This window comes from Macaca thibetana, chromosome X (assembly GCF_024542745.1).
Source record: "Macaca thibetana thibetana isolate TM-01 chromosome X, ASM2454274v1, whole genome shotgun sequence".
Classification (NCBI taxonomy): domain Eukaryota; kingdom Metazoa; phylum Chordata; class Mammalia; order Primates; family Cercopithecidae; genus Macaca; species Macaca thibetana.
The window spans coordinates 55,853,437-55,925,525 of record NC_065598.1 but is presented as its reverse complement, the minus strand read 5'-3'; the positions used below and the strand labels follow the sequence as shown (position 1 = coordinate 55,925,525).

Below are 72,089 nucleotides of genomic sequence, written 5' to 3'. Positions count from 1 at the left end.
AATACGAGCTTAAAATATCTGTAATGAACAGTACACTATAAAGAATGATCCCACAAATTTATACAATAACCAAATAGAATTTCTAGAAATTAAAAAAAAATGAAACCATAGAACTAAGATTAAAACTCAATACACATTTAGCATTTCACTAAAATATAGTACTCTTGGGCATTAATCTCAGAGAAATTGATGGAGAACAGAATATCATCCCATTAATTTCTTACAAATTACATAGGAAAATGTACTTTCACAATGAAGAAATCTGGAAAGTCAGTTAATGCAGTGATCAAATGTGGCATTTCAAATACTGAGATAAATTTACATTATGTACCTCATAAGATGAAACGTGAATTACATAGTATAACTTATGTAGTATTTTAACAAAAATTATTTTATCTGAATGTCATAAGGAAACAATCATAATAATCCAGAATGAGAAACATTCTATAAGACCTGGCTTAGACTCTTAAAAAATATTCAATGTCATTAATAAGTAAACAAAATTCCAAGATACTTCATTTTCATTAAAACACACCAAAGAGATATAACCAAATGTAATGTGTAAAACTTCACCGAATCCTAGGCTGGAAAAAAAAAAAAAAAAAAAGATCGAAGGCATTTTAGGGGCAATTAGATAGATTTCAATACAACTTTATAGTAGGTAAAAAATTATGGAATTATTTTTATTCTCTCAATTATGCATTATGGTTATGTAGGAGAATATATTTGTTCTTAAGCGATGCATACAAAAGTATTTATTGGTCGATTGTCATGACCTCTATTCCACTGACTTTCAAATCGTTCAACTAAAAGTTTTGTGTGTGTGTGTGTGTGTGTGTGTGCGCGCGTGTGCGCATGTGGATAGATAAACAGGTAAGAGTCATGCGGCAAAATGATGAGCATTGGTACATTTGGATGAAGGGCATGTGGGTGTTCATTGCAATATTCTTTCAACTTTTCTATAGGTTGGAAAAATTTCAAAAGAAATTGTAGAATAAATGAAGCAATTATTAACAGCTTTATGCTAGTAAATTTTAAATTGTAGTGAAACCAGCAAATCCCCAGGAGAAATATAACATCAGAATTAACTCAAGAAAGAATAAAATATCCAAAACGTTGAGCTAATAGCCTGAATTATTCCCACAAAAAAAAAAACTCTGAGATATTCAAGGAATAAATAATTCCAGTCTTAAACAAACTTATCCAAAAAGTATAGAAAACTCTGGAACTGTCTCATATTCATTTTATGAGACCAATAAAACTTTGATCCTCAAACCTGGCAAGGACAATTCATAAAAAAAAAAAAATTCAGGCCAATCTTATTCATGGTCTAAATGTTATCAAACCCAATTCAGAAATGTATACCAATGTATATAAAGGACAATATATTATGATCAAAGTGAGTTCATTCTATGAATGCAAAGTTGATTTAACATTACAAAAATACAATCTACTCAATTAATGGTTTAACTGATACTCATGCAATTTTCTCCACCAGGTATCAAGCCTAATTTTAAAGCAATTATAAGTAACAGTGTGTATAGTATTCAAACAAAAATGGAGGCCCCAAAATTGACACTTGCATTACTTAATGTAACAGAAATGGTAGTGCATATTGTTGGGGAAAGGGTGGGTGTTTCAATGAATAGTGCTGGGACAACTGATCGTCCATGTAGAAAAAAATGATACAAGACCTCTATCACATCACATACAAAAATTAATTACAGGATGAATTAAGATCTAAATTTGAAAGATAGAAATGTAGCGACTTGATTGATTTTTTTTTTTTTTTTCTGAGACAGAGTCTCACTCTCGTGCAGGCTGGAGTACAGTGGCACAATCAAAGCTCACTGCAGTCTCCGCCTCCCAGGTTCAGGAGATTCTCCTGCCTCATCCCCCTGAGTAGCTGGGATTACAGGTGTGAGCCACCACACTTGGCTAACTTTTGCATTATTAGTAGAGATGGGGTTTCACCATGTTGGTCAGGCTGACCTTGACCTCCTGACCTCAAGCGATCTGTCCGCTTTGGCCTCCCAAAGTGCTGGGATTACAGGCATGAGCCACTGTGCCCGGCCAGAAATGTAGTGATTTTACAAATAACATAGAAAATGCACTGGGACACGATCTCAGGATCGGAACCTATGGGGAAGTGGAAGAAGCAGCACAGGACACAAGGAAAGGAAGAACTGCAATGCAGTCACAGCAAAGACCTCAGACCATCCTATGGGGCTTTTGGAGCTAGAATGGCCCTTCAAAGCCGTCCTGAATTGGGATGGAGGTCAGGGCCTTTATATACTCACATCAAACAGCCATTGGATGCAGGCAGACCCTGAGAAAGGTATGTACCTTTTGATAAGCCCTATCTTGGGGAGAAATTCAGCTGAGATCTATCTGTTGCCAACACTCTCAGTAGCTTGACAATGAGTGCTTCTGTCCTGGAGAGGGGTATCTGGGAGGCACATGATAGCATCCCCTATAGAGTTCAACAGACACTTCAACAGAAAAATCCAAAAGGTCAATAAATACATGAAAAAATTATCTCCTCATTAGTCGACAAGGAAATGCCAAAACCCCGTAAAATACACTTATACACCATTAAATTGTAAAAATTAAAAAAAGACTGTACCGTATATTTGCACAGATGTAGAGAGATTAAAATCCTCATACACTGCTGGTGGAAATGCCAGTTCATGCAACTGCAATGAGAAAAATTTTGCATAATCTAGCTAACAACAACAACAAAAAAGCAAATGCCTTTGTCTCAGCGATTTCACCCCTAGATATTTTCCTTAGAGAAATTCTTGCACATGTATACCCTCAGACATTTGAAAGAACATTCATAGAAATATTGTTTCTCTTAACATTGTTACCTGTAAACTTGAAACAACACGAGGGAACTTCAAAGCTCAATGTGATTAATATAGTTGTTTACATAATAGAATACCACAGAGCTACGGAAATAAAAATACTACAGTTACAAATATCTACATGGATAAATTGTGCAACCACTCCTGAGAAAAATAAAGCATAAAAGGACACATACAATATGATTCAATCTATTTAAAGTTCAAAAATATGGAAAATTAAGCTATGATTTAAGTTTGCATTCATCATTGGCAAAAAAATGTTTTTTCACAAAGAAGGGAATAATTATCACTCAAAATAAGATAGAGGTTACCTTTGAGGAGAGGGAGGAGATCATGTGGTAAGCAAGAGGTGCCTGGATGCTTCTGAAGGTCTGGGCAATAAATGTGTTACATCTGAACCTGAGTTGTGGACACATGTAGCTTTATGCTATCATTATTCTTTCAATTGTAGATATGTTTTATTCGTTCCTCTGTTTTTATATTTCATAATGACAAGAACCAAAGTAAGAAAAGGAAAATAAGTGCCTAGAGATGATCATCCACTTTTATCAAGGTTCAGCCACATTGTACTGAAAATATGATTTAGAGAAAATGCTAAGGGAAGACAGACGGCCCACAAGTATTACTGTAAAGCAACAGATCCAGAGATCTAGCATGAAGAACGAAGCAAGCAGGTACGCTCTCCTTTCACTCTTCACCTGGTGAGGGGTACAAAACATGTGTTCTGGGCCTCACCCTCAGCTGTTCTGGCTTCATAGCCTGCATTAGGTAAGAGGCAATGATTGCTTGCTTTGTTTTTACCAGGACATGTACCTTCCCCTTGCTGACCTATCCTAGTTCCTTTCAAAATGTACCTGGTACCATTGTCTCCTACCCATGCTCATTCTCTGCCAGGTTACTGTTCCTAACCCCATAGACAAAGCGGGCTAATACCCTCATGTGTGCTCAAACATAAATTTACATATTAACTCTCCTAAGTAACTCCTAAGCATTTTCAATAGCAGATTTCAGAGAAGAGGTACCTTTGCATTCACTATTCTCTTGACCATATCCTCCACCAGCCCTATGGAGTTCCTTCCTGAATTCTCACAGACTGATTATAAGCCCTCAAACTCAGGCCCTTTACTTCTCTCAATACATAGGCATGGTAATCTGGTTCGTATGAATTCTTTCCGAACCATATGATTTGGTTTTTTTCTCAACAATGTGATTTGAAGATCATTTCATGTAGGTTAGTATAGATCCACCACATTTTTATAAACTGCTGCACTGTATCACACAATATAACATACCATATAGTTTAATTGGCCATTCCCCTTTGGATAGGTATTTAGGTTGTTTATAATTTTGCACAATTACAAGCAATGCTAAAATTAACATATTTATGGCATATGGACTAAACTGTATATAATTGAGAGTTGCTCTACTATAGACACCAAAATGTGAAATTTCTGAGACATAGGGCATATGGCCTTTTTGGTCATAATAAATATGAAAAAAATTCCCCTCCAAAACGACTACCATTTTTATCTTCAACCAATAATTTATCATTTCTCCGTCCTAATCATTTGCCAACACTTGGTCTTATAAAACTTGTAAACATTTTCCAGTCAAATGAATAGAAAATAGTTCAATTTCATTTTATTTCCCTAATTACTAATGAGATTGAACATCTTTTTATATGTTCATTGACTACATGTAATCCTCTGAATTATTTGTTAATTTCTTTTTAAATTATTGTACATTGTATTTTTCTTATTGATCTGTAGGATTTTAAAAAATACATTCTGGATAGAAATCCTGCATTACATATGTGGCTATCATTGTTCACATGTTTTTAATCTTTGGAAATATTAAACATATCTCCATGAAAACACTTAAAAAACTACTGTGTTTCTTCACATGCTGGTCTCTTCCGCTAGGGAGTGAATTTCTTTAGAGCAGGAACTGGGTTTTATTCATCTCCATAGCAACCAGAAAGGAGACTGGATTATTGGTAGGTTTTCAGTCAATACTGGTAGCATTGAATTGATAATGCCTATGGCCCAAAGGGATGACATTGGCTCTTAGAATAAAGAAATGAGTAAAAAAGACTGTGAGATTTCTTATTTTTATCATTTGTAGTGAAAACCTCATTCTGGCAGCCCCAGGAACAGTCACTTTTCAATTTGTTCTTCCTGCTCTTGGCCTCAATCTCCAGCACAGAATTTCCCTCTTTCTACTTTTCTCCCAGAGTTTCTCTGAAAGGTGAGGCAACTTCCACATCTTCATTCAGGGCTAGAATTTTTACTGTGGTGTCTTTGAAGTTTAAAGCTGTCCCAACACCCTCCTTTCCCTCCTTACATCTTAGGAAAACACAAACAAAATAGTGAGGAGAGCAGAGCTGAGCAAGAAAATATAGCCAACTATGTCTGTATCCCACGAACTCTTGTCAAATCCTTTGTAGGAAATACACAAAAGGAGCACAAAGCCTTCATGAAGCTCCATTCAGGGACACGGCTGAATAGATTCGCCAAAATGGGGAGGACCTCATATGATTAAACAGAGAAACTGTCATGTTTAAGACAACATGGCTTCCTTTTTCATCCCATGATACTACACAGTAGTTTCATCACAACTTTACCCAGCTAGGCGGAAAAAAGTGATCTACTCATGTCATGCTGAAGAAACAGATTGGAGACAAAGTCAAGAAAATAGCCATGATTTCTGAAGTTTAAGATCTTTTTATTAATAAAAAAGTACAATAATTAAACTGAACAAGATTGCTTAGTACCCAAGCACACACCCTGCATGGATGCCATAATGGGAGAGTCTCTGAAGTAGAACAGAGTAACCTCTAAGTGGCCATGCTAACAGAGGCAAATCTTGAGTATCTCCAGGTTCATAACAGACTTGTTTATGAGAGATTGCTCATGATCCTAGCCTCAGAGCCATGCCTCTGAGGCAAGAACTAGTATAAAATAGAGAAAAAATAAGGTGTTGCTCTAAAGCACTAAAATAATGAGGCACAAACATAAGAGTTACAGAGACTAAAGCTTAATATACTGTTTTATAATTTATTTAAACAAACTAACAATGACAAAAAATCCAACTATCCTTTCACTGCAGGCTCCTTTCCCCAACACAAAAAAAGAGAACCAGTTTCTGGCACTGCTCACCTGTGTGACCTCCTGTCAAAAAACAGGGATGGACACCACTAGGAAGTCTCTTCCCCTTTTAATTCTGTAATACAATGAAAACAGCACTGCATACAGCATAGTTATAAAGTAATGTCCAACACAGCTACTTGTAGTGACTCTAGGAAAGGAAGGAGTTTTTAACAGTTGACAAAATAATATCTCTTCCCCTGACCCCACCCCAACACCAGAAAAGGAAATGGAAAGTAAAACCAGTGTTTGGAAAACAAAGAAATATCCTGCCACTGGTATAAATCCCATCCTCTTCCAACCCACTCCCACCCCCAACCACCCTACCCAACTTCCCTCCTCCTACCTATACTATTCAGAGTAAAGTAAGTTGGGAAAGAGAAAATATAAGTGGTGAAACTGAACTGGCCAAAGCTTAAAGGGCTCTGGAAAATTGCCTTTGTGCTTCTGAGAATGTGACATGTAATGTGGTCCAAGCAGAGTGACAAAGGGGGAAGAATACAGCTTTTGAAGCAATGAATTTTGCCTACCTCTTCCTTTAGGTCCTAATACATTTCAAGTACGGAAACAGATGATAATCCTATTGTTAGTAACAAAGAAGATACAGGGAAAGTGAAAGTAAAAGAATAAATAATATTGCTTCCAGTGGCCACTCTTTAATTATCCTTCTTACTGACTCAAATCTATCTGTTTATCACCTAGGAAGCCTAATCTTCTCTTTTACATAGGGTAAATATAAGGTACTATAAGTATCATATTAACAATGGTTATAATACTTGGTTGTTCACTTAAAGATCTTTCATCATTTTTGCCAACATCAATTTATGAAAAGCCTCACAACATTCCTGTGAGGTAGATGTTGAGATCCCCATTTTGCAAATGGATTAATTGAGGCACAGAGAGGTGATATGACTTGCCTAAGGTCAAACAAGTGAGACCTGGGAAAATACGGAAGAGAGGTAACTCAGGGTGGCATTACCATTGTGAGAGAGCCATATTTAACAGTGAGAAAAGATAGTGCTATGTGTTTATTTAAACTTGGCCCACCCAGATCCTTCTGTGTCCATCACTCTGCAGTACCTCATACAAGAATTAGCAAACTGTGGAGCATCAGTAAGTTCCCTTGGCTTATTTAAGGTTAGGTACATTCTTGATGGTTTGGTTCATGAGAAAACTTTTTGGGGGCAGGATAGACCCCAGAATCTTAGAACTCAGATCACAGAAATCCCTAATTCCAGAATTTTGCAGACCACTTTGTTTCAAAGAGCTGTTGGAGTTCAAAAGTATTACTATTATGTGCACACACACTGTGCTGTAGTTGATAAAGTTGTTTCCCATGGGTATACAGGTTAACAATTCAGATACTGCTGTATATGCACACTGAATTTAAAAAAATAAGTAAATAGATGACAGAGGTTGAGAGGCAGGTTTCTCAGTATTAGTGTGGAAGGCTTCATATAACTAAGAGGAAGAAGCTAGAATGATTCACATGGTAACACGTTAGAGTTGAAAACATCAATATGAACTCATGTTTAGCTAAATAAAATACTGGATGATTACATATAGAAATATTTATAGAATGTGCATATACATAGGATAGTATACACATATGTTTCCTTGCTCTGTTAGCTGAGATGCCCTAGAAGCAACAATAACCCAGGAGCAACGAACATACCTAATGCCCAGATATTGGTTTCTAATACAATTTTCCAGTAAAAGAAACCAGGACTTCTTGAAGAAATGGCTGATTATAGGAGTAGGCCACAAAATATACAAGATGAGCCTGGAACATCTTGCAGTGGCAGAAAGTAAGAATGTGCCAAAAAAAAAAAAAAAAAACTGATGGGGGTATGTCAAAAGGACTTCAGAATCACCCAAAAGAGCTCCCAATAGCCAAAGCTGGAACAATTAGAGCAATGAAATAAAGTAGTAGTATTAGATTATAACTCGAAGTATAAAATAAATACCCATGAGTCCATGCTGATATAAATATTGTATAAATAAATAAATGGGGGAGAAGAGACAATCTCCCTTAGAAAATAATTCCAAATAATTTATGTAAGATACTTGCTCTGAAGGGTGTGGCATATAACTTACCACTCCGCATGGGCTATACACAGTGATTTCCTTTCAGAGACTACAGTATGGAGGGGAGGAAAAAAGAGTACAGGGGAGAAACCTGACAATGACTATTTCAGTCAGGTGATCAAGGTTAAACAACAGTGATGAGTCATGTAAATACAGGCATACCTCGTTTTATTGTGCTTTGCTTTATTGCACTTTGCTGATATTGCATTTTTTACAAATTAAAAGTTTGTGGTAACCCTGTGACCAACAAGTCTATTGGCACCATTTTTCCAATAGCATGTGCTCACTTCGTGTTTGTGCCAGTAACATTTTACCAATAAAGTATTTTAAAATAAGGTATGTACATTGTTTTTTAGACATAACACTATTGCACATTCACCAGACTACAGGATAGTGTAAACATAACATTTTATATGCACTGGGAAACCAAAAAATTTGTGTGACTTGCTTTATTGTAATATTTGCTTCATTGCAGTGATCTGGAACCAAATCTGCATTGTCTCCAAAGTATGCCTGTATGATGTGATGAAAATGGCACTTCTTCTCTGTGGTCCTACTCTCAAAAACTCATAACCTCAGTCTAATCATGAGAAAGACAATGGACAAATCCCAGTTGAGGAAAATATCTCTCAAAACTGTCAAGGTCACTGAAAACAAGGAAAGTCTGAGAAATTGTCACAACCTACAGGAACCTAAGGAGATATGATTACCAGATGTAATGTGGAATCCTGAACAAGATGCTGAAACTTTTTTTTTTTTTGAGATGGAGTGTCGCTCAGTCACCTGGGCTGGAGTGCAGTGGCATCATCTTGGCTCACTGCAACCTCCGCCTCCCAGGTTCAAGCAATTCTCCTGCCTCAGCCTCCCAAGTAGCTGGGATTACACATACCTACCACCACGCCTGGCTAATTTTTTGTATTTTTAATAGAGACAGGGTTTCACCATATTGTCCAGGCTGGTCTTGAACTCCTGACCTCATGATTCGCCTGTCTCGGCCTCCCAAAGTGCTGGGATTACAGGTGTGAGCCACCATGACTGGCCGAAACAATTCTTTAAAAAGGATATTAGGTAAAAATTAAGGAAACCTGAATAAAGTATGGACTTCAGTTAATAATATTAACATATCATTGTGTTTCATTAATTGTAACAAATATATCACACTAATGTAAGGTGTCAATAATAGGAGAAACTGGATGTGGGGTAAATGAGACCTCTCTGTTCTAGCTTCACAATTTTTCTGTAAATCTGAAACTGTTTGAAAATAAAAAGTTTATTTTAAAAGAAATTAACATCGAAAACCTTTGTCTTGCCCATAATGCACTCTGCCTAATCTACCCAATCAGTTCACACTCTTCACACTCTTAGTTTTTCCTAAATTTTACTGTAATTATGAAGTTTATGTTCAACTGCTGATCATCAGATAGAGGAATTCTGCTGCAACAGATCCCAGAATATTATCCAATCATATCAATGCCCTAAGCAACTGTCCAGGCTAAAGGTGCTTTGCTGTTGTAAAAACAACAAATTCAATTGAATCCCAAATGCTATTCAAGAGATACATTTTAGTTCCTTTCCACTTCACTGTCTATCTAGCAAAGTTTTATGTGTTTTTGGTAAACTCTGTACTGTGCTATATTTGAATTCCTGTACTCTATAAGATTCTGTTAATGAATCCTGAGACACTTCTTAGAGCATATGTAAGTAATTGGGAAGCTTTTATCGTTTTTTGGAGGCGAGAGGGAAATGAGAATAGGGTTAAAATTGCTTCTTTACTATAGACAATTAACAAACATAAAGGCTGTCATTATGTTACAGAAACATTTTTAGATAAAGGCTCAGATGTCAGGAACCCTAATATTTGGGACCCTAATTTGATCAACCTAATTAGTTCAACAAGATATTTGATAATCTTTATTTATGAGTAGATCATATGTCTCAATGCAAAAGATTCTGAGTTCTGTGGGGAGCAGTTCAGTTCTGAACTCTGAAAAAGGAGTATCAGGATCCAAATTTTGAAGAAAATGAGTAAGCCTGGGCTGTACTGTGAAATACTGCATCAACTACTGAATTATAAGCTTAAACTTAAGTTAGTTCATCTTTACCAATCTGTCTTACAGCTACATCAGAGGTCCCCTTTAACACACTGGCCCCAGATATCGCCTAGTGTGTTAGCAATTATTATGCAAGTTTGGAACTTGTATACCAAAAGTCAGGAAAAAGCCTTGATCGAAATAACAATGATAACAGTAAAAATCCACACATCATTTTGAAAACTACAGGCAGTCCTTGGATTTATGGAGAGTTCATGATCTAGACAGACACTGCAAGTTAAAATGAGGTAAATAAAATCTAGACATTAGGCCGGGCGCAGTGGCTCAAGCCTGTAATCCCAGCACTTTGGGAGGCCAAGACGGGTGGATCACGAGGTCAGGAGATCGAGACCATCCTGCCTAACACGGTGAAACCCCGTCTCTACTAAAAAATACAAAAAAAAAAAAAAACAAAAAAAAACTAGCCACGCGAGGTGACGGGCGCCTGTAGTCCCAGCTACTTGGGAGGCTGAGGCAGGAGAATGGCGTAAACCCGGGAGGCGGAGCTTGCAGTGAGCTGAGATCTGGCTTGCAGTGAGCTGAGATCTGGCCACTGCACTCCAGCCTGGGAGACAGAGCGAGACTCCCTCTCAAAAAAAAAAAAAAAAAAAAAAAAAAATTCTAGACATTATAGAAGTGTTAGAACTATGTGCCTGATGTTATATGGCAATGACCACAAGTACATTTTACTTGCTATTTAATCAGCTGTAAATGATTTTTGAGTTCTAAAGTTTTTCTGAAGAATAACATATAAAATTAGACAAATATTGCAACAAATCACATAAACTTTAATTTGGTTTAATAATGTGATCCTGGCCAAGCGTGGTGGCTCACTCCTGTAATCCCAGCACTTTGGGAGGCCGAGGCAGGCAGATCACTTGAGGTCAGGAGTTTGAGACTAGCCTGGCCAACATGGTGAAACCCCATCTCTACTAATAATACAAAACTTAGCCAGGTGTGGTGGCACGCACCTGTAATCCAAGCTATTTGGGAGGCTGAGGCAGGAGAATCACTTGAACATGGGAGGCAGAGGTTGCAGTAAGCAGAGATTATGCCACTGCACTCCAGCTTGGGTGACAGAGTGAAACTGTCTCTCAAAAAATAAATAAATAAAATTATATGATCCCTAGGAGAATAAGCATGCAGGTGTATAAGGGCTCAAGGAAACATCTAGAGAAAAAATCTGACCCGTATTTGTCTCATCTGTAAAATATGAGGGATGGGCAGGACTAGATGGTTAACGGGATCCCTTCTTGGTGCTAGAATTCTACAATTTAGTGAGAATGGACAGCCTCAGGAAATAGTAACCTAAAGTATTCAAGCAGGGTTGAAAAGAAAAAGGTGTTCAATATAAAGACAATCTTTAAAAGAGAGGCTGAGTCCAAATTCAAGTGATGCAAAGCCCCCTTCCCCACCCCTGACCCCAGGAAAGGAAATATGCCATGTGGAGGTAGATCTATGGTCCAGGGCCAGGAACAGAGGATTTTGTGCCCCAGGTAATATTATAAAACAATCTGATTGGGCAGCCAAATGAGTATATTATGCAACCTGCTATAATAGCTAAAACAAATGGCTTAGGTCTTCATAGCAGTTGCAGAACATCAAATTGCTTTTTGTATGTCAGTTTTCATGAAAAGCATCTTATGTTTCATTTGAAACACAGGAATGAATGCCAATAATTCCATGGAGTGAAAACATTCCGTTCTTCCAACCCCTCACTTCTGTATAACATGCCCCTAGTATGTGATTTCTCATCATGCAATATACTCAATTGTTTCTTTGTGTAAACAAAAAAATAAACAGTACAGCCAGCCCCTCAAGACACTGTCTCAACAGCCTGCCATTTGAATGAGGTTTGTGATTAACAGCACTTTTGATATCCTGTCCAAATAAATGAACTCCTCTATTTGTTCTCAGGATCATCTTAGGTCTGTTTGTTCCTCTGCCCAACCTACTCTCCTGGAACATTTTTCTCCTTACTGATATGTCCATGTGTGCTTTGAATATTTGTTCAAATTTAACCTAACAAATAATAATTGTGCAGCAAAATCTTTAATCCTGAAGGAGAAAGTGGAAGAGAAGAAAAAGAGGAGAAGTACAAGAACTCTTCATTCCCTTGATGAACTTAAGAAGCAGAAGCACCAGCACTATCTGCAAACCAAACTTTAAGAAGAAATAGGATTAGATTTATTAAAACCTTTTGAGTGTGGTATGGGACTCAGCTTATTCACTGGGAGTGTGCCTCTTACTCAGAAACCAAATCCCTGTAAATCTTACCAATCAACTACATCGTTATGCTCTTTCCATTTAGGAAGTTAAAAAAGTCATTTAGGACACTATCAAACCACTTTTAGGTACTTATTTAAAAAACATATGGACGAGAGTTCTAGAAAACAAGAGAAAAATTGGAAAGAAAAAAGCAGCGTATGTTTGTTCACAGCCTTGAGTTTGATTCCTGTTTTGTTACTGTAGGAAAAATGTCCTATTTCAGAGCAGGGGGGATGGGAAGGCAGCCATGGGTGCCACACTGGAATTCAACCCACATGGAGGTTGAAAAAAACGGGTCTGGACAGTGGAGAAGTGAAGGTAGAATATGAAGAGCCTCCCCCCGGGAGACCAGCTCTCTTTTCCTCCAGTCTCCTCAACTTGGCTCAGTGGGCTGCTTCAACCCCATTGCAGATGCAAGCTGAAGTCAAAGAGGAAAAAATTGTCCCAACCTCAGCACACGAACAGGAAAGATACCAGCGCAGCTTCTCTAGTGTGATCTGTGCAGCTCACATGGTGTCATGGCGACGGCGATGCAGGGACAGGTGGTCAGAACGAGAAAAGCTGCGGTTGCAGTCTGTGCACCGGAAAGGCTTGATGCCTGTGTGCTTGCGGAAATGGCGAGTGAGCTCATCTGAGCGAGCAAATTTCCAGGAGCAGCCATCCCAGGTGCATTTATAAGGCTTCTCTCCTAAAAAGGGAATGTGACAAAAAAAAAAAAAAAAAAAAAAAAAAAAGAGAGAATCAGAGAGAGGGGGATTGGATACTAGAAAGATAATAGATACATAACTTGTGTCAAGTGAAAAGGTTAGGCAATAACCTTGAAGGTATATGCTAGTAAATCTTTTAAGTTAATTAATTGATTGAGAAGCACCGTATAAATGTACAACATGATGTTTTGAGATGTATATACACTGTGGAATGGCTAAGTCGAGTTAATTAACATACATATTACCCATATACTTATCTTTTGTTGTGGTAAGAACACTTGAAATCTACTCTCTCATTGATTTTTTTTTTATATTATTATACTTTAAGTTCTAGGGTACATGTGCATAACGTGCAGGTTTGTTACACATGTATACCTGTGCCATGTTGGCATGCTGCACCCATCAACTCGTCAGCACCTATCAACTCGTCATTTACATCAGGTATAACTCCCAGTGCAATCCCTCCCCCCTCCCCCCTCCCCGTGATAGGCCCCGGTGTGTGATGTTCCCCTTCCCGAGTCCAAGTGATCTCATTGTTCAGTTCCCACCTATGAGTGAGAACATGCGGTGTTTGGTTTTCTGTTCTTGCGATAGTTTGCTAAGAATGATGGTTTCCAGCTGCATCCATGTCCCTACAAAGGACACAAACTCATCCTTTTTTATGGCTGCATAGTATTCCATGGTGTATATGTGCCACATTTTCTTATTCCAGTCTGTCACTGATGGACATTTGGGTTGATGCCAAGTCTTTGCTATTGTGAATAGTGCCGCAATAAACATACGTGTGCATGTGTCTTTATAGCAGCATGATTTATAATCCTTTGGGTATATCCCCAGTAATGGGATGGCTGGGTCATATGGTACTTCTAGTTCTAGATCCTTGAGGAATCGCCATACTGTTTTCCATAATGGTTGAACTAGTTTACAATCCCACCAACAATGTAACAGTGTTCCTGATTTTCAATAATACAACACATTGTTACCTACAGGAGTTCTAAAGAAAGGCCAAGATGTTAGAGTGGGAAGCACATAGCCTCTTGTTCAAACAGGCCTTTGTGTGATCCAGCTCTACTATAAACTAGCTGTGTGATCTTACATAATCACTTCTCCCTGGCTTGGTCTCTGTTTTCTCATTTCTAAAGGATAAAAATATACTACAAAGTTGTTCAAAACATTTTCTTTTTAAAAGATAGCTAGCAACCAATGCAACTGGGATTTAAACTCAGGTCTTTGGCACTTTAAAATATCTGTTCCTCTAATATCTCCTATCAAACAGTCTAAAATAGAGCCATATGGCTGGGTGCAGTGGCTCATGCCTGTAATCCCAGCACTTTGGGAGGCCAAGGCGGGCAGATCACAAGATCAAGATACCGAGACCATCCTGGCTAACACGGTGAAACCCCGCCTCTACTAAAAATACAAAAAATAAGCTGGGCATGGTGGTTGGTGCCTGTAGTCCCAGCTACTCAGGAGGCTAAGGCAGAGAATGGCGTGAACCCGAGAGGCAGAACTTGCGGTGAGCTGAGATCGTGCCACTGCACTCCAGCCTGGGAGAGAGTGAGACTGCGTCTCAATAATAAATAAATAAATAAATAAATAAATAAATAAATAAAGTAAAATAGAGCCATATATACACAGGATGAATGTGTGATTCACTGGAAAGGGCCCTCAGCAAAGGCTACAGGTCTTCTGTGTAAGGTTAGAAACTCAAGGGCATGTAATGGCATGGGGGGCAGTGTCAGGCCAAAGTTTTTGAAATAGCTCCATGCCCAGAATCTTTGGGTTGTATTTGAATTATATATAGGATATGTATGCTCAAGATAGAAAGCTAAATGGAAAAAAAAGTAGTATAAAAAATTAACACAGTATGACCGCATTATGGTATGTAGATCACACGCAATACATTTATATACTCATAATAAAGCCAGTATCAATACACTTAAACGTACAGTATGAGAGAAACTGTTAACAGTGAATGACTTTGTGGAAAGTGAGGACCAGGGATAGTGGGAAGAGGACTTTTCATTTTTACTTTATACCCTTTTGTACTGTTTTAAATGCTTTAAAATCATAATGTTTTATCTTATAGTAAAAATTTTTAAAAAGGAAATAAGCTATATGAGCAACAATAAATATTAACTGTGGATAAGTCTGGGTTGTAGGATTAGGGTAATGTTTGCTTTCTTCTTAATACATTTTTCTGTTTCCCATCTTCTACAACGAGCATGTATTATTTTATAATCAGAAACAAGCAATAATGCAGACACAAAAATGTATTGGTATTCTTTCTAACAGTCTCTTTCTCTCAGTCTTTTCCCCTTTTCTCCCTGTAAATTACCTAGGGCATTTAATTTTATGCTGTTCTAAATTCTGGTGGCAATCTGGCTTGCATAAACTGTTTTCCAACTTACTACACACCACCTACCAACCCTCCCAAGTGTTTGCTAATTAACTGTATAGTGTTCACATAATGAGCAACAGTATGAAATCCAGTCTGAATCACAGCTTTGGACTATACCCAGGCAAACATTTCAAGGATTAAACACATCAATTGCTGATCATTTCAATATTCAGAAATAGTTGCATTAGCTGCTAAGAAGAATGAGATAAAGCTGGATATAATGAGACAAAAAGATGGCCAATGAAATGTTATCAAATCAAAAAAGATACTGAACAAACATACACACATATGCTCATGGAGAGTAGGATCTCGTTTATGTTTTTAAAATCTTGTGCCTGTTCTTTCTCTCTCTCTCTCTCTCTCTCTCTCTCTCTCTCTCTCTCAAGAGGAAAGATCTGGAAGGCTATACAACAAATTGTTAACAGAGGGAAGAATAGGATTTCAGGGGATGTTTAAAGTGTGTAAATGAAATTTTCACTTTTTGTTCTATGTGATTTTACAGCATCTCCATACCTCCCAACGGCTGCATTGCTATCTATATATTTTGTTGTGATCTCTCAAGAATGTCTTCTGAGAATTCTTATCCACACCTCAACCAACTGAGGAAAATTTGACTTGTAAATCAGTGACACCCTGTGGTGATCAGAGCTCATTTCTAGAACACACAAATTATTGTAAAGGAATTCAGCAGTGAGGCCCATTTTCCTATTTCAAAAGCATTTACCCTTGTATTATCATTGAACAAGCTCCTGTTTGTGCCAATGAACATCATACAACACAACTTGTAATCTCCATCAACTTATCATTTGAATTAAAGAACAAAGTATATATGCAGAAAAAGAATTCATAATATAAAGCATATATATTAACTATGTGACAAAGATAATAAGTGTGAAATGCCAGGTGCGGTGGCTCATGCCTGTAATCCCAGCACTTTGGGAGGCTGAAACACGTGGATCATTTGAGGTCAGGAGTTTGAGACCAGTCTGGCCAACATAGTAAAACCCTGTCTCTACTGAAAACACAAAAATTAGCCGGGTGTGGTGGTGCGTGCCTATAGTCCCAGCTACTTGGGAGGCTGAGGTATGAGAATTGCTTGAACCCGGGAAGCAGAGGTTGCAGTGAGCTGAGATTGCACCACTGCATTCCAGCCTGGGTGACAGAGCAAGACTCTATCTCAAAAAAATAAATAAGTGTGATATCAGTTCCAAGGCTAGTTAATAACCTCTGGGTTACTGTGAAGGCACAAATATGGAGGCATGGGTAATTTTTAGATGAAGAAAGCAACCCGGGCAGCTGGTGGCAAGGTCTTGGTAAGGCGGTGCAGTGAATGGTACACATAGGGTCAGCCATCTTGGAGCATGGAGCATCCTTACAAGAGTATTATGAGATGATCCTTATTATAAAAGACAGATGAAACACTTGGGATTATTTTTTAAAAGAGAATTTGGACTTAAGCATAAAAGTCAATGATATACCCAAGGCGGTGTGTGAGAGAGCAGTCTGTCCTAGGTGTGAGCAATAATGGGGATGCATTGACAATAGAGAACTTTAAAACAATAATAAAACAGACTAAAATTTAGTCTGTTTAACTCAAGAATGGCTCGGTCAAAGTTGTACATTAAAATTATTTACCCATGCTGTGTAAGGTGGACTACAATGACTAGAAGCCTACTGGGGTAATCTATTTGTCTGGCATATAAAGCTCAAATTGGTTTTTCATTGAATTGATGAAGGAATCAATAATAAATATAAGAATAAAACCTAAGGAGGTGAAAGAGAGATTGGAATTGAAAGAAAAACATTAATAAAACCTAGCATTTACTGAGTATTCACCATATGCTGGATACTATTTTAAGTATTTTACACTATTAATATTCCAAGATAGGGAAATGGAGGTAAAGAGGGGTGAAGCAACTTTCAGCAGTGAGTAGCAGACTGAGATGTCAAATCACGACACTAGTTTCACAATACATAGCCTTAGCCATTATGAATAAAAAGGCTGTTCGAAATTGGAAAGAAATAATAGAACTTTAGAAACAAATAACTCGAGACATAAGAGAATATTAATGGCTCATGCCTATAATCCCACCCACTTTGGGAAGCTGAGGTGGGAGGATAACTTGAGTCCAGAAGTTTGAGACCAACCTGGGCAACATAGTGAGACCTTGTCTCTACAAAAAAAAAATAAACAGAATTAGCCAGGTGTGGTGGCATGTGCTTATAATCCCAGCTACTCCAGAGGTTGAGGTGAGAGAACTACTTGAGCCTGGGAGAGCAAGGCTGCAGTGAGTCGAGATTGTGCTACTGCATGCCAGCATTGGAAACAGAGTGAGACTCTGACTTGAGGGAAAAAAAAAAGAGATAATGGTAAGAATCAATGACACATTTGGAGCCTGGGGAAATGGGTGATGCCATTATAAATATATTGGGACTTGACAGTATGAACACAGTATGTTTAATGAGAACTGTTATATCTATGTTTCCTGCTTTATATGATTGCAAACTCAGGGGAGATGAAGTGCTGCATTGCATGCCTGGTGTTTGCAGATAAGCAAGAGTCTCATGGCTCTCTGCTGGAAAAATATCTACCAAAGACAGAGACAGCACTCTCTAGGACCCTTAACAATGAATCACAATCTTTGGAGGGCAATGAATCAGGCATTTCTGTAGCTGCCTCAGTCCCAGGGAACCTGTGGAATACTAGCAATAGAGAAAAGTATACCTAGGTTAGGTACAAAGGTCTAATCCTATGGGGCTTTACCCATTTACTACCTGTGTAACTATTGGCAAATTCTCTAGCTCTATAAATGGCACCTCCATTCACCCAGTCACCCAAAACAGAAACCTTAGAGTCACCAACGTCCCCTCAATCATCTTCTCTCCATCTCCGCTGGCAACATACTAGTTGGGCTGTCATCATTTTTTGCCTGGATTGCTTCATTATCCTCTTAACTGATCTTCCCCCTTCCACTCTTGCACCTCAATGCTTTCTCCACCCACCGCTGTGCTCAATATGTCCTAGTCAAGCTGAACTAGTATCAGTTATTAGAACAAGGCAAGCTTATTCCCATCTCACTAGTTTTGTACTCTGCCTAGACAAGAATAGTCTTTTGCCACACTTTTTACACAGCTTGCTCCTTCCCATATTGATTGTTATTCTCCCTACTTTAAAAAACTTCCTTAGTTACACTAAAAGTTCAGACTTCATCACTATGTATCATATCCATGTAACAAAACTGCACTTGTACCCCTTAAACTTCTACAATTGAAAAATAAATGGAGAAGTGGGGCAGAGCAAGGGGGCCAAATAGAATGCTCCACCAATCATGCCCCAAAAAGAACACCAATTTCACAACTATCTACACAAAAAAGGACCTTCATAAAAACAAAAAATCAGATGACCACTCACAGTACCTGGTTTTAACTTCATATTGTTAAAAGAAGCACTGAAAGAGGGTAGGAAAAAGTCTTGGATCACGAACACCACCCCTCACCCATCCCTCTGCAGTGACTACATGGTGTGGAGAGAGAATCTGTGTGCTTCAGATAGGGACAGTATAGCACTTGCGAGACATTGCATTAAATTCAGTGCTGCCTTGTCACAGCAGAAAGCAAAACTAGGTTGAAGTCTGCTGACTCCCACCCATGGAGGAATATTTAAAACAGACAGAGCCAGAGGGGAATCACCCATCCCAGAAATCAGAACTTGAATTCTTGGAAGACTCACCACTATGAGATAAAGTGCTCTGGGGCCTTGAATTAACTTGAAAGGCAGTATAGGCCACAAGGACTTCAAGTCTTAGGTGAGTCCTAGTGATGAACTGGGCTCAGAGCCAGTGGACTTGTGGGGAGCATATGACATATTAAGATATCAGCTGGATCAGATAATACAGCGGTTGCACCACCCCTTCCCCAACCCTAGGCTGCACAGCTCACAGTTTCAAAAGAGACTCCTTCCTTCCACTTGAGGAGAGGTGAGGGCAGAGTAAAAAGGACTTTGTCTTGCATCTTGGATACAAGCTTAACCACAGTAGGATAGGGCATCATTCAGAGTCGTGATGCCCTTTTCCAGGACCTAGCTCATGGATGACATTTCTAGACACACCCTGGGCCACAAGGGAAGCTGTTGCCTTGAAGGGAAGAACCCAGTTCTGGCAGGACCCATCATCTACTGACTAAAGAGCCCTTTATAAGGCTACTGGTCCCTGAATAACCAGTAGCAAAACTCAGGTAGTACACCATGGGCCTAGGATGAGACTCTGAGACGTGCTGGCTTCAGATGAGACTCAGCACATTCCCAAGCTGTAATGGCTATGGAGAGACACTCCAGCTTAGGAAAGGAGGAAAGAAAAGTAAAGGGGACTTTGTCTTGTGCCTTAGATACCAATTGGCCACAGAGGCATAGAGCACAGGCAAAATATTGGGGTCTCCAGTTCCAGGATTATGCTCTTGCATGGCATTTCTGGATCTGCCCAGGGCCAGAGGGGAGCCCACTGCCCTCAAGCATGAGTCCCAGGCCAAGCAGCATTCATGATAAGCTGAATAAAGAGGCCTTGGGCCTTACGGAATCATCAGCAGTAGCCTGGCAATACCCCCTGTAAGCCTATGGTAGTGGTGGCCAAGGGGTGAGGCTCCTCTGACTATGGAAAGTGAAGGGAAGACTGGGAAGAACTATGTCTCATGGCTTGAGTGCCAGTTCAGTCACAGTACAATAGAACACCAGATGGACTTCTAAGGTTTTTGACTCGAGTTCCTGGCTTCCAGATGGCATCTCTGGACCTACCAAGGGCCTAGGGGAACTCACTGTGCTGAAGGAAAAGACATAGGTATGACTGGCTTCACCAACAGGTGACTGTAGAGACCCACGGCTTTGCGTGAACACTGGCAGTAGCCAGGTAGTGGTTACAGCGGGTCTTGGCTGAAGTCCAGTGCTGTATTAGTTTAAGGCCTGACCCAGCACAGACTCAGTGGTGGTGGCCACAGGGATGCTTGTGTCAACCCACCCTCAGGTCTAGGTGGCTCAGAACAGAGAGAGACTGTTTGTCTGGGATAAAGTAAAAGAAAAGAACAAGAGTCTCTGCTTGGTAATCCAGAAAATTCTTCTGGCTCTTATTCAAGAACATTAAAGTGGAACCTCCCCAAGTCTGTGACAACCATAGGGTTTCTGGGCTTGGGGTGCCCCCTAATGCAGAGATGGCTTAGATCACAACACCCAATCCCTTTGAATATGTGGAAAGACTTCCTGAGAAGGATGGATACAAACCAACCCAGACTGTGAAGACTACAATAAATACCTAACTCTTCAATGCCCAGACACTAATGAGCATCTACAAGCATCAAGACGATCCAGGAAAACATGACCAAACCAAATGAACCACATAAGGCACCAGGGACCAATCCTGGAGAGCTATGTGACCATTCAGAAAGAGAATTCAAAATATGTTTTGAGGAAACTCAAAGAAATTCAAGATAATACAGAGAAGGGATTCAGAATCCCATAAGATAAATTTAACAAAGAGATTGAAACAACTACATAGAGTAAAGAAGAAGAAAAAATTAGTGAGCTTGAAGACAGCCTATTTGAAAATGCATAGAGAGGAGACAAAAGAATAAAAAACAGTTTCCCGGAGCAAGATGGATGAACAGGAGCAGTTCCAGCCTCCAGCTCCCAGCGCGAGCGACACAGAGAACAGGTGATTTCTGCATTTTCAACTGAGGTACCGGGTTCATCTCACTGGGGAGTGCCAGACAATCTTTGCTGGTCAGTTGGTGCAGCCCTACCAGTGAGAACTGAAGCAGGGCGAGCCATCGCCTCACCTGGGAAGCACAAGGGGGAAGGGAATCCCTTTTCCTAGCCAAGGGAAACTGAGACACACAACACCTAGAAAATCAGGTAACTCCCACCCTAATACTGCACTTTACCAAGGGTCTTAGCAAATGGCACACCAGGAGATTATATCCCACACCTGGATGGGAGGGTCCCACGCCCAGAGAGCCTCCCTCATTGCTAGAACAGCAGTCGGAGATCTAACTGCAAGGCAGCAGCGAGGCTGGGGGAGGGGCACCCGCTATTGCTGAGGCTTCAGTGGGTAAACAAAGCCACCAGGAAGCTCGAACTGGGTGGAGGCCACCGCAGCTCAAGGGGGCCTGCCTGTCTCTGTAGACTCCATTTCTGGGGACAGGGCATAGTTAAACAAAAAGCAGCCGAAACCTCAGCAGAGGTAAATGCCCCTGTCTGACAGCTTTGAAGAGAGCAGTGGATCTCCCAGCACGGAGGTTGAGATCTGAGAACAGACAGACTGCCTGCTCAAGTGGGTCCCTGACCCCTGAGTAGCCTAACTGGGAGACATCCCCCACTAGGTGCAGACCGACACCTCACACCTCACACAGCAGGGTACACCCCTGAGACAAAGCTTCCAGAGCAAGAATCAGACAGCAACACTCGCTGTTCAGCGATACTCTATCTTCTGCAGCCTCTGCTGCTGACACCCAGGCAAACTGGGTCTGGAGTGAACCTCAAGCAATCTCCAACAGACCTACAGCTGAGGGTCCTGACTGTTAGAAGGAAAACTAACAGAAAGGACACCCACACCAAAACCCCATCAGTTTGTCACCGTCATCAAAGACCAAAGGCAGAAAAAACCACAAAGATGGGAAAAAAGCAGTGCAGAAAAGCTGGAAATTCAAAAAATCAGAGAGCATCTCCCCCTCTGTTAATAGTGGGAGACTTTAGCACCCCACTGTCAATATTAGACAGATCAATGAGACAGAAAATTACCAATGATACCCAGGACTTGAATTCAGCTCTGAACCTAGCGTACTTAAAAGACATAAACAAAACTGTCCACCCCAAATCAACAGAATATACATTCTTTTCAACATCACATTGCACTTATTCTAAAATTGACCACATGATTGGAAGTAAAACATTCCTCAGCAAATGTAAAAAAACAGAAATCACAACAAACTGACTCTCAGACCACAGTGCAATCAAATTAGAGCTCAGGATTAAGAAACTCATTCAAAACTGCACAAATACATGGAAACTGAACAACCTGCTCCTAAATGACTACTGGGTAAATAACGAAATTCAGGCAGAAATAAAGATGTTCTTTGAAATCAATGAGAACATAGACACAATGTACCAGAATCTCTGGGACATATTTAAAGCAGTGTGTAGAGGGAAATTTGTAGCACTAAATGCCCACAAGAGAAAGCTGGAAAAATCTAAAATTGACACCCTAATATCACAATTAAAAGAACTAGAGAAGCAAGAGCAAACAGATTCCAAAGCTAGCAGAAGGCAACAAATAACTAAGATCAGAGAAGAACTGAAGGAGATAGAGACACAAAAAACCCTCCAAAAAATCAATGAATCCAGGAGTTGGTTTTTTGAAAAGATCAACAAAATTGATAGACCGCTAGCAAGACTAATAAAGAAAAAAAGAGAGAAGAATCAAATAGATGCAATAAAAAATGATAAAGGGGATATCACCACCAACCCCACAGAAATACAAACTACCATCAGAGAATACTATCAACATCTCTACGCAAAGAAACTAGAAAACATAGAAGAAATGGATATTTTCCTGGACACTTACACTCTCCCAAGACTAAACCAGGAAGAAGTCGAATGCCTGAATAGACCAATAGCAGGCTCTGAAATTGAGGCAATAATTAATAGTCTACCAATAAAAAAAAGTCCAGGACCAGATGGATTCACAGCCGAATTCTACCAGAGGTACAAGGAGGAGCTGGTACCATTCCTTCTGAAACTATTCCAATCAATAGAAAAAGAAGGAATCCTCCCTAACTCATTTTATGCGGCCAACATCATCCTGATACCAAAGCCTGGCAGAGACGCAACAAAAAAAGAGAATGTTAGACCAATATCCCTGATGAACATCGATGCAAAAATCCTCAATAAAATACTGGCAAACCGGATTCAGTAACACATCAAAAAGCTTATCCACCATGATCAAGTGGGCTTCATCCCTGGGATGCAAGGCTGGTTCAACATACAGAAGTCAATAAACGTAATCCAGCATATAAACAGAACCAAAGACAAAAACCACATGATTATCTCAATAGATGCAGAAAAGGCCTTTGACAAAATTCAACAGCCTTTCATGTTAAAAACTCTCAATAAATTCGGTATTGATGGAACGTATCTCAAAATAATAAGAGCTATTTATGACAAACCCACAGCCAATATCATACGGAATGGGCAAAAACTGGAAGCATTCCCTTTGAAAACTGGCACAAGACAGGGATGCCCTCTCTCACAACTCCTATTCAACATAGTGTTGGAAGTTCTGGCTAGGGCAATTAGGCAAGAGAAGGAAATCAAGGGTATTCAGTTAGGAAAAGAAGAAGTCAAATTGTCCCTCTTTGCAGATGACATGATTGTATAGTTAGAAAACCCCATCATCTCAGCCCAAAATCTCCTTAAGCTGATAAGCAACTTCAGCAAAGTCTCAGGATACAAAATTAATGTGCAAAAATCACAAGCATTCTTATACACCAGTAACAGACAAACAGAGAGCCAAATCATGAACGAACTTCCATTCACAATTGCTTCAAAGAGAGTAAAATACTTAGGAATCCAACTTACAAGGGATGTAAAGGACCTCTTCAAGGAGAACTACAAACCACTGCTCAGTGAAATAAAAGAGGACACAAACAAATGGAAGAACATACCATGCTCATGGATAGGAAGAATCAATATTGTGAAAGAATCAATATTGTGAAAAAGTAATTTATAGATTCAATGGCATCCCCATCAAGCTACCAATGACTTCCTTCACAGAATTGGAAAAAACTGCTTTAAATTTCATATGGAACCAAAAAAGAGCCTGCATTGCCAAGACAATCCTAAGTCAAAAGAACAAAGCTGGAGGCATCACGCTACCTGACTTCAAAGTACACTACAAGGCTACAGTAACCAAAACAGCATGGTACTGGTACCAAAACAGAGATATAGACCAATGGAACAGATCAGAGTCCTCAGAAATAATACCACACATCTACAACCATCTGATCTTTGACAAACCTGAGAGAAACAAGAAATGGGGAAAGGATTCCCTATGTAATAAATGGTGCTGGAAAAATTGGCTAGCCATAAGCAGAAAGCTGAAACTGGATCTTTTCCTTACTCCTTATACAAAAATTAATTCAAGATGGATTAGAGACTTAAATATTAGACCTAAAACCATAAAAACCCTAGAAGAAAACATAGATAATACCATTCAGGACATAGGCATGGGTAAGGACTTCATGTCTAAAACACCAAAAGCAAGGGCAACAAAAGCCAAAATTGACAAATGGGATCTAATTAAACTAAAGAGCTTCTGCACAGCAAAAGAAACTACCATCAGAGTGAACAGGCAACCTACAGAATGGGAGACAATTTTTGCAATCTACTCATCTGACAAAGGGCTAATATCCAGAACCTACAAAGAACTCAAACAAATTTACAAGGAAAAACAAACAACCCCATCAAAAAGTGGGCAAAGGATATGAACAGACATTTCTCAAAGAAGACATTCATACAGCCAACAGACACATGAAAAAATGCTCATCATCACTGGCCATCAGAGAAATGCAAATCAAAACCACAATGAGATACCATCTCACACCAGTTAGAATGGCAATCATTCAAAAGTCAGGAAACAACAGGTGCTGGAGAGGATGTGGAGAAATAGGAACACTTTTACACTGTTGGTGGGATTGTAAACTAGTTCAACCATTACGGAAAATAGTAGGGCGATTCCTCAAGGATCTAGAACTAGAAGTACCATATGACCCAGCCATCCCATTACTGGGGATATACCCAAAGGATTATAAATCATGCTGCTATAAAGACACATGCACACGTATATTTATTGCGGCACTATTCACAATAGCAAAGACTTGGAATCAACCCAAATGTCCATCAGTGACAGACTGGATTAAGAAAATGTGGCACATATACACCATGGAATACTATGCAGCCATAAAGAAGGATGAGTTTGTGTCCTTTGTAGGGACATGGATGCAGCTGGAAACCATCATTCTTAGCAAACTATCATAAGAACAGAAAACCAAACACCGCATGTTCTCACTCATAGGTGGGAACTGAACAATGAGATCACTTGGATATGGGAAGGGGAACATCACACACTGGGGCCTATTATGGGGAGGGGGAGGGGGAGGAATGTCACTGAGAGTTATAACTGATGTAAATGATGAGTTGATGGGTGCTGACGAGTTGATGGGTGCAGCACACCAACATGGCACAAGTATACATATGTAACAAACCTGCACATTGTGCACATGTACCCTAGAACTTAAAGTATAATAATAAAAAAAAGAATAAAAAACAATGAAGCAACAACTATAGTATCTACAAAATAGCCTCAAAAAGGCAAATCTAAGAGTTATCAGCCTTAAAGAGCAAGTAGATAATGAGATAGGGGTAGAAGTATTCAAAGGGATAATAACACGGAACTTCCCAACCTAGGGAAAGATATCAATATCCAAGTACAAGAAGGATAAAGAACACCAGGCAAATTTAACCCAAAGACCATTCAAAGCATTTAATATTTAAACACCCAAAGGTCAAGGATAAAGAAAGGATTCTAAAAGAAGCAAAAGAAAAGAAAGAAATAACATACGCTGGAGTTTCAATACCTTTGACAAGACTTTTTAGTAGAAACCTTAAAGGCCAGTAGAGAGTGGCACGACATATTTAAGATGCTGAAGGAAAAATAAACTTTTGCCCTAGAATAGCATATCTGGTGAAAATATCCTTCAAACACGAAGGAGAAACAAAGACTTTTCCAGATGAGCAAAAGCAGAGGGATTTCATCAATACCAGACTCATCCTATAAGAAATGCTAAAGGGAGTACTTCAATCAGAAAGAAAAGGACATTAATGAGCAATAAGAAATCATCTGAAGGTACACAACTCACTGGTAATATTGAGGACAAGGAAAAACACAGAATCAGGAAGAAATCCCAAACCTGAACAGACTAATCAACAAGTAATGAGACAAAAGCCATAATTAAAACTCTCCCAGAGGTGGAGGTTGCAGTGAGCTGAGATCATGCCACTGCACTCCAGCCTGGACAACAGAGTGAGACTCGGTCTCGGAGGGGTGGCGGGTGGGGGGTGGTGGGGGCGGTGGGAAAGTCTCCCAGGAAAGAAAGCCCAGGACCTGATGGCTTCACTGTCAAATTCTAACAAATATGTAAGATTAGCTCATATCCATTCTACTGAAACTATTTTGAAAAATAGAACAGGAAGAAGTACTTCCAAACTCATTCTATGAGGCCAGTATTACCCTGATACCAAAACCAGACAAAGACACATGAAAAAATGAAAACCATAGGTCAATATCACTGATGAATATTGATGCAAAAATCCTCAACAAAATTCTAGCAACACATTAAAAAAATAATTCATCATGGCCAAATGGGATTTATCCCACAGATGTGGGGATGGTTCAGCATATGCAAATCAATTAATGTGATACATCATATCAACAGAATGAAAGATAAAAATCATATGGTCATTTCAATTGATGCTGAAAAAGTATTTGATAAAATTCAACATCTTTTCCTAATAAAAATCCTCAGAAGACTGGGTATAGGAGAAACACACTTCAACATAATAAAAGTCATTAATTGCTGACCCATAAGTATCATACTAGAAGGGGAAATACTGAAATACTTTCCTCTAAGGTTGGGAACATGACAAAGATGCCCAATTTCACCTTTATTCATTGTAGTACAGGACGTCCTACCTACAGGAGTCAGATGAGAAAAGAATTAAAGATCATCCAAATTTGAAAGGAAAAAGACAAATTATCCTTGTTTGCAGAAGATATAATCTTATATTTGGAAAAACCTAAAGCCTCCAGAAAAAGAGCTATTAGAATTGACAAAAAAAAAATTTAGTAAAGTTATAGGATAAAAAACTTCCATACAAAATCTAAAACATTTCTATATGTCAACACGTGAACATTCTGAAAAAGAAATCAAGAAATAATCTCATTTATGATGGCTCCAAATAAAATGAAATACCTAGGAATTAACATAAACAAGAAAAGAAATGATCTCTACAATATATATTATAAAACAATGAGGATAGAAACTGAAGCAGAAACAAAAGGAAAGATATTCCATGTTCATAGAGTGGAAGAACAGATTTTGTTAAAATGTTTGTACTACTCAAAGCAATCTACAATTTTAATGTAATCTCTATCAAAATATTAATGACATTCTTCTGCATAAATGGAAAAAACAATCCTAAAATTTATATGGAACCACTTAAACCCAGAATAACCAAAGCTATCTTAAGCAAAAATAATAAAACTGAAGGAATCACATTATGTGACTTTACATTATACTATAGAGGTATAGTAATCACAATAGTGTGGTGCTGGCATACAACAGACACACAGATCAGTGGAACAGAATAGAGAACCCTGAGATAAATCTATGCATTTATAGTGAACTCATTTCAGACACAGGTGCTGAGAACATACATTGGGGAATGGACTGTCTCTTCAATAAACGGTGCTGGGAAAACTGGATATCATAGGTAAAAGAATAAACTAGAGCCCTATATCTCACCATATGCAAACATCAAATCAAAGTGGATTAAAGGCTTCTGTCTAAGATCTGAAACTATTACGAGAAAATATTGGGGAAACTCTCCAGGACATTGGACTGGGCAAAGATTTGTTGAGCAATACCCCACAAGCATAGGCAATCAAAGCAAAAATGGACAAATGGGGTGCCATAAAGTTAAAAAATCTTCTGGAAATAATCAACGAAGTGAAGAGATAACTCACAGAATGGGAGAAAATATTTGCAAACTACCCATCGGACAAGGGATTCACAACCAGAACATACAAAGAGTTCAAAAAACTCTATAGGAGAAAAATCTAATAATCCAATTTAAAAATGGGCAAAAGAGCTAAAAAGACATTTATCAAAAGAAGATAAACAGGCATATGAAAAGGTGCTTAGCATCACTGATAAGCAGAGAAATGTAAATCAAAACTACAATGAGATAACACCTCACCTCAGTTAAAATGGCTTTTATCCAAAATACAGGTAATAACAAATGCTGGTGAGAATGTGGAAAAAAGGGAACCCTCATATACTGTTGGTGGGAATGTAAATTACTACAATCACTATAGAGAACAATTTGGAGGTTTCTCAGAAAACAAAGTAGAGCTATCATAAGATCCAGTAATCTCACTGCTGGTTATATATCCAAAAGAAAGGAAATCAGTCTATCAATGAGATATCTACACTCTCATGTTTATTGCAGCAGTATTCACAACAGCCAGAATTTGGAAGTAACTGGTGTCCATCGACAGATGAATGGATAAAGAAAATGTGGTGCATATGGGCAAAACAGCTGAAAAGACATTATCACTCACCTGTTCATAGCCTCTAGGCAAAACAGCTAGGGCTCTGGGTCCTTCTATACACATTCTAACACAGCAAATGTAACATAGCAGATGTTTACAAGAAAGGAGGGCTTCCTCCTTGTCCAAGGTATCTAAGTCCCAATTCTGAGCTTGGAGACCACTATGGAGGAGTCTCCAAGGCAAAGGGCACACATGGAGAATGAGATCCTATCAATTGCAACAATATAGATAAAACTGGAGGTCATTATGTTAAGTGAAATAAGCCAGGCACAGAATGACAAACTTCACATGTTGTCACTTATTTGTGGTAACTAAAAATTAAAATAATTGAACTTACGTAGACAGAGGAAAAAGGATGATTACCAGAGGCAGGGAAGGATGGTGGGATGTCAGTGGGTCAGAGGGCAGTGGGGATGGTTAATGGGTACAAAAAATAGAAAGAATGAATAAGGTCTACCATTTGATAGCACAACAGCATCATTATAGTAAAAAAAAATCATTTAATCACACATTTAAAAATAACTAAAAGAGTATAATTAGATGGTTTGTAACACAAAGAATGCCCCATGCTTGAGGGGACAGATACACCCCTTTACCCTGATTTGACTATTACACATTGCATTCCTGTATCAAAATATCTCATGTAACTCAAATACATAAACCTACTATGTACCCACAAAATATGAGAATAAAATAAAAATAATTATTCATACTGATTAGGTTGTAAAGTGATAATATTTGTGATATATTGGGTTAAAATATGTATTATTAAAATTTTTAAAAGAAAGAAAAGAAAAGAAAACTCTATCAAGAAATTAAGTAGGGTTTTCTTATACAGATATTTGGGAGTGGACACTGCTTAAGATAGGTTTAGGGAAGAATTTTCTGGGCAGAAGACATTCAAATTGAGATCTAAAGGATAAGAAATGTCATGAGGTAAAATTAATAAGAGGCAAGATCCTATAGGGCCTTTTAGGGTACTCTATTTGAATTTCATTCAGAGTGTGACGGGAAGTCCTTGGAAGATTTTAAGTAGATGTTATATAATCTTATTTATATTTAAACAAAGCAAAACAAAAGCAAACAGATGAAAATCCTTTGGCTACTGTGTGGAGAATGAATTGTAGTGAGGAAAGAAGGCCTGTTACAATATTGCAGGGATGGGGGTACTTACACAATTGCCACATTATTTCCTAAAGCAACTAAGCCTATTGTAAGTCAAGCAGTTGGGGCAAATTAAATGTTGCTGTGAAAGGCCTTCAAGTGAGCATTCCTATGGTCACATACCCATGGCAAAGGTATGGGTCAGTCTTAAAACCTGAGTAGAATAAGAACAATTCTGAATATAAACAAAGTGAGGTTGGGGGCAGTAACTCATGTCTGTAATCCTAACACTCTGGGAGGTCGAGGCAGGCAGATGACTTGAAGTCAGGAGTTTGAAATCAGCCTGGCCAACATGGTGAAACCCCATCTCTATTAAAAACAGAAAAATTAGCTGGGCAAGGTGGCACATGCCTGTAATCCCAGCTACTTGGGTGGCTGAGACATAAGAGTCACTTGAATCCAGGAGGCAGAAGTTGCAGTGATCTGAGATTATACCAGGCTAAACTCCAGCCTGGGTGACAGAGCAAAACTCTGTCTCAAAAAAAAAAAAAAAAAAAGTACTGAGATTCATGGATTCATGTAGACATCCGTTGTCTTCATTCAACCACCAGCCATCTGGCTGTCATGATCTCTTATCAGATAAGGCATTCACCTATAACACTCAAAGCTAAGAATTGTCGATATTTTAGGGCGATTTTTTCCCTTCATATGGGAAGCTTACACCACTAGGGAGAAAAACAGTACTGAAATCTGAAAAGTAAATAAAAGTAAATTATATCTGTTATCTCAGTTTAAGAGTCGAGAGGTGACATAGGAAAGACAGCCAGACTTTTAGCATATTATAAAGCAATTTCCAAGAACTCCTAGAAGGTAGCCACACAATAGGTTACATTGAAATTCAATCCATAGAGTTCCAGATTAAAATAGTCAAGTGGGATCACCTAGTCCAAACCCTTCATCTTACAGTTGAGGAAACCTAAGATCAAAGAGGTAGGAAGACTTATCAGATCCCACAGCAGCTTAATTGGAGACTTGGAATATATGGAATATACATATAGTCAGCATCCATTTCCCATGGAAGAAAAGCAAACAAATACATCACTAAATAATAATAGTGTCATGGGAATGTTTGAATAATGCAGCCTAGAAATCACTCACCTGTTCATAGTCTCTAGGCACAACAACTAGGGCTCTGGGTCCTTCTACACAAATTCTAACATAGCAAATGTAACATAGCAGATGTTTACAAGAAAGGAGGGCTTCCTCCTTGTCCAAAGTGTCTAAGTCCCAATTCTGAGCTTGGAGACCACTATGGAGAAGGAGTCTCCAAGGCAAAGGGCACACAATGATAAACAACAAACTGCATCTGGCTTCTAGGCAGGTTTCTTTGAATTCCTGGGGTTATAAAAAATTTTTGAACTAGATGCCAACATTCAAAATCAAGGACATTTCACATAATCCGGATTTTTTTTTTTGCTTTTCTTTAACAATGAAATTTACTAATACAGTCGTCCCTCAGTATCCATGGGGGATTGATTTCAGAGCCACCTACATTCCTAACCCCACCCATTGGGTGGATAATGAAATCCATGGATGCTCAAGTCCCCGATACAAAATAACATAGCATTTGCATATAATCTATGCACATTCTCTCCTATATTTTAAGTCATCTCTAGATGTACTTATGTTACTTAATACCATGTAATGTTATGTAAGTAGTTGTTATACTGTATTTTAAAATTTGTATTTTTTTATTGTTGTATTATTATTTTTGTTGTTTTTTTAAAAATATTTTTGATCTGTGGTTGGTTGAATCCATGGATGTGGAATCCAAGAATATTGATGGCTGACTCTAGTGAGCTGGATTTGAGTGGCAGCTCTCCTTCTTCAGATCAGGTATGTGCTGTCCAGTTTGACAGGATCACTACCGGGTCTGTTTTATTTATTTATGTGCACCCTTTTATTTTTTTTAATGTGAACAAAGACACGTTAATGGTTAGTGGATTAAAGCCTGCTTTAATTTCAGATAGTTTAAATTGTTCTTGTGCTTTTCCATGCTTAGTAAAACTTGTGAGACCCTGGTAGTAAGGAAGGGAGTAATACCTTAATCTTTGCTTAAGTGTTGACTCCACAATTAGAAAGACCCACAGGGGCTCACTGAGAATGATGACTATTAAGACACCAGATTTAGTTTAGTGTTTTCCTAGGCCGGTTTTATAAAATTTGCCTTAGAGCAGGGACAAGAAATAGGGATAAAAACCATGAATGGAGCCTGTGCCCACGAGTATAAATGCATCAGTCTTTGTTTCAATACTTCATTCTCTGTCTCTCAGAAATTTTCTCTCTCTCGCTGCCCCTCTCTCTCTCTCTCTCTCTCGTGTGTGTGTGTGTGTGTGTGTGTTAGGGGTGAGATGGGAGTGGGCAGACCTGTATGGATTCTGCGGTGAGCTTTCAGGTGAGAGCTTTTGGTGTACACTTTGCTGCATCCTGCGAAGTCACATTGGTGAATCCGTCTTCTCTTCAAGTCAAGCGACTCTTCTCCCTGCATTTGGGCCATTGCTGCTGGTCTGATCAAAGAAATAGAGATAAAGCCAAACAGTGACTTTACAGTGAAGGCTTAAAAAAATGAATTTACATTCATTGGTGCCACCTCATATCTGCTTTTAATTTATGCGAATTTAATGCTAGGTCCCCCCAAAAAGAAATAATTGGAATAGTAAAAAAAATTCTGTCAACTAGGCCATTCTGCTCAGTAGGTACAGGTCTCTCAGTAGGTGCTCAGAGAAAGCATGCGAGGTGGTAGTGTTTCCTTCAGTGGTTGTGTTCCCAAATAGTGTGAGCATTTCACTTCAATAAGTTTCATTCTCCTGCTTAAAGAAATTTGATTTTCATACAACAGTTGTTGCTAAACACAAGCCAACTACTTCCAATTAGTTCTGATATTGAAAGACAAAGCTGTTTTAAACTTACAGAGAGAAACAATACACAACTACACTTTGTGGGAAATTTGAAGACTTTTCAAAAGAAAAATTGATGATTTACAGTTAGAACATAGCTCTACCATAACATGCATGTACATGCACATGTATGCACACAAACTCGTATACTTTCACTGGAAAGGTAGTCTCCCTACATTACTTGTCCTCAAATTCTTACTCTTGTGTCTGATCATTGGTTCCACCTATACATATGTGCAAATGTACACACATACACACACACATATACACAAAGACAGACTTGAAGACAAAAAGTACTCACTCTTGCTGTAGTCCCTGCAGACTCTGTAAGGCTGAGGATCCACTCTCAATTGTACTCTCCTCACTGTCACTTGGAATCTCCAGTGGAGACATGGAGGTGGGGTCAACTTTCACTAAAAGCAAAGAAAGGGAGCAGTGTGAGCTAAAAATATATGTGCCTCTTTAATCATTTTCAGAATTCCCAGTTTGTCCCACCTAAAGAAGTGGCAGCAAGATAGAAAAATAAAGAAAAAAACAAAGATGAAGGAAGTGTATTTGTATGGAAGGAAGAGAATAACATTTTATTTTATTATTTTGCATAGCAGGGAACAGAAATGCCTTTAAAGTAAGAGTAGTATGGAGAGTTCTGATACCACTAGAATGAGAGTGTCTGTAGGATATGGTTTGGGTATGATTCATCTCTATCTCCAGCTACCAGGACAGGGTCTGCTGAAAAGTTAGTTTCAACGTGTGTGTGTGTTGAATTGAACTCACTGAATAGCTCCTGGCTGTCCTAAAATCAAATTATAGGATTAGTCCAGATGTGAGAACATTTACCTTGGCCTTTGTGCTCTTAAACAGAAATGAGTCAATGAGATGAAACATACACCTACCACCTAGTAGGTGCTTGATACAACCTTCTTTTCCACCTATGTTGGGAGAAGCTGTCAAATATTCCTTATTATCAAACACTGATGTTTCTGATTCCTAACAAAACTCAATCAGGTGCTCAACAGTCTCCTAGATCCAGTGAAACCTTCAAAATTTCTATAGAGAAGAAACTTGGGGGTGGTGATAAGGTGGGGAACAAGTATTTGGTTAAAAGAGTTGTCCTATACTTTGCATATCATTCATTAAAAAGTTTTAAGCATGTATCTTGAGGTGTGCATGTTTGTGCATGTATGTGATATACAGGTACTGGTATCCTACAATTTTATATGCATTATAAGAAAACAAACAAAAAGTAGTACGTCATCTCACTTAAGTTAAAGTGGCTATTATCAAAAAGACAAAAGACAGTAAGTGCTGGTGAGTGTGTGGAGAAAAGGGAACCCTTACGCACTGTTGATGGGAATGTAAACTAGTTATAGCCTTTACGGAAAACAGTATGGAGGTTCCTCAAAAAATTAAAATTAGAACTACCGTATGATCTGGCAATCTCCCTTCTGGGTATATATCCAAAGGAAATAAAATCATGTGCCCAAAAGATATCTTCATCCCTGTTTAGTGCAGCATTATTCACAATAGCCAAGATGTGGAACCAACCTAAAATATCTATCAACAAATGAATGAATAAAGGAAATGTGACACACACACACACACACATATACAATATAATATTATTCAGCTATAACAAAGAACAAAATCCTGACATTTGTGAGAGCACAGATGAACCTGGAGGACATTATGTTAAGTGAAATATGCCAGGCACAGAAGGACAAATAGTGCATGATCTAACTCATATTTGGAATCCAAAAATTTAATCTCATGCAAGTAGAGTAGAATGGTAGTTACCAGAGGCTGGGGTGGCTAGTGGGGAGGGGGATGGGGAGATGTTGGTCAAAGGATGCATAATTATAGTTAGATAGGAGGAATACATTTCAAGAGATCTATCAGATAGGAGGAATACATTTCAAGAGATCTATTGCATAGCAAGGTGAGTATAGTTAATGATGATACACTTTATTAAAATTGTAAAGAGAATGGATATTAAGCGCTCTCACCACAAAAATGATAATAAGGTAATGCATTTGTTATTTAGCTAGATTTAACCATTCCAGAATGCATATATACTTCGAAACATCATGCTATAGATGATAAAACATACAATATTACCTGTCAATTTTTAAGGGTAAGAAAATACAAATTTTGATACGTTCTTCTTGCACTCCAATTGTTTTATATGTGCCCCCTAAGGTTTAGTAAGCCCACCATTTTGGATACCGATGTGGTTTGGCTGTGCCCCCACCCAAATCTCAACTTGAATTGTATCTCTCAGAATTTCCACATGTTGTGGGAGGGACCCAGGGGGAGGTAATTGAATCATAAGGGCCAGTTTTCCCCTGCTATTCTCATGATAGTGAATAAGTCTCATGAGATCTGATGGGTTTATCAGGGGTTTCTGCTATTCTTTCTTCCTTATTTTTCTCTTGCTGCCACTAAGTAAGAAGTGTCTTTTGCCTCCCGCCATGATTCTGAGGCCTCCCCAGCCATGTGGAACTGCAAGTCCAATTAAACCTCTTTTTCTTCCCAGTCTCGAGTATGTCTTTATCAACACCATGAAAACGAACTAATACAGATACCATTGGGCCAATGCCCTTAGCTTGGAACCACATTGAGCACATTTAAAATTTATTCTGTTTATTTAGAGTGGCTCTGATGGACTGATGATATTATGGAGACTATTCAAAGCTCCTTCAAACCATCCCTTGATGCTACCACTGCCTTTATCTCAGCAAACTATCATACGGGAAATTTTATTTCCTTTTTTATTTGTTTCCTTTTTTTTGGTTTGTTTGTTTGGCTCTCCTTTCGTATATGGAATGGATCTCATATCTCAAAATAAGATTGTGAACACTTATCATTACCACACTTAACCACTAGTCAATGATAATATTTGTATTCAGAAGACCAGTGCAGTCTCAGCAACTTGATGCTTAGTAGTATATTGTTTTTCAGCCTCCTACATTTAGTATAGGGCATCAAATTTCAAAGGTAGAGACTCTTTTATACTAAGCTGAAATCTGCTTCCTAATCATTTCCACCCCTTGCCCTTTTCGATATATGCAAAACTTTATCAACCTGCTTTAGAGGCCACATAATTTTCCTTGATCATTCCTGATTACAAACTAAAACAGATATACCTCTGGGAGGAGAACTAGTGGTTGGGGAATAGTGGTGGAAGACAGACTTAATTTATACCTTTCTGAATTTTTGAACTTATTTTAAAAATAAAATGGAAGATTATAGCATTTGAATTCTCTCTTGGACAAATTTTCAAGTTTGTTTATCAAATTATCTGTTGCAAGACAACTAAGACAACTACTAGCACTGTGTTAAGTTCTCTGGAGGCATACATTAAAAAAATTAATATAGAGTATTATTTTTGAGGAATCTACAATTCAGTTGTGAAAATAATGCCCAGACACTTGTGATACAGGCAAATAAATAAGTAAAATGGAAAGTGATAGATGCCAAATGAGGAAGAACACAAGGAAGATGACAATATTTCAATTACTTCTTTTGTAGGGAAGAGAAAAGGAAAAGTATTGGTAGAGACAGGAGCTAATACTGGCTAAGTATGTTTGAGATAGAAATATTGTTCTCAGCTTTTCCACCAAAGCATTCTGAAGGCGTAAAATAAACACATTATCCTGAAAAGTCCGAGGGTGGATGCCTTTAGTAAGCTTAACCTCTTTTTGAAGTGTGTGGTTTATCTTAACAGGTTTTGCAAATTTTGCATTTTGTAATACAAGATAATCATATTTTAAATATAAAATGCTTTAAATTATTTAATATCAAATAATATGGAAGTTCCAGGAAGTTGTTTGATATGTCACTGATAGATATGCATACCTGGTCGAGAAGCATGGTCTAATCAAGAGTCATTGTACATTCTTTTTTTTTTGAAACGGAGTTTTGCTCTGTCACCCAGGCTGGAGTGCAGTGGCATACTCTTGGCTCACTGCAAGCTCTACCTCCTGGGTTCATGCCATTCTCCTGCCTCAGCCTCCCGAGTAGCTGGGACTACAGGCGCCTGCCACCACGCCCGGCTAATTTTTTGTACTTTTAGTAGAGATGGGGTTTCACCATGTTAGCCAGGATGGTCTCGATCTCCTGACCTCATGATCCACCCACCTCGGCCTCTCAAAGTGCGGGGATTACAGGCATGAGCCACCATGCCCGGCCGAGTCATTGTACATTCTTAAGCATTAAAAAGACATGATAAAAACAGTACTTATGAAAGATTACTGTTGAAGCAGTGTCCAGGAATAACTGGAGGTGAAGAGAGACAGGAGATAGGATGACTCAAAAAGGGAATAGATTCAGGAAGGCCAGGAAAGGGGCAATATTGTTACTTACCTGATCCAGCATTTTTACCATCTCCTCCAATGAGTGGGACTGTAATGGCTGCAGGGCCCCCATCTGCAGGCAAAGCAGTATACACCATGGGCAGAGACTGCACTACCACTGGGATGGTCTTCAGGCCACCCATCTTATTTGGCAGACTGACTGAGGGGATAGTGTGAATGACATGTAAGATCTGCTGGCCACCAGTGCTCTGAGAGGAGGTCAGGACAGAGCCTGGGGTCAGAACAGTAGGAATGTTTGCTGAAGTGCTCATGTCAGATGTTGACGTGGACACCACAAGGGTCTGGGGAGCAGACTGTGGCTTCGGGGGACGTACTGGAGCTTGTAGCATGCTAGCAGGCTGGAGAGGAGCCTTGGGCTTGTGAAAGGAGAGGTCAACTGGTTCCACTTGGGGCAGGCTGAAATCACTAGCCAAAAGTTCTTCTGGGGGCTCAATCTTGATGTCATTAAACAGTGCTGGGTTCTCCATGGGGTTGGCATCCAGGAGTGTTGGAGAAGTCATATTACTTCTGTATTCTATCTCAGAGGGATCTCTGTTCCGAACAGAACTAGTGACCTTAAATAAACAAATGAGAGATGCGTAAGTCAGTGTTAGTACCCTGAAGAGACATGCAAGCAATGTAAAAAAGAAATCTCTATTCATTTCACATGGAAGGAATACATGGTGCTGGGAGAAATAAGGCAAGAGTAAACTAAAGAGAAAAAAGGAAGGGAAACTTTACTGAGTACCAGTAAGTACCAGGTACTGTATCAGGCAATTGTTAAAAATTATTTCATTTAACCTTCACAACAATCTTGCAAAACTATTTAAAGTCAACACTTTATGAGCATCCACTATAAGCTTAGTGGCAGCTCACATGAATAAAGTACAGCCAATAAGTACATACTAACATACTAAATATAATGATAGAATAATGTGACTAGTTTATAAATCATTCCATACTAAATAATGTAACAGGCATACAAGCAAGGCGTTTTAGAAAAACAAAAGGGAATGACTCATTCTGTCTAGAAAAGGAAGGCTTCAAGGAGGAGATGATACTTCAGATGAGTCATAGAAAATTAATAGAAATTTTCTAGGCAGATAAGAGATAAGAAAGATATTCCTGTCTATAGAGCCATAACAACAGACAATATAATTACAGAATAAACTATGAAATAAACTTGCAATACAGTTAGTTGTATTATATGCAAAATTGAACTCTGTAACTTTTTAATTCTGGGATTTTTTAAGAAAACTAATAAATGATTTAAATGATCATAAATGATTTAAACTAATAAATAATTTTATTAGTTTAAAAAACTAATAAATTTTTTTAAAAAGCTAATAAATGATAACTTTATATGTAATATATGAAGTAAAGCCTTAACCTAATTAAAAACTTTCTAAGAATTCCATGAATTCAAAGGTCAAGGATATAACGAACTGTGTATGCCACTGCCAAGCAACACTCTGGATCTTGAAGATGAGTTTGGAGATGGTGGTACCTCTTTAGCCAGTAAATAAACAAGCCTCCATTATCTATTAGCATTATATTTGAATTATTGGAGTTTTAAATTATGAAAAATTTTAAGGAATACATCCTTTATATAAAACATAGCCACTTTTAGTTTTGTATATTTGGAAGATGAGGAAAGGTAGAGTTCAATGAAAGGTTGGCTGATAGAAGATAATTGTTTGGAAGAGAGGAATAACAAGGGAAGAAGTATTTCTGTGAGATTTAACTAGCTTCTCAATGAAGATTGATTGAAAGAGGAATAAAACTAGATTAAAAGAAATTCAAAAGAAAGCACGTGGAAAAATCACGATGAGACGTAAAAATATTTGACTATTGACTGGATATTGGACAATATTAATGAATTATTGTTAATTTTAAGGTGTGATAATTACGTTATGCTTACGATTTTTTAAAATTTAGGTGAGAGATAATAAGGGTCTGAATTCAGAGAGTAATAAGTGGCAGGGGAGGCAGTGTCTTCTTGCTCTGACTTTATTTTAAAAACACTCAGAGTGCTGCAGTGAGCTATAATCACATCACTGCACTCCAGTCTGGGTGACAGAGCAAGACTCTGTGTCAAAAACACATGACAAAAACCCTCAGAGCAGGCTGGGAATGAGTAACAGCACCAAAAACCCATCCGTGCTTTGTCTCCAGAATTTAGCCAAACTACCATCTTCTTTTCCCTTCTTTTACGCTACAACACTCTTGGTTTCTTGATTTGCAAGCCCCTATCCCAACTCAGCCCTTGTTTGTGGTCCAAATATTGCTTCAATCTGCTCCTCCAGGACATGATTTCTGTGATTTGTCCCACTGTTTCACATACTGCGAATGTAACCCATCCCTCATGGGTGGATTTGAACCATCCAGATAAGGGGGGAGTAGAATCCTGTTGACAGGGAGAGGAAGTTGTCAAGATTGGCTCTGCTGAACATAAAACTCCCCTGTTCTCAGAATCCCTCAAATCAACTTAAGGTCTTATTTTTCCTACATTTCCCACATATCTCTTCACTTGAGTAGCTCTATTCCCAGATTAAAAAGATAGAATCCAAGGAAACTTCAAAAGAAAAAATGTTATGTTATCTCTTTCCATAGTCTCTCTATCATTGCTGTCAATAACAGTGAGAAATAGAGTTACAATAGAAAGCATAAGAAGAGGTTCAGTGTAGGGCAGGCACGGTGGCTCATGCCTGTAATCCCAGCACTTTGGGAGGCCAAGGCAGGTGGATCACTTGAGGTCAGGAGTTTGAGACCAGCCTGGCCAACATGGTAAAACCCCATCTCTACTAAAAATGCAAAAATTAGCCAGGTGTGGTACCATGCACCTGTAGTCCCAGTTACTCGGGAGACTGAGGCAGGAAAATTGCCAATGCACTTCAGCCTGGGCGACAGAAAGAGACTCTGTCTCAAAAAAAAAAAAAAAAAAAAAAATTCACTGTAATATCATTTTCTATAAGAATACAGTTGTGGGTGCAGGTGTATAAATAAACACAACTTGTCATTGAGATTAAGAAAGGATTTAGCTAAATTTTAGGGGCTTTTTGGACTCTAAGCTTTAGGCCCAGAAACCTGAAAAAGCTGAAGCTTTGAATCCTAACTATAAAATAAACACTACTTTGGCAACGTTTACTCTCTTTTGCCAAAGAAAGGCCATTTCAGTGAGCTGAGTGCTGCCTACAACAATGTTACTAGCTCAAGGCCTTGTGCTTAGCTGACACTTGATCTGCAGGTATGCATTTTATTGAAAAACATTATCTAGGAACATCTAAAATGTAAACTGATTGATGAAAGTCAAGAAACTGAAGAACTGATAGTCTATTCTTATTGCCTTGATGAGATACAGTGTTACAGGGTCCTGCTCCAACAGGCCATCATTAGTTGTCCTTTTATAGACTAAACCTATTTTGTGGTTTGCCAATTCTTAACCAAACCCTGTCTGCAGCAGGGCTTCAATCACTACTTCTCTCCTGCCATCAAAAGGCTTTGAGAGAAATGTTGGAATGCCAGTTGTTTGGGTTTTAGTATCTTAATAGTAACTTCCTCAAAGCATATCAACACATACTTTTTTTTGTACATATCATCCAAGTATGCCTCTTATGTCTAAGTGAATCTATCTTGTAGCAAGTATTTTCTGGGTGTAAATATTGTCTTCTGAATGCAAGCTTTCTTGAGAAAACAGACTGTTCTTAAAACTAGGTCTCAAGGTTGACCTTACTGCTCCTTCCTTTGTGGCCTAAAGACAAGCATTCCATATCTATACACTATTAGGCTGAATAAATTTTGTGTGCACTGAGGATTCTTTTTTTCAATATGATCAAAATAATTTTAATAGAAATATTGCTATACAGTCTAACTTATTCTGTATTTTGAATATAACCCACCCTATGGTTAAAAAAAACCCCAACACACTATTTGCTTTACCTTATCTTTGTAGATAGCATATTATGCTTGAACGTTCTGAAGAAGACCTTCAGGTCTTGATTGAGTGAGTTTTTGTCCCTAGAATTTTGGTGATTTTAAGAATCCTCACTAAGATGACTCGGGATGGCTACCTATTTCACGCTTCACTGAATGTAATCACTTCCGCTTTGAAAGCTCATCCAAAGATTGTTCTGCCACCAGATTTTTCTTTTAAAGTAATCTTTCTTCATCTTTAGCGTGGTGTGATGGCTTCAGTTTTTAAGGGTTCTCTAGTCAATCACTATCAAAGAGAATAGCTACTTTCCCCATTAGGTATTTTAAGACTTTATCCTGAATTCCTGGATTTCTGAATCTATGAAGAAGGTTGTGCACGAAAGAAAACAAAGAAACTTAGGAGTGGTTTGAAGACAAGCTTGCATTTCCACAGTGCTACTCCTCAAATACACAGAATCCTTATCAGGTTTCCTTAAGCCAATTTGAGTGGACAAAAAATTATAAAAAGAGTTATTTATTCATAAATTACTAAAGATGAGACCCTTTCAGTTCTTAGGAAACACCCCTCTCAATTCTAGAAATAAACTCTGAGAAAAGTTGGTCAATTTCACAAATATTTAAGCATTTGATTAAGATAGGTAGAGAAGCCCTGAGAATCCGTGGAATCAACTGTTACAAAGTTTCCACTTTTCATGTATTTAAAACAGCTCTGATGTGGATATGAACAGACATTTTTCAAAAGAAGACATTCATACACCAACAGACACATGAAAAAATGCTCATCATCACTGGCCATCAGAGAAATGCAAATCAAAACCACAATGAGATACCATCTCACACCAGTTAGAATGGCAATCATTCAAAAGTCAGGAAACAACAGGTGCTGGAGAGGATGTGGAGAAATAGGAACGCTTTTACACTGTTGGTGGGATTGTAAACTAGTTCAACCATTACAGAAAATAGTATGGCGATTCCTCAAGGATCTAGAACTAGAAGTACCATATGACCCAGCCATCCCATTACTGGGGATATACCCAAAGGATTATAAATCATGCTGCTATAAAGACACATGCACACGTATGTTTATTGCGGCACTATTCACAATAGCAAAGACTTGGCATCAACCCAAATGTCCATCAGTGACAGACTGGAATAAGAAAATGTGGCACATATACACCATGGAATACTATGCAGCCATAAAAAAGGATGAGTTTGTGTCCTTTGTAGGGACATGAATGCAGCTGGAAACCATCATTCTTAGCAAACTATCACAAGAACAGAAAACCAAACACCGCATGTTCTCACTCATAGGTGGGAACTGAACAATGAGATCACTTGGACTTGGGAAGGGGAACATCACACACCGGGGCCTATCACAGGGAGCGGGGAGGGGGGAGCGATTGCATTGGGAGTTATACCTGATGTAAATGACGAGTTGATGGGTGCTGACGAGTTGATTGGTGCAGCACAGCAACATGGCACAAGTATACATATGTAACAAACCTGCACGTTATGCACAGGTACCCTAGAACTTAAAGTATAATAATCATAAAAAAATTTAAAAAAAAAGAAAGTGGTAATGCAAGATTAGAAAGAAAAGAACAAAATACTATAGACAGCACAGTAGGTGGAAGGAGAGGAAGGGATGTTATAGAAACACGATAAAGCCTAGGCTCCTCCCAAACAGAAAGAGGAAACCTGTTTTTGTAAACAGGTGCCTTCCAGCTTTGCTCTGGGTTAAACCAATTAGTTTTATGCCTGTCATATGCACAATGTCATATGTGCACACATATGTTGTACACATTCATTGTTTAGGTCAAAAAGTCTGTTTAACCTTCTAAAACCCAAGTCTTTTTCCAATAAGAGCGTTATGTGTTTGTGATTAGAAAAAGGAGAGGTGGATGGAAATGGGTATTATTAGAAAGCTAGACTTAATCTAACAAACCTGGCAATTTTAAGAGATTGGGATAGTAGCAGCCACAATCAGGCAAAATGAGATCAGAAATGTACATATGTATGTATATATGTATATGTATGCATATATTTGTTCACTAGGTATTTGTTTAGTACCTAGCACAAAACTATAGAAAATGTGAAAAATACTAAATCAGTTTTTCTTCCTCAAATAATCTAAGGTTGTTTTTAGGTGATACATGGATGAAGTTATTTTAATATTTATGTTTCCTCTGTTGTACTGTACGTTGGAAAATATATATAACACATTGTAGTGGGCTGAATGGTTACCCTCAAAAAGACCCGTCCACACTTCAATTCCCAGAATCTTTTCGGAAAAAGTATCTTTGCAGATATAATTAAAGAACTTGAAGAGAGCCTGCTGGATTATCTGGGTGGGCCCTAAATTCTATGACTAGTGTCCTTCTAAGAGACATACAGAGGAATAACACACAAAGACACAGAGGAGAAGGTAATGTGAAGATGTAGACTGACAGTGGAGTGATTGGGCTACAAGCCAAAGAACACCTGTATGTACTAGAAGCTGGAAGAGGCAAGGAAAAGATTCTTCACTAAAGCCTTCAGAGGCAGCATGACCCTGACAATAACTTGATTTCAGATTTCTGGCCTCTAGAACTGTGAGAGAACACATTTCTCTTGTTTTAACCCACCTAGTTTGTGGTAGTTTGTTTCAGCAATTCTTGGAAAGTAATACCTCACATCAAACCAAGAATTCTCCAGATAGCTTAGGACAAAACTAATATAGTTTTATTTATTTAAATAATTTGTAAAGTATGTAAATAATATTGGTGGCAAGGATGTGGCAAAAATCATGAATGTGGTAAGTAAATAACTGAAGTTTGGGAGACAAAAAATATTACAGGGGAGACAAGAGATATTTACATAAAGCAGTTGACAATAGAGAACAGGTACCACATTAGTGACTAATACAGATAATTTAGTGTTCCAGGAGCATGAGTTCACTAGAGAGTCGTGATAGTTGGGGTTTTCTGTGAATGTTTCATGGAAGAGATGGAATTGGAATTTGAGTCCTAAGAAAAGTGAAGAGTTTGGTGAGCTATACAAGCTCATTGAGGCACAATGCATTTAGAAAAAACAGTGTGGGGAAAAGTGGCACAGAAATGTATGAAGCCTCAGAATGCAGCCCAGCTTTAAAAAGAGAGAAGGAAAAAAAAAGAAATGTATGAGCCAATTTGATAGTATCATGGAAATATTGTTCATTTTCTTGGGCGTGAGAGTGTTGATGTAGTTATGTAGGACAATGTCATTATTTGTAGGTGATGCATGCAGAATAATTTAGGGGTGAAGTTTCTTGATGCAACTTACAATAGTAATAAAATGGGGGGGGGAGAGAGAGAATTAGGCTGTGTGAAAATATGTGCCAAATATTAACAATATTAAATTAGGGTAAAGGAGAGACATGTATGATAAAATTTAACCCTAACACTGCTCATACATTTTGACCAAGACATCCCACTTGTAGGAAGTAATCAGAAATGAAAACTAAAGGGCAGGTGACAACCAAGTGCTCATTCACTGTATGGTATGTTGATATAGGATATGTAACAAACCTGTACGTTATCCACATGTACCCTAGAACTTAAAAGTATAATAAAGAAAAAAAAAAGAAAAAAAAAAGAAATTTAGAGAAGGGAGAGCAGCATATGTGCCCTGAGCTACACACCCACCCAGTAATCCTATCTTTTGACATAAACAAATCCTATAATGAATCAAACCAGGAGGCTTCTCCACACTAGAATGATGCCAGCATTGTGTAGTTGCAGAACACAAACTCCTAGCCCTTGTCACCTGAGACATGGCCAGTGTGCTATGGCCATGTATCACAAGCACTCTGGCTTTTCTAAAACAAGATATCCTGAAAATGCCAAGAAACAAACAAAAAAGTGCTTAGATCCCTTACTATCCAGACTTTTCTATACACTGAACCAATTTCAAAGTGCCTCCAAATTCTGGAAGTTCAGTATGCTTAAAGAATGCATAGAAAACCATTTCTAGAATTATACTTAGGTACACTGAGATTTCAAAATAAGGTAGCTTTGGCCAGACGCAGTGGCTCACGCCTGTAATCCCAGCACTTTGGGAGGCCGAGGCAGGCGGATCATGAGGTCAGGAGAGGCTATTCTCCTAAGGGAATTAATGCAGGAACAGAAAACCAAATACTGCATGTTCTTATTTATGAGAGCTAAATGTTGGGTACTCATGGACATAAAGATGGCAAAAATAGACACTGGGGACTACTAGAAGAAAGAGGGAGAGAGGAGAACAAGGGTTGAAAAACCACTGAATACTACGCTCACTACCATGGTGACAAACCTCCATATCCTAAACCTCAGCATCACACAATACACCCATGTAACAAACCTGCACGTGTATCCCCGAATCTAAAATAAAAGTTGAAGACACTCAACAAAGAAACATCAGACTTAATCTGCACTATAGACCAAATGGATCCAATATATATTTACAGAACATTTCATCCAATGGCTGAAGAATACACATTATTTTCCTCAGCACAAGGATCATTCTCAATGACAGACTATATGTTAGGTGACAAAACACATCTTAAGACACTCAGAAAACCTGAAACAACATCAAGCATCTTCTCTGACCACAATAGAATAAAACTAGAAATTAATAACAAGAGGAATTTTGGAAACTATACAAACACCATACACCACTAGTATTATAAAACATGAATTTATTAATGTTTAATAATATTAAACTATAATTTAATTAGGGAAATTAAAAAATATGCTCCTGCCAGGCATGGTGGCTCATGCCTGTAATCCCAGCACTTTGGGAGGTGGAGGTGGGCAGATCACCTGAGGTCGGGAGTTCGAGACCAGCCTGACCAACATGGAGAAACTCCGTCTCTACTAAAAATACAAAATTAGCCGGACGTGGTGGTGCATGCCTGTAATCCCAGCTACTCGGGAGCCTGAGGCAGGAGAATCACTTGAACCCAGGAGGCGGAAATTGCAGTGAGCTGAGATCACACCGTTTCACTCCAGCCTGGGCAACAACAGTGAAATTCCATCTCAAGCAAACAAACAAACAAACAAAAAAAATTGCTCCTGAATGACCAGTGAGTCAATGAAGAAATTAAGAAGAAAATTGAAAAATTTCTTGAAACAAATAATAATGGAAAACAACATATCGAAACCTATGGAATATAGCAAAAGCCATCATAAGAGGGAAGTTTTATAGCTACAAGTGCCTAAATCAGAAGACAGAAAAAACTTCAAATAAACAATCTAATAATTCATCTTAAAGACCTAGAAAAGCAATGATACCTGCATATTCTTTTTGAAAAAAAATAGAAAAGCAAGAGCAAACCAAACCCAAAATTAGTAGAAGAAATAACAAAGATGAGAGAAGAAATAAATGAATTTGAAATAAAACTATACAAAAGATCAATGAAATAAAAAGTTGTTTTTTGAAAAGTTAAACAAAATTGACAAACCTTTAGCCAGGCTAATGAGAAAAAAAAAGAGAGAAGATCCAAATAAACAATATCAGAAATGAAAAAGGAGACATTAAAACTGATATTGTAGAAATTCAAAGGATCATTAGTGGCCACTATGAGCAATTACATGTCAATGAATTGAAAAATCTAGAAAAAAATGAGCAAATTCCTAGACACATATAACCTAACACGATTGAACCATGAAATCCAAAACATGAACAGACCAATAACAAGTAATGAGATTGAAGCCATAATAAAAAAGTCTCCTAAAACAAAAGCCCAGGACCTGATAGTTTCACAGCTGAATTCTACCAAACATTTAAAGAAGAATTCATACCAGTTCTACTGAAACTATTCTGAAAAATAGAGGAGGGACTATTTCCAAACTCATTCTACAAGGCCAGTATTACCCTGATACCAAAACCGGACAAAGACACATCAAAAAAAAAAAAAAAAAAAAAAAAGAAAAAAGAAAATTACAGGCCAATATCTCTGATGAATACTGATGCAAAAATCCTCAACAAGCTACTGGCAAACCAAATTCAACAATATATTAGAAAGATCCTTCATCCTGACCAAGTGGGATCCCTGGGTGCAAAGACAGTTCAACATATACAAATCAATCAATGTGATAAATAATATCAATAGAATGAAGGATAAAAATCGTGATTATTTCAACTGACGCTGAAAAAGTGTTTGATAAAATTCAACATCCCTTCAAAAACCTGGGGATACAGGTAACACCTTATCATAATAAAAGTCATATAAAACAGACCAACAGCTAGTATCATATTGAATGGGGAAAAACTGAAAGCCTTTCCTGTAAGACCTGGCACATGTCAAGGATGCCCATTGTCAACACTGTTATTCCACATAGTATTGGAAATCCTAGCTAGAACCATCAGAAAAGAGAAAGATATAAAGGGCATTCAAATTGGAAAATAAGAAGTCAAATTATTTTTGTTTGCAGATGATATGATCTTATATTTGGAAAAACCTAAAAACTCCACAAAAAACTATTAGAACCGATAAACAAATTCAGTAAAGTTGCAGTATAGAAAATCAAACTAATCAAATCAGTAGCATCTTTATGCCAACAGTGAACAATCTGAAAAAGAAATAAAAAAGTAAACCTGTTTACAATAGCCACACATAAAATTAAATACCTGCAAATTAACTTAACCAAAGAAGTGGGAGATGTCTACAACGAAAACTATAAAACACTGATGAAAGAAATTGAAGAGAACATCAAAAAATGGAAAAATATTCTATGCTCATGGATTGGAAGAATCAATATTGTTGATATGTCGATACTGACAGGGACAGGAGGCAGGGAAATTCTAGGCAGAAGTGGGCAGGTCCCTGGTGAGGGCCCCACCCTGAAGCCTGGAACCACGGGGTCCAAAGTGAGAACTTACATTTCCGTTTTCCTGCTTGAATGTTGCCTTTTCCACAACCACCCATGGCTGACCCTGCCCCCTATCCTGTGTCCATAAAAACCCAGGCTCAGCTGGCAGAGAGAGAAGCAGCTGAACGTTGGAGATTATAGTTGGATGTTGGAGAGAAGCAGCTTGACTTCAGAGGGACAGCTTGACGGCATAGCTTTGGGGAGGAGTCCAGATGGGGACACCTGGACTCCAGGGGAAGATTACCTTCCTGCTCCATCCCCTTTTCAGCTCCCCCTCCCACTGATAGCCACTTTGATCAGCAATAAAATCCCCCACATTAGCCACCTTCGATTCATTGTGTAACCTCATTCCTCCTGGATGCCAGACAAGAACTTGAGTGTGGGTGCAAAAGGTTGTCACACTGACCCTCCGGTGAGCTGTTAATGCTTAAGCCATCCATAGACAGCAAAGCTAAAAGGGCACTGTAACACTCCTTCTGGGGCCTCAGGGGTCGCAGGCACCCACCAGACCCTGCTGCGGGCTGCGCATAGAGTTTTGCTCCTGCCGGTGCCCAAAGGCACTCACCCCAGCTCCTGCACCCAGTGACCTGTGCTTCCCGTCCCACAAGGGCTAGAACACAGCAGGTTTAAGTGAGTGGAATTCGTCCCTGCTAGTGCCAAAGTGCCAGCTAGGTCCAGCACCAGTGCACTCCAGTTCCCACCCATGAAGGGGTCAGGGAAATATCCCGCTTCAATACTACCCCAAACACAATATAGATTCAATAAAATCTCTATCAAAATACCAATGACATTCTTGGCTGGGCACAGTGGCTCATATCTGTAATATCAACACTTTGGGAGGCTGAGGTGGGTGGATCACTTGAGATTAGGAGTTTGGGACCAGTCTGGTTAACATGGTGAAACCCCATCTCTACCAACAAAAAAAAAAAAAAAATTAGCTGGGCATGGTGGCACATGCCCATAGTCCCTGCTACTTGGGAGGCTGAGGCACAAGAATTGCTGGAAGCCAAGAGGTGAAGGTGGCAACGAGCCGAGATTGTGCCACTGCACTCTGGCCTGGGCAAAAGAGTGAGACAACATCTCAAAAAAAAAAAAAAAAAAAAAAAAAAAAAAAAAAAAAAAAAAAGACATTATCTACAAAAATAGAAAAACAAAATCCAAAAATTTATATAAAACCACAAATATCCAGAATAGCCAAAGTTATCCTAAGCAAAAAGAACAAAACTGAAGGAATCACATTACCTGACTTCAAGTTATACTACAGAGCTATAGTAACCAAAATGGCATTGTATTGGCATGAAAACAAACATATAGCACGGTGGAACAAAATGGAGAACCCAGAAATAAATCCATGCATCTACAAAGAATTCATTTTTTACAAAGGTGCCAAGAACATACATTGGGGAATGGGTGTTCTCTTCAATGAATGGCGCTAGGAAAACTGGATATCCATATGCAGAACAATGAAACCAGAGCCCTACCTGTAACCATATACAAAAATTAAATTAAAATGGATTAAAGAGTTAAATCTAAGACCTCAAACTATGAAGCTGCTGCAAAAAATATTTGGGAAAATCTCCGGGACATTGGTCTGGGCAAAAATTTCTTGAGCAACCCCACAAACACAGGCAACCAAAGCAAACAGGAACAAATGGGATCACATCAATTAGAAAGCTTCTGCACAGCAAAGGATTCAGTCAATAAAGTGAAGAGACAACCCATAGATTGGGAGAAAATATTTGTAAACTACCCATCTGACAACAGATTAATCACCAGAATATATAATGAGCTCAAACAACTCAATAGAAAAAAGTCTAATAATTCAACTTAAAAATGGGTAAAACATTTGAATAGATATTTCTCAAAAGAAGAGATACAAATGGCAAACAGGTATATGAAAAGGTGCTCAACATTGGTGATCATCAGAGAAATTCAAATCAAAACTACAATGAGATATCATCTCACCACATTCAAAATGGCTTTTATCCAAGAGACAGGCAATAATAAATGCTGGTGAGGATGTGGAGAACAGAAAACACTTGTGCACTGTTGGTGGGAATGTAAATTAGTACAGCCACTATGGAGAACAGTTTGGAGGTTCCTCAAATAATTGAAAATTCAGCTACTATATGATCCAGCAATCCCACTGCTGGGTATATACCCAAAAGAAAGGAAATCAGTATATCAAAGAGATATCTGCACTTCCATGTGTGTTGTAGCACTATTCACAATAGCTAAGATTTGGAAGCAACCTAAGTATTCATCAACAGATGAATGGATAAAGAAAATGTGGTACAGATACACAATGGAGTACTATTCAGCCATGAAAAGAATGAGATCCTGTCATTTACAATAACATGGATGGAACTGGAGATTATTATGTTAAGTGAAATAAGTCAGGTATAGAAAGACAACTATCACATGCTCTCATTTATTTGTGGGATCTAAAAATCAAAACAATTGAACTCATGGACATAGAGAGTAGAAGAATGGTTACTAGAGGCTAGGAAGGGCAGTAGGGTGTTGAGGAGGAGGTGGTCGTGGTGAATGTGTACAAAAAAATAGTTAGAAATTGTCTGGGTGCAGTGGTTCTCCCCTGTAATCCCCAGCACTTTGGGAGGCCGAGGTGGGCAGATCACCTGAGGTCAGGATTTCGAGAACAGCCTGGCCAACATGGCGAAACCCTGTCTCTACTAAAAATATAAAAAATTATCTGGGCGTGGTGGTGTGTGCCTGTAGTCTTAGCTACTCAGGAGGCGGAGGCAAGAAAATTGCTTGAATCTGGGAGGCGGAGGTTGCAGTGAGCTGAGAAGCCACCACTGCACTCCAGCCTGGGCAACAGAGAGAGACTCCATCTCAAAAAAAAAAGGTTCAAAATAATAAATAAGACCTACTATTTGATAGCACGATCTGGTGACTAGGGTGCCTGGGCAACAGAGAGAGACTCTATCTCAAAAAAAAAAAAAAAAAGTTAGAAATAACAAATAATACCTACTATTTGATAGCATGATAGGGTGACTAGAGTCAATAATAACTTAACTGTACACTTAAAAATATCTAAAAGAGTGTAATTGCATTATTTGTAACACAAAGGATAAATGCTGCAGGGATGGATACCCCATTCTCTATAATGTGATTATTTCACATTGCATGCTTGTATGAAAACATCTCATGTTTCCCATAAATATATACACCTACTATGTACCTACAAAAATTAAAAATAAAGCCAGCCACGGTGGCTCACACCTATAATCCTAGCACTTTGGGAGGCTGAGGTGGGCGGATCATGAGGTTAGGAGTTTGAGACCAGCCTGGCCAATATGGTGAAACCCCGTCTCTACTAAAAATACAATAATTAGCCAGGCATGGTGGTGGTGCATGCCTGTAGTCCCAGCTACTCGGGAGGCTGAGGCAGAAGAATAGCTTGAACCCGGGAGGCAGAGGATGCAGTGAGCCAAGATTGCGCCACTGCAATCCAGCCTGGGTGACAGAGTGAGACTCTGTCTAAAAAATAAAAAAATAAATACATACATAAAATAAATAAAAATTCAAAAATTCAAAAAATAAAATAAAAGTTGAAATTATAACAAAAAAAGATTCCTAAATGTAATCTAGATACTTTATCTGATGAATTAAATAAAGAAACAGACAAGTTTGTTTATACAACACTGTATACTCAAGTCCATAGGTGATTTAAGAATTTTCAAGGTTAATTTTGATTGTATTTGAGTTTCACGCATGGAGTGATTTTGCAACCCCAAGAAAGATGGGACTTCAACATCTAGCACAGAGCCCTGGGATATAAAAATCCAGATAACCTGTTTCAAATCCTAATTCTTCGAGTGTTCAAGGCCAGTTTTATTTTCCATCAAATGGGGAAACTAAGAATAATGATGATTAATTTTATGTGACAACTTGGCTGGGCTACAGTGCCCAGATATTTGGTCAAACATTATTCTAGATGTTTCTGTGAAGGTATTTTTTTGGATGAGACCAACATTTAAATAATCATATTTTAAATAGAGCACATTACTCTCTATAACGTGATTGGTCCTCATCCAGTTGAAGGCCTTAGTAAAACAAAGACTGTCCTCCATAGAGCAAGAAAGAATTCTTCTCACAATCTGCTTTTGGACTCAAAACTGCAACTCCTTCTGAATCTCCAGGCTGCCGGCCCGCCCCGATGGGGTTTTGGACTTGCCATGCCTCCACAATCTAATGAGGCAATTTCTTGAAATCTCTCTCTCTCTCCATGTACATACACACATACATACACCATACACACGTATCCCGTTGGTTCTGTTTCCCTGGAGAACACTAATTAATACACTGTTCAACAGGATTATGGTGAAGATTAAATAAGACAATGCATTTAATCTTCATCCTATATGAAATAGTGCTAGATAAATAGTTGCTATTGTCTACTAAAGGTCTACTCTTGTCTTTATAGCCTTGATTCCAGAGGCTATGTTTCTTGTAGGCCAGATCTACTCCCTAGTTGAACATGAAACCAAGGTATTTATATACTTTCTAGAAATATGTCTTCCTTCACCTCTTCTCAATCCCCAAACATGTAATAGAAAGAAAAATGAGTTTAAATTCTGTAATCACTACCAGGTATTCAATACTATTATGGCCCAATATTAGTACCCTATTTTCCTGATAACTGACCTGCTTGAATACCTGCATTGAGCCACCTTCTGAATTAAGTTGGACCTCCAAGTTGTTTATGAGTTGATCCATATCTGGAAAAGAGAAAAGGAAAAGACAACTTTCAGAATAAAATCTAACCCACTATATGCGTAAGTACGCCATTAATGTTATGTGTGTTCTATGACCTTTATCTTTCAGTACTTACTAGATACTGATAAGCCATTGAAATATTCTGATTTATTTTACTCATCAAGATGGCCCTAACTTTTCCCCAATAATATTAGCCACTCCCCTCCACCAAACTGCATGCAGGTAATCTGTTTCTTCCTATTTCTCCAACACGCTCTGCCTTCATAGGAACATCAGCATAGCTACAGTTTTCAGTATCCTACCTTCCTGGTCTAGTTCTTACTTGAAGGAGTTCTAAGTTCTAAGCTTCTATATGTATATTTACCCCAGTGAACTTATTTACACGTCAAGGCCAAATCTCTCTAGACATATTTTATCTATCTACATCTCTTAAATCTACAAGCCAGGTGGGGTAATAAAAACAGTTTTCTCTTTCCTCTTTAGTTTTTCCTCTTATGGAAAAGCAACTGGTGACCTAATTCAGCTGCCTTAAACCATCAGTCATTCATACTAGAAGCACCTACTAGCTTTCTTCCTCAACCAGATTTTCTGGGAGTTAGATGTGCAGCATTCACATCCCGTAATCTTTGGCAAGGCCTTTTTTTTTTTTTTTCCTAAGCCTCAACTTGTCCATCTATGATTAAAAGATTTCAGACTATCCTCTGCAAAGCCCTAAGGCTTCCATGGAACTTGGGGGTGGGGTTTGTTAAATTAAGGTTAGCTTAAAGCTTCCTCCTTACATATTTCAAGTTCAGCCTAAAGGTTTCCCCATCCATAATGAACCATAACCTAACTGGATGTGTAGACAGAGTGTAAGCTACTCTTGCACCAATCACAGAGTTTCAGCCAATTACAGGCAGTCAACAACTCGAAGTGTTTGAATAAGGCAAATACTGAGATGTGATCAATCTAGCTGTTTTTATACCTCACTTCCATTTTCTATATGTCACTTTCCTTTTTCTGTCCATAAATATTATCTGACTACATGGCAGCCCCAGAGTTGCTCTGAATCTATTATTTCTTCTGGGGGCTGCCTGATTCATGAATCATTCTTTGCTCGATTAAATTGTTAACTGTAATTTGTCTAAAGTTTCTCTTGTAACAGGTTAATGGAGGAACTGTAGTAAGTAATAACAATAGTAGAAAACTGACTTCCAATAGAATCTGAGCTCCTTGCAGGCAGATACTTTCATCTTTGTTTTTTTTCACTAATGTATTCCAAGGTCCTAGAACATTGCCTGGTACATGGTAGGTGTTTAATCACATTTCTGAAGGTTTTTGATGACAGTGACAGAAATGGAGAGTGAGGGAATGTGTTTTCTCAAGTACAGAAATTGGAAAAGAGTGGAAAAGAATGAAAGAAAATTAGAGAGTTTATGCATGAAAGATGCCTGAGGTGTAATTAACTATGAAGTGAGAGGTGGTGGAGAGGGTAGCTAAGCTTTTTCTGATTTCTACGACAGGAAAAGGAGGTGTGATGGTGGAAAAAGAATGTGAGGTCAGGTAACTCTCATACAGCCCACAGGGGGGCACCAAAATGCCAGGAGAGCTTTCTTTGTTGCTGCCAGAAACATCTGTAGGAGTGGAGAAGATTCGATTCTCCCTCTGCATTCACACAACACCTTCAACAGGCTTCATTATTTCTAGCAAGTACAACTTAAGAGAGCCATCTCCAATCTGTTCTTCGATTCCTATGGATTAAGAGACAGCAGGGTTGAGGAAGCAGAGTGATTCTGAGAAACTACATTAGCTTCTATGAACCTCAGTTTCTTCACCTGCCAAAAGAGGGGAACACAGTATTGCCTTAACAGAGTTAATGTGAACATTCCATGTTAATACATTCATAGGCCATATAATGACATTTCAGTCAATGATGACCCATAGACAGATACCACAATTATTCTTTTTTTTTTTTAATACTTTAAGTTCTAGGGTACACGTGTGCACAACGTGCAGGTCTGTTACGTAAGTATCCATGGGCCACGTTGGTGTGCTGCACCCATTAACTCACCATTTACATTAGGTATATCTCCTAATGCTATCCCTCCCCCCTCCCCCCACTCCATGACAGGCCCCAGTGTGTGATGTTCCCCTTCCTGTGTCCAAGTGTTCTCATAGATACGACAATGATTCTATACGATTATAACAGAGCTAAAAAATTCCTATCACCTAGTGACATCATACCCGCTGTAATGTCACAGTGCAAAGCATTACTCACGTATTTGTGGTGATATTGGTGTAAACAAATTGACTGTGCTGTCAGTCAATATAATTATATACAGTATATAACACTGAACAATGATCATAAATGACTATGTTACTGTTTTCTGTATTTACTACATTATACATTCTATCATCATTTTAGAGTGTACTCCTTCTACTTATTAAAAAAAAGTTAATTATAAAACATTCTCAGGCAGGTCCTTCAGGAGGTATCCCAGAAGAAGGTATTGTTGTCATAGGAGATGGCAGCTCCATGCATGTTATTACCCCTGCGACAAGATATAAGGTAGAAGACAGTGATATTGATGATCCTGACCCTCGCAGGCCTAGGCTGATGTGTGTCTTTGTGTCTTAGTTTTTAACAAAAACTTGTAAAAAGCAAAAAAAAAGAGAAAAAAAAATTAACAATAAAAAAAAGCTTATAAAATAAGAATACAAAGAAATAAAATATTTTTGTACAGCTGTACAGGATTTGTGTTTTGAGCTAAAAAAAATTATAGTAAGCTAAGTTAATTTATAAGAAAAAAATTGCTTATAAATTTAGTGTAGCCTAGTGTACATTGTTTAAAAAGTCTAAAGTAAGGTACAGTAATGTCCTAGGCCTTAACATTCACTCACTACTCATTCAGTGACTTACTCAGAGCAACTTCTAGTTCTGCAAGTTTCCTTCATGTTAAGTGGTGTTCAGGTACACCATTTAAAAATATTTTATACCATATTTTAACTGTGCCTTTTCTATGTTTAGATACACAAATACACATCATTATGTTACAATTGCCTACAGTATCCAGTACAGTAACATCCTATAGAAGTTTGTAGCCTAGGAGCAATAGGCTATACCATATAGCCTAGGTTGTAGTAGATTATACCATCTAGGTTTATGTTAGTACGTTCTATGACGAATAACTGTACATATAAATACACTTAAAACAAATCCTGGCATATAAAACATTCTCAACTAGCTATTATCACTACCATTATTATTGTTGATTATCAGAATCTTGAACTCTGGCCCAAAGAATCTCTCCTGTGTATCAAATAGGACTTTTGTACCCCATGAGTTCACAAACCTGCTCCACCTCTTATATTTCTAATCTTAATTTCTAGCACCACCATAAACCCAGTCTATCAGTCTAAAAACCTAGGGGCCAGACACCTTTGACTCCTCCCTCCCTATCTTCAGCCAGTTGGTTATCAGCTATAATAATTCTCCCACAGATATATCTCTTAAATCTAGCCCTTCATCATTTCTTAGTCATTTCCTTCCCCTTCTGGTAAATACTCCACATAGCTATCAAAGTGTAGTAAAACATGTGGGCTCTGGAGTAAGTGCCTAGAATCACATTTTGATTCTGTGACTTTTTTTTTTTTATTATTATACTTTAAGTTCTAGGGTACATCTGTGACTTCTTAACAGTAAGAAGTTGGGCAAAGTTTTTCCAGCCTCTTGTGTCTGTTTTCTCATCTGTAAAATGGGAATAATAATAGTACCAGGTCACAGAGTTACTATGAGGATGTATCAAGTTGATATATGTTCAAGTATTTATAACAGTACCTGGCACAAAGAGGAATTGTCTGTTTCCTCCACCACCAGGTGAGCCCTTCAATAGTTACCTAGTCTTTTTCCTTTTTTTGTATCCCTATCTTTTAGCAGAGCATCTCCTATATACTATGTACTAACGTCCAGTGAATAAACGAATGAATGATCATGGAAATGCGGGAAGATAGAGCCATAGCCAGAACTATAACTACCCATCTTCAAAACCGTTAATAGCAACAATCAAGGAGCCTGAAAAATACTTCTTGGCCCTCCTATATCACAAATATTTTAGTAAAATAGTATAACAGGGAGAGCTGACAATTAAGAATGTCGCAGCCATTTCTGGTTAGATGTTTCTGTTTTAATCTTTAACATTACTGTGAGAACCAGGCCAACATCTGCAGCGGGCTGCCAGTTTTCTCTATCTGACCTAGACTGCAAATTTACTGAGGATAGAGGCCAGAGACCATGAAGTTTGTTTTCTTCCTTCTGGCAGTACCTCCTCCCTCCTTCCCATACAATATCTACTATAGTGTTGGCTATTTAGTAGGCACTTGGTAAAGACTTGATTACCATCAGAAAGTTCCCCTTTATTTTATTTTATTTTATTTTTTGTTTTTTTGAGACGGAGTCTCGCTCTGTCGCCCAGGCTGGAGTGCGGTGGCCGGATCTCAGCTCACTGCAAGCTCCGCCTCCCGGGTTCACGCCATTCTCCTGCCTCAGCCTCCCGAGTAGCTGGGACTACAGGCGCCTGCCACCTTGCCCGGCTAAGTTTTTGTATTTTTAGTAGAGACGGGGTTTCACTGTGTTAGCCAGGATGGTCTCGATCTCCTGACCTCGTGATCCGCCCGTCTCGGCCTCCCAAAGTGCTAGGATTACAGGCTTGAGCCACCGCGCCCGGCCGAAAGTTCCCCTTTAAGTTGACCATGATGTCCTGTAAATGACATAGCAGTTCTGCTTTCTCCAAATACCTAACATGTGCCTTTGAAGACAATTATCAGGCCAGCTTTCTTTTTCCCTGTCCCCCTTTTTGCCAGATGTAATCATCTACATTTCTTGATCTAGTTCCATTTTATTTTTTAAAAATTGATTATTTCTCTAGAGTTTCTTTCAATTTTTTCTGCATTTCTCTTCTATTTACCATTTTTTCTTGAAATATTGTATATCACAAATACAGTGTCTTCAGAAAGGTCTACATGATGCTGAGCATATATTAACTTTGATTATTTGGAGCTAATTATTCCATCTCTTGTTTCTTCCTATATGTTCAATGATGGGGTTGTTTCATCTTCAGTTAGGATGGGCGGGGATGTGATGTGAATATATTTATTTCTTGTTTGCTAAACTAGTTCTGATAAATATACATAACAGTTGGTGCTAAAAGAATAATAACACACCTATTCCTTAATTTTGTAGCTAGATCCTAGAATAGATGTGTAGTGTTGAATTGGCTACTGCATTAACCTCACTTTCTGGAGCTCTACAAACTGAAATGGTCCAAGACTCTTCTAGGATGCCTTGTCTTGGTGCTCCTGAGCCACTGCTCAGGCAGTGAGTAGAAAGGTTATTCAGGAGCATCTAATTAAATGAGAAAATGAGGAAGAGGGGAAAGTTTAGTGCCAGCATTTGAGCACGGGACATGAGTACCACAACAGCTACATTTTCCCACTGCTTCACTTTTATGCTGCCTTCTAAGTGTTTACAAAATTAACACACTTATTCCTCACAGCAACCTTATGAGGTAGTTTCTATTATTATCCCCAATGCACAGATGGGACAACTAAAGTACAGAGTTTAAATAAGTTCACCATTACTATGGTCATAATAAGTTGCAGTACCAGAGAAGTGAAGGGAAGAGTCTTGAATGAGGGATGAGTGAAGAGTCCAGAGGTGATGATGGGCTGTATATTAGAAATGGTGAGTGTGAGGTTACAACAAAATGTCAAATTGCTAGTGATTTGAAATATCTGGATTGGGCTCTTGAGTTAGGTTATTGCTCCTTAATAATCCTAGAGCTTGGTTTGCCCACATCACATCTACTTTGTCTAAATATACAGATAACATCTTTTAGTATATTATACAGAGCATCTAGCATCTTTCAGATATTTAAATCCAGCTTCCTGTCTATATTCCACTTCTGCAAACACACAGCAGTATTTAAACAAAAGAAAATTTTTTAAATAACAAAAATGATGAGACCCTCAACTTATGAAACATATTAGATATCAGGCACTGGGTTCAATGCTTTACTTACATTATAATCACAAATTACCACATCATTTTAGAGAGGAGGAAACTGAGGCTAAATGATGAAACTCAGTTGAGGATAGTAAACATTAGCATATAAAAATCAGGAAGAGGCCGGGTGCGGTGGCTCACGCCTATAATCCCAGAACTTTGGGAGGCCGAGGTGGATGGATCACCTGAGGCTGGGAGTTCGAGACCAGCCTGACCGACATGGAGAAACCCTGTCTCCACTAAAAATACAAAATTAGCTGGGTGTGGTGGTGCATGCTGTAATCCCAGCTACTCAGGAGGCTGAGGCAGGAGAATTGCTTGAACCCGGGAGGCGAAAGTTGCGGTGAGCCGAGATCACGCCATTGCACTTCAGCCTGGGCAACAAGGGTGAAACACCGTGTCAAAAAAAAAAAAAAAAAAAAAAAAAAAAAAAATCAGGAAGAATACCAAACATGATCTCATACTGTCTTTGAATAGACAAATAAGCCCAATACCACAGTGTTATTCCCTTATTCATACTCTGCTTAACAATAAGATGGTAATCATACTAGATGATCATCTATGTCAATCATCCTAATCAAATTTTCCTTCATTCACAAAATCATGGCAATGTAAAGCTAGATCTTAGAAGATCATCTACAGCCCCCACCACACCAGACACAGACAATCTGGCAAGATCAAAGATGACTAGACTCTGTTTGCTACTTTGGTTATTGGAATTCATTTAACTCAGCCAATGAGAACCCCATCTCAGAAATGCATGTATTAGAACAATGAGAGTGGTGATGGTAGTCTGCTTCATGTTTTTTTCCCAATTTCCAATGTGTCCTGAAAAGTCTAAACAAGAGGGATGTATAGCTCCTGAGGGCTCTGAAGGTACAGCCATTAAGTAAGTTGGTCTTGAGGGTGGACTATATAGATGTACCTGTCATTCTTACCTTTGAAGTTATTATTTCTACTCTTCCTACATTTTCTGCCTGCCTGCCCTCCAGGCTTACCTGAAGACATTGCTCCCCACCCATTCTCTGTGTCCCCAGCAACAAAATTTGATTAGGATAATTGACATAGATGATCATCTAGTATGATTACTATCTTATTGTTAAGCAGAGTATGAATAAGGGAAACAACTCTCACATAAGGGCTTCCCCATAACTCTGAAGAATGGGATGAGGTCACTTATGAATCACTTGTTTCTGTTGTCCAAAAGTCCTGTTGGTTATATCATTCTGGTTAAGTTGCCCAAAGAATGAGAGGGAAGGCAGGCTAGTAGCCCTTTCTTTCAGAAGTGATGAAGTCTAGTGGAAACAACGTTAAATCAGAAGCAAATAAAACCTGTGTTCTAACCTCCGTCTTTGGACAAACTAATTCAGTCTTCCTGTTTCCTTTTACCACATCTGGAAGGTGTTTTAAGGACAGAAAAACACTAATTTTATCAGCTGTGCTCCAGAAAAAGAGTTCCAAACTGAGTAGAAAAAGTAAGTTAAACTAAGATACAAGTGGCAACCTCTGCCACATACACAAGATATTTCATCCACCCGAATATCTACTGAGATAGAGTTACTAATCTGCATTCTATGGAAGAGAAAAACAAAGCCCAGGGTGATGTAGCTAATAAGTGGTGATACTAGGGTTTTAAAGCAGATTACTCCAAACCATGGCAATCTCCATCAGTTTCAAATCCAAATTTAAAGGTTATTCTTTTTGCTCAATTATTACCACACTGGATGACAGGTGCGTAATAAATGCCTTTCTTCACGATGAAGACAATACCAAAAGAAACAAGACATGGCGCCTTTGGCCACCTGTTTGGATGTGATTTATTTTTTCCCAAATTCTTAGGGTTAAAAACAAACAAACAACAACAACAACAAAAACACAAAAAGACAGCTCCGCCAAGTGGCTGAACAAATAGATTCACTTCAGCAATCATAGCAACTCGGCCCAATCAGTCTTCCACCTACACAGACGAACCAACTGCCTTGGCCACGTCTTAAAGGGCCGGAGCAGAACCTACGCTCTGGCTTCCTTCTTCAACCAAGCTCAGCCCCTCCTTAAAGAGCTGGCACGCCCAAAGCAGCTCCTCCCCTGCAGCTGCTTCCAGGCCTCACTCTGTGCCTCCAATAGCCTAACTTTGCACCTTAAACCACTGTCCCCTCCTCCCTCTTTTCAGAAGCTTCTCTGGGTACCCGCTATGGTTTCAGGGGGTTACCTGGGAGCGTTGGCCTTGCGAATCCTGTTCTCTCTGGTTGTGACTTTGGCTGTGTGCGGTTAAGTCAAAGACAATCCTTACCGCTTAAGGAGTATTGGGAGTGCCGAGCCAGGGCAGACTAGACTAGACAAATTATCCATTCTTGCCCCCTTTCACTTCTTCCACCAAGCTCTCTTCTCTCCTTCTTAGCCCCTCTTCCTCTTTGCCCAACCCTTTAGTAAAGTCATTTTCCCTTGAGTTTCATTTGATTCCATACCGTGTTCTTAACCTTCCGCTCCCGCCCCCACTATTGAAACCTCAAGTGGGGTGTTGGGGGGGGGGGGGAGCAGGGCGACTGAGAGGGGGAGAAAATCTAAAAGAAAGAGGTGGGAGTGGGTGGGTATTAGTCCCAGAGTCACTTACCGACCATGTCACTAGCCGAGGACTCCTGAAGTGTCCAGAACTCATGCCGTCCTCCGGGAGGCTCATACTCCTGAGCTGATCGCAAGAGAGCTGCTCCCCTCACTCCCGCCCCATTCTGACATCGCGCAGGGCGACGCGCTCCCGTCTTCTCGTTCTTGGCCCCCCACTCCCCTCTTTCTCCGGGCTGGAAAATGAGGAGGGGATTGAAAGGGGAGGAGGGAGTCGATTCAGACCCAGCTGGGCCACTCTCGGAACAAGGGAAACAAAGCTCTCAAGCATCTAACCCAAAAATCAGGGGCCGGCAGAGTAGACTTTCTGAAAAGAATCCTCCCCCTGCAGCTTTTCCTTGGACAAAAATAAAGTGGGTTCGCTGGGCCGAAGTGGCCAGAGCTTAAGGTCCTCCGTTCCCCTTTTACCTCCACCAATTCAGTTCCGGCCAAGCCCGCTCTCCACCCATCCTCTGAACTCCACACACCCTTTAAAAGGAGAGGGCCGGGGGTGGGGGCTATGAAAACCAACCCAACCCCCAAAGCACTACTTGAACACAAAGTTGAGGCGGAGAAGAAATCCTTCAAGCCGGGAACCCACGAGGAGATACCACAAGAGGATCCCTTCACCGCCGCCGTTGCCGCCGCACACCCCAGCGCCTTCCTAAAAAGAAAGAAGGGAGGAGAAAAATGCCGACGATTGGTAGAATCATAGAGAAGAACACCAGCCCCAGGGCAGGGGCTTCAGCGAAAAATGGCAGCAACTCGTGCGGGTTCTCTGGGGCGGGGTTCCTTGGAGGCACCTAGCTGACCCACGGGGGACCTCGCGCCCCACGCGGGTCAGAACCTAAAGTGCTCTCTGGGCAACCTGAGTGGATGGAGTGATTCCGTCTTTCTCTGGCCCTGCTAGGCCCAAAGGAGAGGTGTGACTATCGTGAGGACTCCACCTAGGGTGGAGTTCCTTAAAAAGGACAGGCGGCCGCTAGAGGAGAGTGCAAAGTGGGAGGGGTGGAGAAGGGTGGGGCTGAGAAGGAGGAGGGAGGGAGGAAGGAGGGGGTGGGGCGGGGCCCTGGGCCGAGAGAGCTGGCCTCGCCCCCGGCGGGCGCCTCCCTCAGCCTCCAGCAGCAGCAGGTATAATTCCAATTAATTTCAGTTCCTTATCTGTCCCAAAATTAAGGCTTGCAAGCACACTGCTTGATTACCTATTTACTCCGGTTATGCTAACTCTCCAGGGGAGGGTGGTGAAACGGGTACTGGGATTGGGGCTGGAGGCTGTCTAGGAGGGAAAGGATAGGGAAAGGAGAAAACAAAAAAGCTGGCAACTGGAAGCGATATTTATCCTCCTACCTCTCCATGGTAACACGAGCAAGGACAGCGAGGTCACAATGTCTTCTCAGGGAGGAAGCTAAAAGGAACGGAGATTGGAGCTGGGTGCATTTTCTAGCAAGAGATAAGCCAAGGAGGTGAGGGCGAAGGAGTAGGTGGGGAAGAAGGAGTTGAAGATGATCTGTGAATACAGCGTGGCCCAGCAGGGAGACTTAAGAAAGGCTTTCTCAGTCTCCCAGATACCAGACCTCTAAGAATAGAGTTCTCAACCCCCTGAGACCGCCTCTCAGCCAGGCATTGGCGAAGATCCCCGTAAAGCTGAATCCACAGGATAGGAGCCATGTTTCCAGGATTTCTTTACACTTGCCTGAAAGTCTCTCTCTAGCTCATTTTAATGGGAGGCCAGGAAGTCACAAGCAACCACAGCCCATTTTCAGTGCCTCTTCCCTACCACAATTCTTTTGAAGAGGAGGAAAAAGAAGAGAGACAAGAAACAAAGCAGAGGGAGGAAAAGCAAAGAGACAGTAGAAATAATATCTGCCATGTATTCAGCACCTAATATGGGCAAGTCCCTGGGCCAGGTGCTGTTACATTCATCATATCCTCATTTAGTCCCAATAACAACCCTGGAAACTAGGCACTGTTATATTCTCTGTGCCCTTTATTTAAAAAAAATAAGGAAACGGAGGCCCACAGCCCAGTACTTTTGAACACATAGGTCCACTTGCTTAGTTGATATTTCTGCCTGAATGTCTTCTGTGCATCTCATCTACCTTCCTTTCCCCAAAACACTCTGTTCTTCCTCCTGTAGTTCACCAACTACCTGAATGGCACCACCATACATCCAAGGCAGCACCCTGGAACTCATCCTTTAACCTGCTGTGATCTGGCCTTTGTCTACCTCTCAAACAGGAGAGATTTTGCTGTTCTCCTGGGCTTTACCTGGATTACAAATCCCTGGGAATTCCAAGCTGTTTCTAATCTCTATGCCTTGGGTTGCTTTACTTTCTCTGACTGAAATAGATGAAGCTCCCTGTCCACCATTTTTTTTCTTTTTTGCATGTCCTTCCAATGAATCCGTCCAGTTTCTTGAAAGGACTAACTCAAGGTCATCTCCCCTCCTTAATTTCTTCAGGCAAAACTGACCATTGCTTCCTCTGCACCCTTCTCTACCTCGGGGCACATATTTGTTGGTATAATTGCCTCCCCCTACTAAACTATAAAGTCCTTGAGCTGAAGCATCAGGTGATCTCCTTTCTGTAACTTGGATGCCAGGTTATATTATTATTAACAATAATAATAGTTATTGAGCATTAACTGTGTACTAAACTCTGTTGTAAGCCTCTTATGTATATTAACTCATTGAATCCTTCTGACAATCCTATGGGTAGACATTATTGCTATTCCCATGTTACAGATGAGGAAACTTAGTGACAGAGGTTAAACAAATACATATGCATATGTATTTGTTTCATAAAAGAATGTCCCTGTAGTAGGGGTTTCATAAATAACTCTCTATCTCACTATATCTCTTCATTACCACCTGTACCCCTGCCAAGCTTACAAGGTAAGATATATTGAGATGGAATCATACAGAGAAGTGTACAATTCTCTACGCCTTCATTTGAAAATTTTACTTTATTCCTTGGAGGCTTTGTTTTTCAATGTATAAAATTTGGGGAGTATTATCCAACATAGGATTCTCACCACTACAGCGAAGGCTATTTTGAGCAAAGCTGAAAAGTTTTCTCTTAGATTCAAGTGTGTAAAATACATTAAGCAGTTTATATCAATAATAAATGCATTTTTCGTGATGTGCAGATGAAAATGAGTAGATTGCTGAAGTAACATTTTGAAAAGAGTAGCCACTACTAGCCCTGAATACAGTGGGTGTGCCTTAAGGTCATCGAGTTACTTATTCAGTCTGAAATAGCTTTTCAAGAAGGTCGATTCATACACAGATAGCTGAACAGTTTATATTTTATTAAAAGTCTTTATTGTTAACAAATTTATTTTAAGCTCTAGTTTTTTGTTTGTTTTAGAAATACTGCCTCAACTTTATTTGTGGGGAAAACTTAGACCTTAGATGGCAAATTCAGTTTTTGCAAAACTTGAAGTTAGTGAAACTTGGAAAAACAAACCCAAGATCCTTTCCCATCTGTTCTTCCATCCATTCAGTCAATACAATGTATTGAGCACTTGTGCTTCATCAAGAACAATGCTAGGTGTTGGGGGCGGGGGAGGTGGAATGAGAACATCCATTCTAAGAGGCTCCAGTGGAGGAACCCTCAATTCCACTGTATGCACACAGCCTATTAGTCCACATTTCCCCTTTAAGTCTTTTAGAGATGGCCTCTGTCTCACTCAAATTAGGACCCAAAGGTGGTTCACAGGGAACTATGAAACCCATGACCACAGTTAATGTCAAAGGCGGGAGTTTGCCTTTATATTCTTTTACTCTTGACACATAAAAATAATCAGCATGTGGTTGGTGTTCTCTATGTCACACGAAAGGGTGTGAAGGAGTAGGTATGGAGAACTAGAAGTTTTGATAAATTTCCCTGTCCTTCTAGGAAGCACCTCAGGCTCTCCTTTCTTTAGCTGGCTAGAATAAACAGGAACCAAATAGCAACCTGCGATATTTTCAACTCCTTCCATACCACCTTATGCCTGAGGGAGACTGCTTGAAGAAGCAGCCTGTGCTTTCCTCGATATATCCAAGGAATTAGATGAGGAGTATTAAATTAAGTGTGGAACCCAATGAAAAGCAGCTGATAAATATGCAGACGCGATTCTGGGCCCACAAATGCTGTTCTTCCCTTCCTCTCTTTCTCCTCTTCATCATCCTGCTTCTCCTCCTCCTGAAAGCCTGCTGACAAACTACCAGGGTGGAGCCCAGTCTGAGGGCTGGAGGAAGGGGAGGAGGAAAAGCCTCAGTAAGAGGACTCCACCCTCTCTGCTCCCAGTAGAACAACAACAATAAAAAAAAGAAGGCTTGAGAAGCTGGGGCTGACAGGAAGGTGGGGCAGAAAAGGGCAAAGTGAGGAAGGGTGGGTAGATGGGAGGGGAGTTAGGACCTCAGCTGGGTAAAGCTGGCCTGGGGTTGGGAGGGAAGTCAAGCAATATATAAACAGAAAAATCTGCATTCATTAAATCACTGTTGTTTGTGGAACAACAAAAATGTAGCTAAAACCAGGGCATGGTTCAGACCTAGTGGGAACAAAATTGTCCTCCTCACCCACTTTTCTTCTTATTCCACAGTTCCCCAGAGAGCATATTCCTTCTGCGAGCTCAGCTAGAAGGAGACCTTTTGCCCCTCTGCTAATGTTGAACCAGGGTTAAGTTCCTCACATGCCCCAGAGGACAGTGCTAAGGTTACTGACAGCAAAGGATAAAGATATTTTGGAGAAGGAAATCTAGTTAGCTGAGAGAAAAAAGCCTGGAAGGAGATTGCGGGAATAAAACAATGATTTAGATTGCAAACTGTGCAACGCTGGGCAAGTGCCTTCACATCTCAAAACATCAGTTTCCTCACCTATTTCTTTTAAAGATATCTTATTACTTCACAGAATTGTCAAAAAGATTAAATAAGATGCAGAGGTGGCTTTACAGTAAAATTAATGAAGCTTAAGCTTTACTCCCCTTTCCAAGACTCCGGGAGGGATCAAACATCGTGTTTTTCTTAAAGATGGTCCCCAAAGTGGTATAAGCTTCCAGCCCCACAAAACCTAGATTTCTAGGCCCCCAATGAGATTATAGCCTACAAAGCACAGTGTCTGGCACAAAGAAAGCTCTCAGTAAAGGTTAACTAATATTCATGGCAATGGCAACTGTGAAAACTACCAGCTTTAGGTTGAGTCTCCTTCTGGTCATAGATATTGAGAACATGCTCCCGTGTTCCCCATAACCCTTGCCACTGTATGTATAAATAAACCAGTTTACAAAAATCAGCAACTAAACTGCTTGCTTGAGACATTCAGAGGCATGATTAAGTTTGGTTTAGGAATGGCCAATGGGACAGAAACATGTGGCCAGGGTTTGAAATTCTCCTGGCATGGCACCATCCCAGACAAGCTCTAGCAGGTCTGCTGAGTCCTATAAATTTAGTTGTGCCTGAGGCTGCTATCTTTATGACCAGGGAGCTTGACTAGGTAGGGGTGTGTGTGTGTGTGTGTGTGTGTGTGTGTGTGTGTGTGTGTGTGTGTGTATGTGTGTGTTGGGGCTGGGGGTTGAGTGTGTATGGGTTTTTAACTCCATTTTGGACCCTAGATACCACCACACCCCTAAATTGGAGGAGGGAAGAGAGAAGAAGCTTTATAATCAACAATCAAGTCAAACCAGAAAAACTGCACCTGCAGAAAAGGGATAACATCCTTGGCCTTGTCCCCAAAGTGTATATTCCTGAGTCAGGGAAAGAGCCTATTGTGTATACGAGAAAAAGACTTGCAGGCCAGACACGGTGGCTCACGCCTGTAATCCCAGCACTTTGGGAGGCCGAGGCGGACAGATCACGACATCAGGAGTTCGAGACCAGCCTGGCCAATATGGCGAAACCTGGTCTCTACTAAAAATACAAAAATTAGCCAGGCATGATGGCGCACACCTGTAGTCCCAGCTACTTAAGAGGCTGAGGCAAAAGAATCGCTTGAACCTGGGAGGCGGAGGTTGCAGGGAGCTGAGGTCGCACCACTGCACTCCAGCCTGGGCCACAGAGTGAGACTCTGTCTCAAAAAAACAAAAAGAAAAAGACTTGAATTACTGCTTTAATATTAAACAAATAAATATATGAGATTGTCTAAGGAAATGTATAAATAGAACAGGAACTTTTTTATCACTGAGCTAATCCAGAGAGGCGCCAGGGCTCTGAAGGCTCCCAAAGGCAGGCTCATGCTTATCATCCTTATGTTACTTACCACAAGCAGCTCTCACTTCCCCAACAGAGGGGTGGTATCCATCTTTCACTGTCCCCTAAGCCAACAGGAGATTGGCCTTCACCCTTCTTCCCATTGCAGTCTTATCACTTCCCTCAGAAAGTAAAAGGGAGAGAAGAAAGAGGGTGGGGAGGATGTCTTTGGTGCTTTCTTAAAACCTTTCTGCCAACACACCTATTGAACTACTGCAGCCTTATTTTTCATTTCCTCTGTCCTTTGTTTGCCCAAATGGCCTTGCATTGTGGTAGTCCTTTTCCCTCAAGTCAATACCACAAATATAGTTGGAGCGGTTTACCCTGGAGCCACAATAACAGGATATTCCCTTCTCAAGTCAGGCCAGCAGAGTATTTAAGAGTATGCCAGGCAGATTAGCAGTAGTAATTTACTTCCTAAGGTGAAATAAATTATTTGATCCAAGATGAGAATCTAATTAGTATGTTATGGAGATATAGGCAATCATACCTGTTTACATGATATAAACACAACAACTAAATGGCCAGGAGTATGTGAACCTGTGGGGAGAATATACACAAATATACTGAAAATAAAACAATGCATACACACATACTAGCAAGATTTAGTCATCCAATCACAGAATGTTGGCATAAGAAGGACCCAAAGAGGTTATTTCATCCAGTGGCATTCATACCAGGTGATTTAGGTGGTACATAGATAAATATTTTCTAATAGTATATATTTATTTGTATGGTTACCTTCTATTTATGGAGAGTAAAACTAGCTTTCCATTTATGGTAATGCTATTTTTGATGAAATTTATTTAAGTAAAACTTGTCAGTGTATTTAAAGAAGCATATTAAGTAACTAATGATATAGGTAGTGCTCAGATATGGTCTAAATCATGAAGTTAAAACATAAATAATTGAACGTTAGCAAACCATGATTGAATTAAATTCTACTCCCAATTCAGGAGTTCCCTTATTTAGACACCTCGGTCTGGAGGAGAGTCTAACCCCAAAATCAATAAATATGAAGCAAGCTTGCCTCCTCCTCCTGTGTGCATGGCAGAATTTTGAACAGAACATGACATTTTTCCACTGAGCCTAGGTGAAGCCTTCTACTCTTCTTCCTTGAACCTCCAGTTTGGGCTAATGGGCCCTCTTCTGACTCTTACAGCACTCTGACATATTTCTCTCAGAGGGCTCACTGCAACGTAGTATACCTTTCTTTTTATGTGGCAGTCTTATCCATTTGACTGTCAGCTCCTTGAGGCCAGGAGTCTAGTAGTTCAATCACCTTTATGCTTTCAACTCGGAACACAGTGCCTGTCATATGACAAGTAATAAAAGTTTGTAGAATGGAATAATTTAGAGCTGCAAATGCCTGGATGTGAATACTGACTTTGCCACTTACTAACTGTGTGACCTAGGACAAGTTACTTAACCTATCTGAGCCTTGGCTTCCTCCTTTGTAAAGTGAGCGTAATGATAGGACTTACCAACACAGGATATTGAGAGAATTATGTAACTTAATACATGTACATAAACATGCTTAGAGGAGTACTTGCCACAGACTAAGCACGATATAAACTTTTGCTACTATTATGTTGAACTGAAATATGCCTTTTTAATATTTCCACCTATTGGTCCTGGGACTCATTCCTGGAGAAACATAGAACAAGTCTATTCCTTCTATGTCATGATCCCTCAAAGGTCTCACCTTTTGTCCTCTCCCATAAATTTCCCTGATTGCATAATCTATCTCTTGCATAACATAGTTGTCACACCCCCTTACCACCTATTAGTTGGTTGATTACAGTAAAATAATAAAGACTCTTAGGCCAGGGATGCCATCTCACAGAGACCAAGGTGCTTTACCATATAGTTTACCGGGTAAACAAGTGCAAGGTTGAGAATAAATGTCTCTATTACCAGAAAGTCAGAGATGGAAACAAAGGATGGTCACCCCAGATTTAAACATAATAATGAAAAAATTGAAAAGATCTAAATGTTTAATACTGAGATATTGAGTAACTAAAATATAATACACCCATATGATTGATGCACTGCTGGGGTCTAAGTATATGTGTGCCCTTCAAATTCATATGTTGAAATCTTAACTTCCAATGTGATGGTATTAAGAGGTAGGGCCTTGGAAGGTGATTAGGTTATGAGGGCTCCACCTGCAAAGATGGGAATAGTGTCCTCATAAAAGGGCTTCAGGGAATGAGTTCACCCCTTTTTACCCATCTGTCCCTTCCTACATGTGAGGAGGCAGTGTTCATCCCCTCTGGAGGATGCAGCAACAAGGCACCATCTTGGAAACAGCGAGCCCTCACCAGACACCAAATCTGCTGGCACAGTGACTTTGGACCTTCCAATCTCCAGAACTGTGGGGAAATAAATTTCTATTATGTATAAATTACCAGGTCTGGGGTATTTTGTTGTAAAAGCAGGACAGAGTAAGACATAGACATTATATAGCCTTTAAAATTTAAGTTTTTCAAGAATTCTCAATCACTACAGAAAATATTTGCATAATAATATTAAGTGTAAAAACAGGACATAGAAGTATAGTTACACTATCATTTACATTTTACTAGACCTACACACATGTCATTCATCTTTGCCACAGAAACAAACACAGTTTAGCATTAAAACAAAGGATATCTAGTAGGATTATAAGAAAATTTTATTTTATTTAAAAATTTTTCTATAAAGATCATGTATTGCTTTTATAATAAAAAAATCAAGTTGGACATAGTACTGTAGTTGTAGGTAGCTGAAGGATTATGGTGGTTTTTATTTCTTTTACTACACTTCTTCATTTTTCAAATTTTCTATGACAAATTTGTAGTATTGATATAATTAGATAAAACAAGATGAACTGTTTTTAAAGCAACATCTTATCATAATGTTCATTTACCTGGGTCATATCAGCTTTAGGAAAGAATACTCAAGGAGCATGAGTATGTAATACTAGTAACAAGACCCACCATAACATTTCTTACCTACACTATCAAAATGACCTCCTAATTGGTCTCCCTAACCGTTTCTGCCCTCATGCACCGCAGCTAAAATTTATCATTCCAAAATCAGAAATTTCTCAAAGGTGTCTCATTGCCCTTAAGATAAAATGTAAGCCAGACGCCATGGTTTACTCCTGTAATCTAGAACTTAGGGAGGCAGAGGCAGGAGGATAGCTTGAGCCCAGGAGTTCAAGACCTGCCTGGACAATGTAGTGAAACCCTGTTCTCCACAAAAAGAAAAAAAGAGACAAAAAAATATAACAAACAAGTGTAAGATAAAAACTAAAATCTCTTAATGTTATCTACAAAAAACAACAACAAAAAAGCCTTCAGAAATAGCTTGTGCTTTTCTCCCTAGTCTCATCTCCTCAACTAGGATTTGCCGCTTGCTCAAGACAATGCTTTGCAAGGGAAAGTACACAAATCCTGGCTACATCTTTCTCTCTGCTTAGAAATTTGACTTAGTAACAATAATCACAATTTGTAATTAGGTATGTTATGTATTTGTGTGATTATTTTTTCTATGCCTGTCTCTCCCACTAGAATCCTTACTGTGAAGGCAGAATCTAGGTGAACTTTACTCACAAATGTGATCCATTGTTTGAAAGAAAGTAGTTGCTCAATAAATATTTGCTAAATTCATCGACTGACTGACTACATGATATCCTCATTTGCTTTTTATTGCAGTGTTCATCTTTGACTTCTCTGATCTACAAAGCTCCTGAATGTGCTGGGATGGCAAGGGGCCATAGTGTTGGGGGTAGGTTAGATTGTAGTAAGTTATTTATTCCTATTAATGATAATTGGAGTAAGAGTTTGAGGCTGAAATTAGTCTACATTTCTGTAATAATAACTAACATGAATAGTGTGCTTGCTATGTGCCAGTCATTTTTCTAGGTGCTTTACATGTAGTAAGCTAGTACCATTATCTCCATTTTACAGAGGAGAAAATTGAGGCAGAGAGAAGTTAAGTGAGTTTGCCAAGATCACATAACATATCACTCCTTTCAGTTGTTTTGATTGTAGCTGGATTCAAAGAACATGGACCATAGGACATGACATGGATCCTCAGAAATGAACCCTAGAGGTCTGGATAAGTAACTATTATAAACCTGTACAAGTTTTGCCAAATGACAATCCTATTTGCATGTTCACATCTGTCCTTGGCCACACTGTGTTGGAATAAGGCCAGGGGAGCCGCCTCTAGTCATGATCAAAGAAGGAATAAAACAGGAGGCACTTTTCCAAGATGA

The 72,089-nt window shown here is 39.2% G+C and overlaps 1 protein-coding gene across 4 annotated transcripts; it reads right to left on the bottom strand.

Moving 5' to 3' along the window:
* Positions 1 to 12,355: 12,355 nt before the first annotated feature.
* On the bottom strand, positions 12,356 to 62,588 carry KLF8 (KLF transcription factor 8). 4 transcript variants are annotated; one of them, XM_050776967.1, is made up of 7 exons: positions 61,607 to 62,580; positions 59,012 to 59,369; positions 52,884 to 52,957; positions 37,421 to 37,985; positions 33,360 to 33,471; positions 32,529 to 32,668; positions 12,356 to 13,147 (listed from the first exon to the last, which is right to left on the bottom strand). In XM_050776967.1, exons 3-7 carry the CDS (start codon positions 52,953 to 52,955, stop codon positions 12,966 to 12,968), a joined length of 1,071 nt encoding a protein of 356 aa, XP_050632924.1. In that variant the 5' UTR covers positions 52,956 to 52,957; positions 59,012 to 59,369; positions 61,607 to 62,580; the 3' UTR covers positions 12,356 to 12,965. The 4 variants fall into 4 exon arrangements, with proteins under 4 accessions (XP_050632924.1, XP_050632922.1, XP_050632920.1 ...); XM_050776965.1 differs by lacking the exon at positions 59,012 to 59,369 and having other exon boundaries at positions 61,607 to 61,790; positions 62,145 to 62,580; XM_050776963.1 differs by lacking the exon at positions 59,012 to 59,369 and having other exon boundaries at positions 61,607 to 61,790; positions 62,205 to 62,580.
* Between the last annotated feature and the right edge of the window lie 9,501 nt (positions 62,589 to 72,089).

Excerpts from the sequence above, each read along its gene's own strand:
- KLF8 (XM_050776964.1), bottom strand. Across the intron at positions 37,986-52,883 it reads CAATGCAGGTATTCAAGCAG|GTCACTAGTTCTGTTCGGAA; the intron begins GTCAGTTATCAG and ends TGTTTATTTAAG. Across the intron at positions 13,148-32,528 it reads TCACCGCAGAATCCATACAG|GAGAGAAGCCTTATAAATGC; the intron begins GTCTGCCCACTC and ends TTCCCTTTTTAG.